At 46.7% G+C, this 54,492-nt stretch overlaps 2 protein-coding genes and 1 pseudogene across 3 annotated transcripts in view; all 3 read left to right on the top strand.

Moving 5' to 3' along the window:
- Nucleotides 1–9,756: 9,756 nt before the first annotated feature.
- Nucleotides 9,757–22,662, top strand: LOC117283487 (annotated as a pseudogene).
- Nucleotides 22,663–28,878: 6,216 nt separating this feature from the next.
- On the top strand, nucleotides 28,879–36,794 carry Fam111a (family with sequence similarity 111 member A). 2 transcript variants are annotated; one of them, XM_010633118.3, is made up of 3 exons: nucleotides 28,879–29,291; nucleotides 31,878–31,996; nucleotides 33,758–36,794. In XM_010633118.3, the coding sequence occupies exons 2-3, from the start codon at nucleotides 31,916–31,918 to the stop codon at nucleotides 35,525–35,527; spliced, it is 1,851 nt and encodes a 616-aa protein (XP_010631420.1). In that variant the 5' UTR covers nucleotides 28,879–29,291; nucleotides 31,878–31,915; the 3' UTR covers nucleotides 35,528–36,794. The 2 variants fall into 2 exon arrangements, with proteins under 2 accessions (XP_010631420.1, XP_019064345.1); XM_019208800.2 differs by lacking the exon at nucleotides 28,879–29,291 and having other exon boundaries at nucleotides 31,044–31,996.
- A 3,814-nt stretch (nucleotides 36,795–40,608) lies between these two features.
- Nucleotides 40,609–54,492, top strand: part of Dtx4 (deltex E3 ubiquitin ligase 4) — a 37,288-nt gene continuing 23,404 nt past the window's right edge. Inside the window, exons 1-6 of the mRNA XM_033756599.1 lie at nucleotides 40,609–40,697; nucleotides 46,572–46,651; nucleotides 47,320–47,492; nucleotides 47,729–47,798; nucleotides 48,335–48,518; nucleotides 54,373–54,484. Coding sequence (XP_033612490.1) covers nucleotides 40,609–40,697; nucleotides 46,572–46,651; nucleotides 47,320–47,492; nucleotides 47,729–47,798; nucleotides 48,335–48,518; nucleotides 54,373–54,484 — 708 coding nt within the window. The remainder of the gene's footprint in view (nucleotides 40,698–46,571; nucleotides 46,652–47,319; nucleotides 47,493–47,728; nucleotides 47,799–48,334; nucleotides 48,519–54,372; nucleotides 54,485–54,492) is intronic.

Genomic DNA, 54,492 nt, shown 5'->3' with positions numbered 1-54,492 from the left:
TGTGGTACCTGGCACCATTTTTTCTATTGCCCTCTTAATCATCATCTGTAAAGAAAACATTCTAGAGTAATATCATTAAATGTAGCTCTGATAAAGCACAGTTCCTACTATGTATCATAAAGCAGGTACAAGATATTTTATATTCACAGAGGTATGATACAGTACTGTCCTACATCTATATTACTAGAATCAGTTTTGGTTTGAAATTTACTTTGTCTGCAAATAAGATTGCTACCCCTGCCTTTTTTCTGGGCTCCTGTTACATGGAGAATTGTTTTCCATCCTTTCACTTTCATTCTATGGGCTTCTTTTTGCACTAGGTGTGTTTCTTGTATACAACATATTGTGGGATTTTGCTTCTTATTCCATTCTGCCAGTCTATTTCTCTTGATTGGTGAGTTAAGGCCATTGACATTGATGGTTATAACTGATATGTACTGACTTATTATTGTCCTGTTATGGCCTTTTGTTGACTCTTTTTACTTTTTCACCTTCTCTTTTTAGTTTCTTGCCTTGCCTATTTGATTTGCTCTGTTGGGCCTCATGGTGTTGTTACCTTCAGTTTCTTTTTCTAGGATATTGTTTAGAATTGCTTGTAGTGCTGGTTTGGTGTTCGTGTAGTTTCTCAGGTGTTCTTTGTCATGGAAGTATCTTATTTCCCCATCTATTTTAAAAAAGAGTTTTGCAGGATACATCAGTCTAGGTTGGAGGTTGTTCTCTTTTATTACTTGAAATATCTCACTCCAGGCTCTCCTTGCCCTAAGAGTTTGTGTTGAAAAGTCTGCTGTGATTCTAATGGGCTTTCCTTTGCATGTGATTTGTTACTTTTCTCTTACTGCTTGTAGTATTTTGATCTTCTGTTGGGTTTCTGGGATCTTGATTATTATATATCTAGGTGTAGATTTTTTTTGATTGTGGCTAGTTGGGGTCCTATATGCCTCACTTATCTGAATGTCAAGTTCTTCCCCTCTGTTTTGGAAGTTTTCTGTCATTAATTCTGCAAACAGCTTTTTTAAGTCATTTGTATTTTCTCCTGCTGCTTCATGTACTCCTATCAGTCTTATGTTACTCTTCTTTGCATCATCTAGGAGTTGCTGGATTGATTTCTCATGATCCCGTACTGTTTTTAAGAGACGTCTCTTTTCATGGTCACTGACTGCCATCTTATCTTCTATATCTGAGATTCTATCTTCGCATTCTTTTATTCTGTTGCATACACTTTCAATGGAGTGTTTAATCTCCTGGATATCTGTTTGAATCTGTTTTATGGATTCCATTTCTTTCCTATGTTGGGCGTTTATTGTTTCCATTTCTTTCTTATGCTGGGCCTTCATGGATTCTATCGTGGTGCTGAGCTCATCTATTTTTTTGTCAGTTTCTGCTCTAGAGTCTCGAATCACGTCTTTCATTTTGCTCACTATCTCTATGGTTATCTGGGAAATTAATTCTGTTTTGAATTTTTCTACAGCCTGATTGATCTGTTTTGTTACTTCCTGTGCTTTGAGTTCAGGGTGTCCTGCTGGTTTATTATCAGCCTTTTCATCCTCATTTGCCCTACTGTTTGCCATTGGTGAACTGGAAGTCTGTCTTTGTGTCTTGCTTAAGTGTTTTCTCATTTTTATTTTTGTTGTCTGGCTGTCCTTGGTTTAATCTCTGGGTTATCACCCAAATCTTCCTGATATAGTTGCACCCTAGCTTCTGTGTCTCTAATGACCCACAGACTCTCTCATCTCCATAACATCAGAGTAAACAGCTTATCGAATCAACCACAATCCTTTATCCCAACCAGCAACACAATATGATCAAGCACAACTTGGAAGCTGACCACCTGTGGAAATCACTAGTCTATCACCCTTGAACTATTTGAATTAAATTGAAATCAAGAAGCAGTCCAAAACACTTCTGCAGTGCACAAACTTTTCAATATAGTATATTTACCATTTAGGATGGGGGCTCAGACAGTGCTAGGACTCAAGACCCCTGATCTCAGTTAGCTGATGGCTGAACCCCATGATGCAGACTGACCTCGGGCTGCAAGGCCCAGATTGAGTTCCCCAACCTTCTGAACGGTTGAACTCCACACCGTTCTACTACAGGTTTCCCATGCCCTTTCTTTAAAGATATTCAATGTTGAGAACTCAGAAAAATACCCTCTATGACCACCTCTGCCTCTGCAGAGTGGGTCCAAAGACTGGCTCAATCAGGAGGTCTGAGAGTGCGTGGTGGGGGGCTACCTTCCTGGTGCTGGAGCAATAGCAGCTCCCGGTAGGGGAAGGTGTGGCTATCCTTCCCGCAGAAGATCAGGGCCCAGACAGCCCTCCTGGTGCCTGAGCGATGGCGGCTCCCCCCTTTTCCCCTTTTTAAAAACCATGTAAATAAAATGTCTCCTCACCCAAACATGGAATTGGTTTCTCTTCCTTTAAAATATGTTGGTCAGCTTCATTACAAGTTAAACCAACTTTTATGAGACTCTGAGCATGTAGCAATCTATTTCTTATCCATCCACCCATTCGGGCATTAAATCCCAATTGTGAGCACACTGAGATGTGGTCTGGGCCAGACTGAGGGGTGCTTCCTGCAGTTCCCTTCCCAGCAGGTGTGCAGTGGGGTGGTCCGCAGAGAGATTCTTACTGGACTTTGGCAGAAATAATTGGAGCAGCAGCCACTTTGACAGGAGGCAGCTCATAGGCTGGCAAGTACTGCACTGTCCCTGAGATCTACTGCACACTTCCCTGCCATCCCGGCCAAGTGTGCGCTCACCCCCGCCATGGGGGAGCCTGGGAGGGTGCCCGCTATGAAGCCAGGGTCAAGAAGAACTTCCAAGGCCCTCATCTGCCCTGCGAGCTCCAGCTTGTGTTCTCTCTCACTTTAAATCTACTTTCCTTTCCTGGCCACCTTCCTTGTTTACTGCAACCCCCAGCATCGGATGAGAAGAAACAGCCTTCCAGAGCTGGTGAAACAATTCACACAACTGCCTGAGACCAAACCTCAATGCACATCTCCTATTTCTGTGTCTTTGTTTTGACACTGACTGGTAACTCCCTCCTGGTCAGTTCCTGAGCAACTGTGAACTTCAAACAAACTGAAGTGCGCTCCCTGTTGTCTAACCACTTGTGTGATCTAGTAAGGGGAATAAACCATGGACATAACTAAAAATGCCACCCAGAGAATTCAACTTTTATATTTGTAAAACTGGAATAGATTTCACAACACTTTGAAAAGTAGCCCTTTTGATGTGGACATTTTTCCTATGGTCTAAAATACATTATTGCTCTTTCCATTTTTATTACCAAGTGATTCCTGTGATTCTAATTCACTCATCTACCCCAATCCTCACCCCTTCTTGAAGCTGCTCTGCCCCTAAACCCAAGGGTCTGACAGGTACAGTGAATACTATGAGGTGATATAAAGCAGCATCTCTGCATTTTATCCCATTGTGTTAATTGAAATTATCAACATAAAGCAATTATAACTTGCTGAATAAAAATGATGGACAAAAGCTGTGGCAAATGTCTACCACAAGTGTTCTGCTGCGCTCTGTGAGTTTTTACAGGGGGGAGGTTTACTAACAGGGGCTTATGTAGGAATGTGAAAGGAGGGAGCACTAGCACACAGAAGAGAGGAGGGTGTACCATTAGTTGCACGCTATTGGGAAACACTAGTTCTTTCTGAAGAAAGTTCTTCATGTTAGATAGGAATGGTGACTAGCCATGAATTGAGGCTATGCAAAATCCTGTTAGGACAAAGCTACCGTTGTACTAATTTGTTTACCTCATGGCTACCTTCTAATTGCCTCATAGTTTTTGTTTTTTAGTGACCCCTGGTCTATTGCGTGTGTGTGTGTGTGTGTGTGTGTGTGTGTGTGTGTGTGCCCATGAACTTGGCTTATCAATGTTAGGGAGCTAACTCCAGCTGGCTCCTTCTCTGACCATTTTGATTTCCAAACTCTCTTGTCACTGTATCCAAGACCTTCCCATCATTAGTTTGACATTTCTGGAACACTGGTTCTTTGGGTTATAAAGTAGAATCTGTAGAAATAGTGCTGGTAGTCATTGATTTCTATTGGCTCTAAATTACCAGTGATTTTACTCTACCTTTTGATCTCATTGTTCTAAAATACTGAGAAATGGGCTGAGGGGTTAGCTCAGTGGTTCCACTGCCTGCCTTGCAAGCACAAGGACCCAAATTTGATCCCCAATACCAATAAATAAATAAATTAATTAGTTAATTAATTTAAAAAATACTGGGGAATATTTGGACTGAGGAGCATGATTTTTCCAGGTTTTTCTCTTTGTCCAAGTTTTTTTTTTTTTTTTGGTCTTTTGGGTGCAAATATATGTCTTCACTTAACCTTGAATTCCCTTCATTACTTAAAAGGAGAGGACTCCTAAACAGAACATTTGAGGCAGTGATGATGTCCTGGCTGCTGCTCTTGGGGAAGTAGCTGGGCCTGGTAGCATTCACACACACATAGTTCCAGTAAATTATCCCCCCCACACACACACACTTTGGTTCTGGGAACAGAATCCATGGCCTTGCACATGCTAGGCAAGGGTTCTACCACTGCATTACGTCTCCAGCCCCTTGTAAACTATTTTTAACCACTCAAGTCCCACCTGTTTAATCTTGTCCACTCTACACAAGATCACAGAACATTTTTAATACAGCACCTACTTCAGCACTTCTGAGGGGGTCTTCATTTACGTTCTACTCCACAATGCCTACAAAGCCCAGTTTGTATTCCTTTTACAAAGCTCTATCCACACAGAAGGTGTTTCTTAATTCCATCCTTCTGCGGTCTGAAACCCTAGGAGAAGCAATCTCTTCTTCACTCCACTAGGATTATGTACATATGTCAACCACAAAACTGGGAATAATTGTTTACAGTTGGTCTTCTAGCTTGTGAATTCCTCTGGACAAGGCCTCAAATTTTATCCTTCATTGTCAGAGTGTCACATTGTCTGACTCAAATTAAAGACTTGTTACATGTCTGTTTAATGATTTAGTATATGAAGTGTTTATATTAATATAGCCATTTCTTTAATCGTTTTGCTTACTGAGTGCAAAGATTCACCTGTTCATTCAGCAAGTGAGCCATTCTCTAAATCTGTGTGTTCTCTTTGAATTCGTATGTCGAAATTCTGAACCTCCACAGAGACACTGGGTAGAAGTGAGGACCATGGGGCGAGGTCATAAGAACACCACTTCCACCATGTGAGGACACAGAAGAAGGCACCTCCATTAATCAGAAAACAGGCCTTTGCCAGACATTAACACTTCAGAGATGAATGCCTGCTGTTCATAAACCACCCAGTTTAAGACACGGGTCAGAGCAGCCCAAATACACTAAAATAGAGTAGCTATTGAAGGATATGGGATTTTTATCAGGTGCTCCATTGAAATAAACCCCCAGACTAGATTAAAGCCACCTCAACCAAGCCTTAGAGAGTCTCCAGGCAGAAGTATAACGAGTCTGAAGGCTTATGTGACATTTCAGCTCAAAGCATCTGGGAAGGTGAGAGGGAAGTAAGAAGCGGGGTGGAGTTCCATGCCAGAATACCGAGCCTGTGCCATGGGAGTATCGCCAGGTACGTTTGGGACATGGCCCTGCACACGCCTGCATGCACCCAGGGCACACAGCTCTGCTGTGCACTACAGCACAGGGCTGAACACAGGAGAACCAGGCAGCTGGCACAGTGGTCAGCACAAGCAGGGCACAAAGTCCTGTGAAGGGAACTTTGAAACTTGACAGAGCCACTCCAGTACTCTCAGAATTCAGCCAAAGAAAACAATTCCTTTGAAGAAAACCCTGCTATGATGACTATCTCATCATTTGTGTGCACATTTTCTATACCACAGAAGGAAACACCAAATAATACTCATAATGGACGAGTTTTTAAACTTTAAATGAAAACTTCATCACCTTTGTGTCTTAGCCCTGTTCTAGAATCTGTTTAGTCCTTTTATGACTACTAGTAGGTTACTTAATTTCCCTGGCCATCAGTTATACAAGGAAAAATCCAATGACTTTCCGGAGGATTTCCTAAGATAATATTTGCACAGCATTGTACACTCTGTGTCAAACGTCTCCTGAATGAGAATGCTCCCTGCCAGGGGCTAGGACATTTTCTGTCACCTGCCTACCAAGGCCAAGCTCCCAAATCTCTTCATCTTTCTTTACCATCTCACAATAACATTTGGCTTCATCCAGCCAAAAATTTCCCTCGGATCCAGCACACTGCCCACATATCTGGGTTTTTCAAATAGAGTTAACTTCCTCTTCCTCTGCTGTAATTCTCAACACAGGTAAGCTCAGGAGTTCTTATCCACATCTATCAGGAGTGTTTTGTTTCATTTTACTTCAGTAGGGAGGCAAAAGGAGAGGAGTGGCCCCAGAGCATCTGTTTCTCTTTATTCTCACCTGCAAACCTGTCTTCTTATTCTCTTCAGACGTCTCTGGGACAAGAAGCAGAAGGCTGTTCCAGAAGCTTAATATAAAGTCTCCAAGTACACCGGGGTGTAAAAGGTGTGCTTTGATCTGATTTCCCAGAAACTGATGAGCTACCCTTCTCGGTAGCTGTGCAATGTGAGGTGGGCTCTGCTCCCCCAACCCACTGTGGATTCTGTGTGTAGGGAGATGGCGTTGTAATGAGCTCAGCAGGGAATGCTCCTTCTAAGGCTCCTTGCTAGAGACTTTCTGTTCTTACTCAGCCCTGCTGTATTGTGAAACCAGCTAGCCAAGTGCCAGGCTGGCAGTGGTGCATGAGTCTCAGAGCTGGCTGGTATTCTCTTCTCAAACATCCATAAAGAAAATTGCCTATTTAAAGGGACTGAAAACAAAGATGCTACCCTTCAAAGATGCTTGGTGAATTCCATACAGGATAAACAGAAAGAAAAGTATACCCAGACACATAGCAACTAAACTACTGAAAACTGAATATAAAGAGAAAATCCTAAAGGCAACCAGAGGGAGAAAGATGCATTATGTAGGGGAGAAATAGTACAAATATTGACTGATGTTCACAACCTATATAATATATATATGTAAGTCCAGAACACCAAAAAATGTCATTTTTTAAATACCAGGAAAAAATAATCCTTAACCTATTCCATACCACACAAGATTATTTTTTTCCAAAATGGAGGCAAAATGCAAATACTCCCAGATGAATGAAGAAATCATGTACTGCCCTTGGGTGGTGTTTTAGAGCTGCTGTAGGAAGGGAGAACATGAGTACATATCTAAGCTGCACTCTGATGACCAGTTTGAAACTTGGCTGCTTAAGCTCTGGTGGGACAGGGCGCAGGGAGACTCGGACACTTAACTCTGAGATGGCATGGAACTAGGATCATGAAGGAAGAGGTGAAGGGTACTCCTGGAAAAGTGGCGTTATGGTGTCGCCCTCTGGTCCCTGGAGAGATTAGAGAAGGCTGCAGGATGTTGCCGTCTGTCCTTCATGCTGTGAGCCTCAGAGTGGGGTTGGTGATGACAAATCCTCTACATGCGATACTGTTTGACCCCTCTGTCTGCTGAACAGGAAGAGGTCTTCAGTACAGTGGTGGCACCACCCATAAAAGCCCTCTGTAGAGGGTACGATGGCCCCTGGGCAGGCCGGCTCTGCAAAGATTTGCTCAATGGGATGCGAATGCACTGCAGAGCAAGAGAAGGAACCAACTGTCGGGTCATGTAGGGCAGTTCAACCGCTCTTTGCAGAAAGTGGTAAAGAGAGTGACTTAGAACTTACTCTGACAGTGTCTGGCTTGGAGATTTACAGTGAAGAAACCTTGGATCTTCTGGGACCATCTTGAGAAAAGCCTTGCAGATGCACATCTGGGAGGGTCCTAAAGAAAGCATGAAGACTGTGGGGCTCCCTGGGAAGACTGTGTTAGCTGCCTTGGATGCTGTTTCCTGTCTCAAGCTGGACAACAAAGGTAGGATTGGACCATGGGCTGCCCAGCAGTGAACTCCCAGCTGTCCCAATCTCGTGCCATCTTCACCATCTCCACCGAGCCAAGAAAGACGGCGAGAATCGCAGTTTTCATTGGAAGCAGCATCAGAAAGACAAGAAAAGCGAGGCTGGAGGGGTCACCTAGAAGAAGCCGTTGGTACTGACAGGCCTCCTGTGCTTGGGAAATGTAATCTGTGCTCTTGGAGATGGCAGAAACGGGTGACTTTGGGTGCTTCAGACCTTCCAAGTTGACCCAAAACTTCAAGATGCTTCAAGAGGTAACAGCCATACCCTCGTGTCAGCCTGTGTGAATCCTGCTAATTCCAACCTAGAGAAAATGGTAAATGCCCTGCACTGTGCTGACACAGCAAGAAAAATTGAGACCAAACCCATTGTTAACTACTGATCCCCAGGCAGTTGAACTTAATCATCTCCAACACCAAGTACAGAGGCTGTACCTCTGGCTGCTGTCCCCCCATCGAGGTACCTTGCCTGGACCCATTAGTGTGGAGCCATCCGGGAATCTGCAATCCCTGATGGAGAAGCATCAGTCCCTGGAAGAGGAGAAAGAAGAATTAAGTTGTGAATTGAGCGAGGCCGCTGATCAGGTAGCCCAAATGTTGGAGAGAACCATTTTGAAAAAAAAAAGAGAGTGAAAGCCGAGTGCTGAGCCAGCAGAGTGCAGGCAGCCTGCAAACCGGATCTTTAAATGCAAGGGGAGAGGTTGGAAGACCAGGAATTAAAAGAAAATGTAGAGGTAATGCAAAACCTCCAGCAAGTGACTGCCCAGCTGTCAGGTGGAAGTGCTGCTTGTGTGGCTGGTGCCATTGAAACTGAGAGGAAGCAGAAGCTCCAGTAGAAACCAGACCAGAACCAGCAGGTCTCCTGATGCTTTCACCACTCAGCATTCCATGTAGCGAGCTCAGGTGCCAGAGGAGCTGTCGGAGCTAGCAGTGCGCACACCAAAATATGCCCTGGCTAGAAAGACGGCTCTGAATGAGGGCCAGCTATGACCCACTCAGTTCTAGCATCGGCGTAGCATCAAAAATCTAGAGTTGGAAGTCAGGAGGCTGCAAAATGAAAAGGAAGACTTGCTTCTTGGTCTTCAGACAGCAAAGCTGAATGTCAACCAAGTTGAGTGGGCACTGCCACAAACCACTCCAGGAGCTGGAGGGTCAAATAGCTGATTTTAAGGTGAAACTTGGTGAAGAGTCCAAACTGCTGAGTCCAAACTGAACCAGGAAATACAGAGGACGGGCACGCAGCAGGCACAGCTACTGTGTGAGGTGAGAGAGAAGTTCAGACCGTGGAAGCGACGAGGTCATCCAGTTAAAAGAACGAGACAGTAAGAGGCGAGGGAGTTGCCTGTGGGAAGCCAGCCATGGCCCACTGGCTTTTTGAAAGATAACATTTGTTCCTTTTTAAGGATTGCACGTGTTAAACTTGTTTTTGACCCTGCACGGGAGAAACTCGGACAGCCAAAGATCTGTAGGAGTCAGGTGCTTCCTGTTAAAGATCTGACGTTATCTGTAGGAGTCAGGTGTTGTAACTCCATTTTGTTAAGTTCCTCCCCCTATTTGGGAATCATGATTATTAGTTGCAAGTGTTGTTAATTTGTTTTTCTTGAGCCGGCTTTCTCTTTCCCGTGTGAACCCTCGTTCCCGTGGAGCGGATGTTGGGTTACTATGGTAATCCTAGCCCATAATAGTTCGGTCTTTCCCTTTAAAAGGCTGATGCCTGCCTGCAATAAACGTCGCCTTGATCAGACTCTTGTCTTGGCGTCCTTCCTTTCTCTCTGCCCCATCTCCACCCCGCTGCTCTTTCAGGTTTGAGACACTGCTGGACAGTGCTCTGCGTCGCCGGCTCACGACAGTTGCCCAGACTTGAAAACCACTTCCAGCAGGAGTGTGGTGTGTAACACACAGACAGCAGGGGCGGCAGCTGCCAATCAAGCCTCTCAAGGGTGCGCTCCAGAAACAACAGGAGGTCTCAGGTGTCGGAAAGAGTTGGTGCTCAAGGTTGGAAGTCAGAGGGTTGAACTGCAGAGCGGACTGACAGCTGAGGAAACGGAAGTGGACTGCTGACTTACAACAGCAGTGCCTGCAGGCGGATGGTGAAGACGTCAAAGCACAGAATACTGTGCCAATTGCAGAAGCCGGATGTGTCCTGAAATACTTGGAGAGCTGCTCGCCTCCAAAATCCAGGCCAGCAAGCTGGAAAGCAGTCTGAATGGAGCAAAGTCAGGTGGGTGGATATGCAGCAGATGCTGTTGGGGAAGCACAATCATTTTGCAGAGAGAGAGAGAGAGAAGGAGGTCGGGAAGGAGGGGAGAGAAAGAGAAGAGAGGGAGAGGGAGAGAGGAGAGAGAGAATCACAAGCTGAGCCCATCAAATTGGAGCAGTTACAGCAAGAGAAGGCTCTGTACCTTCTCAGCCAGCTGCAGCAAATCCAAGCAGCGGGGGAGTCGGCCCGTGGGAAGGAGCAGCTGCTGCTAGGTTCACTGAAGTGTCAGAAGGAGGAGCTCAAGAAGGTGCAAGAAGAGGGGGAGCAAACTCAGCCACTCCTGCAGGAGAATGAAATCATCCAGCAGAACGGACTCTCTCCAAGGAGCCATCTTCCTAACGCTATCCTCTCCTTTGAATAGGTCCTGCCTAAGCCCTTCCCGAGTTAAAGAAAAGTTCCCACATCAAAGCGTGGGCACCGAAGTTCTAAAATACGATCCAGAGCGCATTCCGTGCATGAGCCTGAGGACAACGCCGGCAACGGGACGATGGGGATGAGGCATGGAAGCCAACAGAATCAGTCCGGACGCCCAGCAGAGCATCAAAGGCTCTTCCTGAGGGGCAGACGTGGGAACAAGCAGTGCAGGTGCAGGCAGCAAAAGTGGGGTGGGTGTGGCCTGCCCCTGCGACCCCTCAAAGTGTCGGGACCACCACCAAGGCCAGGATCGCCTGGGGACTGAAGTGGAGTCAGGATTCTGAGGGATCTCAAACTGGAAGACCGCACAGAGGTGAGCCCAGGGATGAGCTTCTCCAAACCCACGTGTACCGAACAGCAGGACAGTGGCGGAGATGTGTGAGGGGAGCAGGTGCTATTAACAAGATGCTCCAGCCCCTCCTCCTTTGATCTTCCAGAACCAAAACACAGCAACAGAGTCCCCCAAACATAAGGTTCTGGGAAAGAAAAAGCAGCGAGCTGTGGCCTGCAATCCCAGCTTTTTCTCTGGCTGCTCCCCTATCAAAGAGGCCCGTTGAAGTCAGAGTCATATGTGCCCCTAGTCTGCCCTGGAAGGTGCTTTCAGGTTGCATCCAGTGGGGGCTTCTTAAGGACTGCTCTGGATTCCAGGTGTCATGTTGAGAAAACGGATGCAGCATTATTGAAAGGAGGAAAATGGTGTTGAGCGTTGCCCCTCAGTCTCCAGCCCCTGCCCCAGAACTACTGCTCTTCCTGCTCTAGGACTCACTGATCTATCCTCTGGAGAGAGAACTAGCTGGCCTCCCTGGTGCTCGGGAGGAAGCAGTGCCCAGCAGGGTCTCGCTCTCTTATGTGTGAGCAGTTAAGGCTAGGGCTTTCCCCTGGGTTCTCTCAGTTAATAGACGAGCTTGGCCCACAGTAGCGAACTCCTTCACCCACTTCAGTACTGATTCTCAGGGTTCCCCGAAATTCTTTCAAGAAGCTTGCAAGGTCATCACTATGTTCACGAAAAGCCTACTTTCCATGTGAAATTCAGTGTAGGACTGTTTTTACATGGTCCTTTATCAATCTAAGGAAGTTCTACTCTACTCCTAGTTTTCTAAGAGTTCTTAGTAGGAAGAAATGCTAGATTTTTAAAAATGTTTTCTCTTTAAAGTTTCTCAGTGTGTTGAATTGATTTGTAAACCTAAGACCTTCACACTGAGCTACATCTCCAGATCTTCTTTTACATTTTATTTTGAGATACATCCCTCCCTATATCAATAAGTTTCCAAGCTGGGCTCAAACTTGTGACCCTTCTGCTCAGCCTCTGAGACTGCTGGGATTACAGGTTGTACACCACAACACCAGGCTCAATTTTTTTTTCAATTTTTTTTTTAGATAACAAAGCAAACTTGCATTCCTGGATGAATCATACTTCATCAAATTTGTAATAATTTTATACATTGCTTAATCCAGCTTCCTAAATCTTTGGAATTATTGCAAAGTAAAATAAAATCAAATTGATTCCAACAAAAACCACAGCCAGTAACTATTTTTGTACACCACTTTTAAAACTCATTTAAATATGCTAGGGCTGGGGATTTAGCTCAGTGGTGCCAAGCCTGCCTTGCAAGTGCAAGATCCTGAGTTCAATCCCCAGTACCAAAACAAACAGTAAAGGACAAAAAGGAACTTTTAAAATAAGAACAAAATTGGATTCCAATGTATTAATATTATACAATTTCAAGACCTATTATGAAACTACAGTAATCTCAGTGGGATTTTTGGTAAGACAGACAAATATGTCCATGGGACAGAACATGGACCAAAAATAGAACCACATACCCATGAACAATTAATTTTTAAAATATTTTATTAGTGCCTAATTATTTTACACAGTATTGGGTTTTAATGCACTGTTTCGATACAGGTTCATTTTAGTGTGTCTCTACCCCACCACCCTGTCTTGCACCTTTCCTGCCTTCTATTCCCTCTCTTATCCAGTAATAGTCACCTTCTACTTTCACATCATCCTATTTCGATTCAATATATTAGGGAAAGCACATGATACTTTCTGGGTATGGCTAATTTCTCTTGACGTGATGGTATCCAGTTCCATCCATTTTCTCGTAAGTGATGCGGTTACATTCTTCTTTACGGCTGTAACCACATTTTCTTTATCCGCTCATCTGTTGATGGGCACCTAGGCTGGTTCTGTACTATAGCTATTGTGAATTGTGCCATGGTAAACATGGATATGCAGGTGTCCCTATGGGACACTGACTTTAGCTCATTAGGGCAGGTACCAAAGAGCAGAATAGTTGGGTCATACCCTCATTCTAGTCAGAAAGATGTTAGCTGTTGGTTTCTCATGCACAACCTTTACTGTGTTGAGGAAAGACTTTCAATACCTAATTTCTTCAAGGATTTTATTATGCAGAAAAGTTGAATTTTGCAAAAGGCATTTTTCTAAGTCAACTAAGATGATCATGGGATATTTGTCTTTGATTATATTAATGTGGTGTATTACATTTATTGATTTGTATATATTGAACTATCCTTGCATCCCTAGAATGAAACTAACTTGATCGGGGTGTGTGATCTCTACAAAGTTAAACTGAGTTTCGACAAAGATAAAAAAATTATTTTATTATTTTCAACAGTCGTTCTGAAAAAATTAATGAACTTCAAACTATGCCTTGCACTATACATTAATATAGACTCTGAGTAGTCATAGATTCAAAAGTAAAGCGTAAGCATATAAAACTTTTAAAAGAAAATGAGAAAAAAATCTGTGACTTTAGGAAAAGTGTTTTATAAGAAGCATGACTCAAAAAAGAAAAAATATTGATAAATTGCCCTTATCAAAATTAAAAATTTGCTTGTCAAAAGAGGCTGTTGAAACAATTAGATAAGTCAAACCCTAGAATAAAATCCAGAATATCCAAACTGTCAAAACACAGTAAGGTGAAAAAGTGTCCATAACAAATGGACAAAACTTTGACACAGCTGTAAGACTTGTCATAAGTGACTGGGTCAGGAGCAGGCAGCCAGATGCTCCCTCAGAGGCCACCCTGTTGAATTTGGAGTTGTGCCTAAGATTTCACTTCTCCTAGGTGGTCAAATGAAGAGAATGTAAACCTTTAGAGCTATGGTTTAAAATGGCCAATAAGCAACAAGAAAGATGCTCAGTTGCCTTAATCATTAAAGAAATATAAGTCAAACCACAATAAAATCAGTTCATACCTAACAGAATTACCATAGGCCATGGAATCTGTGCTACTAGGTATAGACTCCAAAGAACAGATATCAGACAGATATTGGACCATCTGTGTACATAGCACCATTCATGGTAGTCGAAAGGGAAATGCCCTGGATACCCACCAATAGAAGAATGGATAAACAAAACATGGTATAGAAGTAAAGTGCACTGTTGTTCTGCCACTGAAGAATTAGCCATTTCTATGTGGTGAAATGGATGAGCCACAGCATAGTATGATACATTACGTAAGCCAGCTGGATGTGGTAGTTCCTCCTCATCTTCAGTTGAACTGGCCTGAGGGATGCCTAGCTTTGTGCGGCACCAGCTGAGCATGTTTGGTTGTTCAGGGCCTGACCCTGGGTGCTCTCTCTGGTCCCTCTTCCCCTGCTTCCAGTTCCCTGGATGCCATAGATTGAGCAGCAATCCTCCCTCCTTTGACATGTTCTTTCTGCCTGAGCAGCCCCAACCACAGACTGAAACCTCTGAAGAAATAACCCAAGAAAGCCTCTCTCCAATTTCAAGTTGCAGTTGCTGGGTGTTTTGTCCTAGCAACAGGAAAGGTAACACAACACAAAGGATGAATCTGTGTGATTCTGTTATGTGAGATGCCTATAGTGGGCAAGTGGAGAAAATAGCTTGGAGCGGGGATGAGGACTTCCTGTTTGGTGTGTACAGAGTTCATGCTGAGCATGTTTAAAAAGTCTGAGGTACAGGCAGGACAGTGGAAGAGTCACACAGTACTGAGCATGCATTGTGAATGTATTTTAAAAGCACTGCATTGCATGCTACACATATGCTTGTGTGTATGTGTGTGTGCAGGCAAAACCACATGTGAAGAAAGTGGTCTTTCAGTCTCTGGCTATCATTTCCCTGGGATAATTTACATTCCTATCCAGGGACCTATAGCTTCATGTTTGTATTTATCAATAAAACTCTTGGTTTTGCTTTTTCAGAGAAGCTCAAATTGATCTTGTTACTTGAATTTGAACTTAAATAATAGTTTTAACTAACCAACTTTGGTAAATTTTTAATGAGTTTATTGTTTGTAGACTTTCACTTCCCTTCATAAGTGTTAGGTAGGGTCTAGAAATCAACTAACAGCAGCAAAAAACAGTTTCCACACCTCAATTCCCTTGTGTGCTCCTGAAAAGCAAAGTTTTAAATGTCTTCTAGTTTAGTCTTACACAGGATTGCTGCACTGTAAGACTTACAGCTCTGGGTTCAACATCCGGTGTTGATACTTTCTTAAGTGAAGCTATCCAGGCAACAAAAATCTAGCAGTTCCTGGGGAACCAGGGTGAGTACCTGAAACTTGTGTAATAGTTTCCACAGCTGATTTTATGTCTGAGATCAATAAGATTTCACTGCACAAAGTTACCTTGGAGGAATTTGGGGGGGCGGTTCTTAAGAAAGTGAGGATTCTAGTACAGAATTGCACAATGGATCGTGGTCAACAAAAGAATGTTTGGGGACCTGAGATTTAGCTCAGTGATTCCACCACCTATCTCACAAGCACAAGGACCTGAATTTGATCCCCAGTACCAACAAAAAAAGAGCTGTTAACTCTTTGAATATCATTTTGGGGCCAGGGATACAAGGCCCCAAGTTTGATCCCTGGTACCAAACAAAAAATAGGGGGAAGGTAGGTAGGAGGAGTGGGATCCGGACAGAAGCTAAGTTTCTAAGTTGCTGCCACCGTGCATGGGCTGAATGGCTAGGTGTCTCATTCATGAGAGGAGGCACGGTGGTGTTAAGGCAGTGCCCACCCCACAATAGTCCTTTGCTCGCCTCTGTGGGCCCCTCTATGCAGTCACCAAAGACTCCAGAAAACATTTCAGGATGAAAGGAGGGGCACCAGAAGAGATGCTTCAAAATAGATATTTTATTTTCAAACACAAGAATAAAAAGGCAACATTATATCATGATAGAAATCTTCAAGAAATAAAATATTGCTTCTAAAGGGTTATTTCGGTGCAAATGGTTGACACTGAGAGACTGTAGCTCTGGGGGTCTCTGTCACCAGGAAAGAACAGGATGACACCAGAGGGTTGCACTTGCGTATTTCTGAGCGAGTATGCAAGGCGAGGAGAACGCAGTGTTTCGTGAGGATAGACTTGAGTAATGCACAGAGCTGGCATAGTCGGACACTTTCTGAGAACCAGAGATGCTGCTGATAGTGGGTCCTGAGTTCCATAGGTCCCAGTGGAAAGTATTTGAGAATTGCACAGAGGTAGGAGAGGGGCAGAGTTTTAAAAGGATTAGAATAGAAAGATGTCCTGGGTGTCTGGGCCCCTGGAGTAAGTAAGGTGGTTCAACCCGTGATTTTTCACCTTTACAGTGGCGCAAAAGCGATACATGTTCAGTGAGAGCCATCCCTCCCCTGCTGATATCTTCCTGGCGACTGCAGTGCGCGGAGCCAGCTCTCACTGTACTGCGGGCTGCGCCAGCCGCTCTGGTCAGCAGCATGGTCAGGACAGAACCGACCCATGTTCCCCAGCACACTGATGACCTCTGGTGTACAGTGAATAAAATGTTACGTGTGCTAGGTGCATTTTTTGACTTAAGGATCCTTTCAGCAATGCTTTATTATGATACTGACTCCATAGAAAGCGAAGAAGCAGCCTTCCTACTAACTGGCAGCCACGTCAGTGTTAGAGGGGGACGAATTTCTGGCTCACCCGCTGAAGCCGTTAGAAGCGGTTTGCTGGATATTCTCAGTGTATGAAAAGGTTCACTCTGTGTTTGCATGTCAAAGAAGCTGAAGACAAAGATAAATAGAAATATGTGCTTGTTATTTATCTTTTCAAGATCCTCACTCCAAAAAGTCTTTAAAGCAATCTAAAGTGTAATGTAGGAAAAAGAGCAAAAGGCGCCCTGATACCAGTCTGGTGTGTGAATCCTCTTTTTCTGTTGTCTGTTTTTATAATGGCAAGAGGAAAGAAAGGCTGAGCGATGGCTTTTGCTTTGGAACTAGTTCATTCTCAAGTCAGTGGTGAAGAACGGGGACCTTGTTCCATTAATTCTGCCCAGAGCCCTGAAGTAAGACATTAACAAGGGAGAGCTGGCAGGAAGTTCATTAAAACGAAAACTCTTCATGACTTATATATCCTGAAAAGTAGCTTAACTGTTTTATTTAAGGGTCCACCCTACTGTTAAAACTTTATAAAAACGTATTTAATCAATAATTTGTTCACTGGCTTCAGAGTCAAGCTTTCTTCAAACAAAACTCTTTTTCCTAATTATAAAAGTAAAACAATATCACTGTTAAAACTGGGAAATTAAAAAATATTTTAAAATAATAAAATTATCCATAATTTTACCATCCAAGTGAAATATTATTAACATTTTGATGTATCTATAAAAATACATAATTTGCGTGTGATTTCAGTCATAGCCTATAATTTTAGTCATTGTCTTCTTTTTACATTATATGATAGCAGATTTTATCATTAAGTAATGTTTTTTAGGCCTAGCTTTTTTAACTGGCATAGTACCCATGTTTTGATGTAGACATACTTTACAGTTTATTTGACCATTTATTTATTTTGGAAATTTAGGGTGGCTTCAAAGGTCAATTTTACAGCATGTGTATACTCTCGTAAAAGCGAAAGAGTGAGAGAAGGAGTCTCTTGGGGGTTATAAGCAGTTTTCCGATTTGGAAAGGAAAATGTGACAGCGAGAGTGGAGAAAACATTTATTTTGGTGGACATTGGGCACAGGGGCCAGTAGCGGGGGATGACAGCCCTCACAGGGCAGGAGGAACCTGAGCTAAGTCTATGCCTGAAAGAGGGGAGGAGTTCTGAATAAGGATGTGACCGCTCATCTGTGTGGGAGGCCAAAGGTTCATCTCTCTCATGTGTTGGTCCAGGCACAAAGCTCTCAGAGACACAAGCGTTTGGTTTTGTTTTGCTGGGTGATCAAACAGGGTAGATCTTGAACTGAAACTTCTAAACCCCTGATGATATGTTTAAAGAGGAAAACGATAATAAAAGTCATAAGGAAAGGCTATTTATTTATCTTTATTAAGTTTATTGGTATATTTTAGGTATACAATACAGTTACATTCATCATTGGGATCTTGTACCTTTCCATGACAGGTTTTGGTTCTCATTTTTCCCCATTCCCCTGCCCTACCTTTACCCCTCCACCCTTCCCTATTTACAAACACATTCTTCCCATGTTTTTCCCCTTCACATATTTTTTCTCTTCCCTTTTTATCTTTCCCCTACCCTTCCCACTTCCTCTACTATTTTAGACCTTTTCTTCCTATTACATAGTGCCAATTACACATTTTGATCCTTATTAACACTTTTAGTTTTTCACACCAGAGAAACTATTTGGTATTTATACATGTATGACTTATTAATTTCACTTAAGAGTATGGCCTCAATGTGTGTCCACTTAGATATAAATATCTCTAGTTTCTCATTCTTTATGGCTGAGTAGCACTCCATATTATTTTTTTAAAAATAAACATCTTCTTTTTCCAGTCTCCAGTTGATGGGCAATTGGGCTGTCTCCAAATTTTAGCTATTACAAACTGTGTCGCTATAAACATGAGTGAGCATATATCACTGTGGTATTATTCCTTTAATTATTTTGAGAAGATGCCCAGCAGAGGAAAAGCTAGGTCAAATGAGACTTCTAATCCTAGTGGTTTGAGGTTTTTCCATATCAATTTCCACAGTAGTCGCACCAGTCTGCCCTCCCACCAACAATGAAGAAGAGTTCCTATCTTCCCACAACCCTGACAGCATTATTTATTGGTTGATTTCTTGATAGCAGCCATTCTTTCTAGGATGAGGTGAAATCTCAGTGTTGTTTTCATCTGCATCTCTCGAATGACCAGTGATGTTGAACATTTTTTCATGTTTATTTGCTGCTTTTACTTCTTTGAGAAATGTCTGCTCATTTCAGATGCCCACTTTTGAATCGGGTCTTTATATTTGGGGGTCTGATTTTCATGAGTTCTTTATATATTCTAGATAGTAGACCTTTGTCTGAGGAACAGCTGGTAAAAATTTTTCAACACATTGTGGGTTGTCTCTTAGCTCTGCTAGAAAAGGCCATTTTAGATAGAGAGAGAGAGAGAGAGAGAGAGAACCAAGAACAAGAAAAGCACTCAAAAGTGGAAAAAGGAAAGAGCAGTGTTTTCTGACACTTATATGAACAGCATCCAACAGCAGGGACCCCACCGTATTTACTACAAGTTCCTTACCTATTCAGATGTTCTGAAACTCTAGCCCATCCGCAGGACACCTCTGCTTAAAGATGGACTCAATATCATTTGTAGGAAAATGGATGGAACTAGATCATTGTGTTAAACAAAATCGATCAGGCTCAGAAAGATGAGCACCATTCTCCTATATACTGGGTAGCAAGGAACAGAAGGAAGGAGGGAAGAGGGAAGGGACGGAGGGAGGGAGGTGGGAGCAGGACAGAGACTACTAGGGAAAAGGAAAGGAATCGGGACAGAAGGGGAACGGAGGGCAGGAAAGGGCGGTCGGGAGGGTGGATACAATCAGTACAGGACCTATGCGTGTGTGGAAACGTCTAGTGAGCCCATTAATTTGTGCAACTAATGTGTTCATATTTGTAATTTAATAAATAATTAAAAGATAAAGATGACTTCATCAAGCTATAGGACAGAGTGTCGTTGTAAAAGGCCTTTGATCCCAGGAGAGACAAAATGCTTTCATTTCCCCATTGATTAATACACATTTGTTAACAATTTCGCTTCTGTTGACAAAAAATTTCTGACATCCTTATTAAATAATTTGTTAATGTTTTTGAATGATCTGTTCCATGGCTTCTTTCTCTTATATTAACTTTCTACACTCTTCCTGTTTTTAATTATTTTTCACATCATTGGTTATGATAGCTACATTCATAAATGACAAATTGATCAATACTAAATACAGAAAACTAGCATGTAAAGTGCTATACTTTCCTTATGCGGGGTACAGGGCCAAGCATCAGATGTGCATTACTTTGCTTGATTCTCTAGCTCTGAGAATTCATCCTAGTTAGAATCCATGCATTCTTATTTCCAGTTTACTGCTGAGATGTTTTGAGTTCTGATTGGTTAAGCAACTTGGCAAAGTAGGCAGGAGAGAGAAAACTCGAGCCCCGCTTGCATGGTAAGCCATGTCCCATATATCAGGGCCTTCTCCAAGTTACTGTTAAACTTCTGGCACATTTCCCGATGTTGTCTCAAATGAATTTTACAGCTATCTTTCAGAAGTTTCCCTGATTTTTCAATTATTATAATGAAACTAGAACAACTGCCAAAGTAGCCATAATCCTAAAATATGTGCTAGTTGGCCTTTTAGGAAAATGTTTGCAAATTCTTTGTCTTAAATTTTCCATCCACATGTCTTCTGGGAGATGATACTCTCTATTCCCAGGGTAAGATGTCTTCTTGGGCATGGGATGACCAAAGCATAGGAAAGTGGTATGGTGGGGGATTTTACTACTGGGGTTTGAGAACCTCACAGAAGTCTTGACAACATAAAAATCAAAGTGGCTGCAGGATGGTCAAAAAGAGCAAAAATCCTTTTCTGATCCTTACTGAATTTATTGATGGGGTGAACTGCCACACAGACATCATATCAGGAACTGAATCTGCTGGAGAGATTTTCTGCAATCTAACAATACTTTGCAAGTTTAGGGAAGTTGGATTGTTTGTTTTGCTTCTTGACCCAGACATACTAGTGCAATTGCAAAGTTTACTATCACCCTGAAGCATGCTGAGCTTTCTCTAACGCTGCTTATCTACCCCAGAGAATATCAAGCTCCACTATCTACTTCTCCATGTTTGAAAATCCCAAGTCCCTATTCCTTCCACTTTGCTTTTATCTTATGATTTCTTGGCTTAACCTCTGAATATTCATTGTTCATCCCACAAAGGGGGAAGGCACAGTGTTTGCAGTCACTCCTATGTGGTGTCAAAGTCTGACTTTGCCAGTCATTTCTGGTAGAACTTAAGGAAGTTACTTTATTTCAGAAGGAGGATGAGTCCAACAGTCTGGACCTCAGGAATATTACCTGCATGGATGTGTGGGATGTGCATTTTTAATTCCTTTGCTTCCTTAAACATCTCTTTTACTTCTTATATTTTCAGTTTCCTCTTGAAGGGCTCAAGACTAAACCACTCTACAAAATGCTGCTGCTGCTGCTGCTGCTGCATGATTCCCAGAAGTTGACTCTGTACAAATCCCTTGCCAGGAGCATCCCTGCATCCCTGAAGGTGAGAGAACAGCAGGAGTTGGGGTGCAGGAGTTGGTGTGAAGGAAGAGAAAACAGCAGATGAGGTGTGACTGAAATAGGTAGTGAGTTTACAAATTCTTTTCAATTATTACAGAAAAAGACGCATTTCCACGAGTCCCCCTCATAATCCTCCTTCCTTGTCCTATCCTTCTGCCACTTTCTAAGTCTCTTCTGGAAGTCCTCTTTTCTGAGCGTCTTGATGAGGCATGACCAAAATATGGTGAATGCTGCTGCCAAGTGCCTCCCCACGGAAAGACAGCTCATAAAAACAGGCCTGGGTCCTCGTCCACCATAATCCCTGGATCTGCCACCCTGAGACTTCTGGCTCTTCCCTAAATCGAAAGATTTACTACAAAAGGAAACATCTCGAATCGATTCAGGACATAAAGGCAGCTGTGACAATACGACCAAAGACTTCCAGAGCCACTCCAAAAAGTGGCAAGCACACAGTGAGCGTCTTGGAAGCGAAGCAAGGACGAGGGTTTTGAGGGGGCTCACGGTCACGTGTCTTTCGCTGTAGCACATTTTTCTACCTGAAACATCTGCCCTAGTTTCTGATCACTCCTCATCCTTACTGTTCTCCCCCTTTCCGTGGATGGGAGAAGCAAATGAGGATGGGCTGGGATGCGGGGCACAGCCGGGGCTGCCCCCCTCCCCGGAGTGACACAGGGACAGTTCCTCAGGTTGTCATTTGGAGGCAGTGGAGAATGGTGGCTATGGGTATTACTCTCAGAACCGAACCAAACGGTTCTGTCCGTTCCGGGTCTGCCCCAGGTGAGTGGCTTTGGTTGCGTTTCTTTTCCTTTCTGTGCCTTGGCCACTTCAACTGAGAAAAGAGAATAACATCAGCACCTAGCTCCTCTGCTCCAGCTGCCATAGCAAATTTTGTTCTGAGCGGCTTACACAACGAGAATTACCTGTCATTATTCCAAAGAATGGGAAAGCCAATATCAAGGTATTTTTCTCTCCTCTCAGTGCTTGTTGGTAGCTGTTACCTCACTTGCTTGTGATGGGGGAAGGGGGATGAGGAGGACAGAACTCAGCCTCTTCCCTCCCTCAGAAGGGTACTAATCCCATCCCAGGAGCCTGGCCTTCATGACAGTTAGATGAAATCAGAGGCAGAAGAAGTTGACAGAAGGATGTGCGTGTGTGTGTGTGTGTGTGTGTGTGTACACTCATGCATGTGTGACTATGCTGGAGTAGCTAAAAAAAATGGCAAAAGGTGGATGTTAAGCTAAAGGCAAAGTAATAAGATCAACACCGGACCAGGTGGATTTCAGGTGGACCAATGAGGGGCTGCACCTCCAGTCCCCTGGAGGTCAGAGAAAGAGACCTGTGGCTTTAGAAAGTTCCTGTAGCATATCTGTGGCATTCCTTCATGGGGAAAACAATCCCAACCCAACAACAAATTTTACATTGTCCCTTTTCTGCATGGGAAGCCTGAGTGAGGCTTAGAGAGCAAAGGCAGCCTTTCAGGGTGTGCAGCTAGTTAGAACGACTAGCTGTGGGGCTTTCGGACTGGATGAACGACCCACGGCCGAGAGTAAAGTAGGTCAGTCCCACCGAAGGCTACAAAATGGTGGACTGTAGGAAAAGAGCGGGAAGCACACGCTCCCTGGTCAGAAGGGCCGCAGAACTGCCCAGCTGCAGCCCCGGCACAGCCGCAGGGCAGGGCTCTCAGCCACTGAAGACCAAGTGTACCGTCAGGCCGCTCCCTGGCCCAGTAGCCTTTGGGGCTGTGTGACCCATCCCGCCCTGGTGTAGAAGGAGTCCCTGAAGGGCAGATCACGGAGTAAATAAGGTCTACAAGCAGGTGTGGGATTCTCAGGACGTCCCTCCTGCCCTCACACGGACACCAGCAGCCTTGCAGGGTTTCTGATTCGGGACACCACTTGAGTAACAAAATCCTCCAACTATCCCTGGCCCTCCTGGGCATGGCTGGACGGAGCAGGGACAGGACTTTCAACCAGCCCCATTACTGCCTTAAGCCTGACTTTTACCTTTCCTCCCTTTAAGGGTAGGGGCTGAAGGTCAGAAGGAGAGAAAGAAATCTAAATCCTTAGCTGCTAAGAGAGCGAAAGCTGCAGCAGTGTCTTCGTCTCCGCGGTGCCTCTTACAGTATTGGGGCAGGGGCACGGAAAACCCATGCAGAGCACAGAGTTCAATGCGAATATTTTTCTCTCTTTTCCTTTATATCAGAGAATTTTTGAGTAGCGATTCGTCCCGGCCCTACAGGCCTGAGCGAGAGATGCGGTGACCTAGCGGGGAGAAGTGACTCAAGGCACGGATGCGCTGCAGATCAGGCCTGGGACAAAAACCCTCGGGGTCTGGCTTCCATCCGGGGGCACTTTAGCTGTTTCCTGATTTACGAAGCAGAAGATAATCACCTAGATGATTAACTAGGCAAGGCGATGGGAACGCGGTGGGCAGGGCCCACGACCCCCGCCCCGCCCAGCGCCCGGGGGACTCCCAGCCAATCCTCCTGCAGCTCCCGAGCAGCCTCCTGAGGGGGTGGGGCCTGTCCAGCACCAGGGGACCTACGCTCGGGCTCTGACTGGTTTGCAGGAGTGTCACTGCACTACGGCCCCGCCTTTAGACCCGCCCATTTGCAGCAGGCCGGTGCTCTGGCGCCACCTGTAGGCCGCGAGCGGGGCCACATCCAGCGCCCGGACCGCCCAGAGAGCCCCGTGGGCAGGGTGGGCCCGGCTCGGAGCTGCGAAAGGGGAGGCAGAAACTCTCGTCGCCCCACCCGCCCCTCCCCCAGCTGCTCCGCTGACGGGGGACACTGTCACCACCCGACACGCAAGATTCTCTCTCGCCTTCTCCTCTCTCTTACTTTGATCTGAGTTCTTCCCTGCGGCGGTCAATCCTGTTGCCCTCAAGCCTTCCAGGACGTTTGCCGTCGTTTGCCACTGCGAGCAGATCTGCACCTCCGAACCCACGCGTCAGGATTGGAGCCGCTGACACCCGCACACGCACGCGCGCGCATGGGCTCCTTCCTCGGACCTCCCGGTGCACTTCGTCCCCAGCCGCTCCTGTCGGACGCCTGGAAGCCCCGCCTAGGCCTCGTCCAGCCGGGCGCGAACCGACCGCCCCGGCTCGCGCTTCCAAAGAAACGGCGCTGGCGTGTCTGGCCTGAGGCCGCCCTGCAGCCTGCGTGTGCCGTTCGGGACTCGTTTCTCTACCTTTCCACAGTGCGCGCCTGCGTGTGTAATCTGCACGTTTCTCGCGTGGCCGTGGCCGTAACACAACTTCGTTCTTTCTCCTCCCAAGTGCTCCGCTGAATCTTGGTCCCCTCCCGTTTGCAAAAGCTCAGTTTCCATCTTTTTTCTCCCGTGCTGTCCAGCGCGTCCCCCATCCCCGCCGTGTCCGGGCCGCCCGAGTCGAGCCCGCGCCCACCTTGCTCCTGGAGTCGCAGGCAACGAGCGAGCGACCGGGAAAGCTCTTTCGCGCCCCTCATTTCAGCCTTCTACGTATTCCACAGCTGCGCGCGTCGCTCTCTGCATCCGCTCTGTCTCTGCCTCTCGCGTCTCCTGGGGTTCGTCCGAAGCTCTGTGATCGCCGCGCACCCTCGACCCTCCGGCCCACCCCTCACACGCGCGCCTGCTCCGGCTCCGGACGGGGGAAGCCTTTGCCCAGCCCCGCGCACGTCCGCGTCCCGAGTCCTCCTTGGAGCCCCAGTGCGGTCCCTGCGTGGGGCGGGGGGCAGCTGCGCAGCGAGGGCTCTCCTCAGGCTGGGCTGTGCACCAGTCTCGGGACCCGCGGGAGCGCTGGGACGCTTCGACCAAGCCCCGGGCACCAGCGCCGCGCGGGTGTATGCGTGGGGCGGGGACCTACGCCGCTCTCCGCGCTCCTAGGAGAGGTCGGGCACCGGGAAGGGACCCAGGGAAGTGGAGACTAGGGACGCCAGCACCCAGCCGGCTCCGCGGGGCGAGCAGGGCTGACCACTTTCCACCCACGCCGGTGACGGGACCCCACACCCACCCTTCTGGCTACAGCTTCCAGGCAAGGCCTGAAGTCTGGCTCCTTAGCTTCCCTGCTCTCAGCAGCGTGGGTTCCCTAGTTCTCCGCAGCTCACAATATGTTCAGAGGAGCGGAAGAAGAGTCCGGCTCCGCCCTGTGAGGCCCGGCGGGTCCCCGTGCGCGCGGAGGCCTCAGCTCCATAGCGCACAGCCCAGGACTGGCGCGGAAGGTGGGCAGTGGCCCGCCGGTGTCCCGCCCCCCAGATTCCCATCAAGGTTTACTCCTGAAAAGTCACCCTGAGACAGTGGGGTTCTCAAAGTGATGCCACTTGGGCGACGGAGGGAGTGAGCGGGGTGAATACCATTTCCACACCTGCACCTCGCACAAATGGAATCAGGGTTTGGGGATCTGGAATCGGTCATTTAAGTCAAAGAGCTTAGAGGAATAATTCACAGCAAAGACAACACTTGGATCTGAACCGGACTCCCCAGTTTAGGATGAACAATCAGAACCCTGCAGAGCAGCCCTCTGGTCCTTCCTCAATGCGTCTCTCCTGAGAGGGAAGTCACCTCATTCCGCCCCAGGGAACCCAGGGAACGCAGCTGCGAGCTCGGGAAATGGGGAACACAGTCCACCTCGGCCCTCTCTGTGTGCGGAAACTTTGGACACCTCCACCCCACCCCCAGCAGGAGCTCTGGGCGCTGGGCCCTACTGTCCCACCGTCCTCACCTGCAGGGTGTCCCCTGCCCTCCAACCGTTGTTTCCTGTGAGCTTTTCTGCCACACCATAGGCTGTGCCTGGTAACTCCGGTCCTGGTGCTGGGTTTGCCCACAAAGCCAAGGTGCTAACATTTTAATGCTCTTGACCACCACTTCTGCCATCTGTTTGTGTGTGTGTGTGTGTGTGTGTGTGTGTGTGTGTGTCTGTTTCTATTCATCGGTGTCTCTTTTCCTGTTATTTTCCTCTCCTGAGACAGTCGCTCACCATGTAGCGCAGGCTGTACTGCATCCTCCTGCCTCACCCTCCCAAGTGCTGGGATTATAGCTATGGTCCACATCCACCATGCCACTGCCCACTGGCTTGCCCTCCCACCCTCTTTGTGGTGCTGGGGATCAAATCCAGGACCTGTTTTACCATGGAGCCACATCTTGAACCCTCCATTTTACACTTTTCAGTGCTAGAAATTTTTATATTCCCATCAATATTCATGAAATTTGTTCAAGAACATAGTCACTTTTCTTGGAAATCTGTTTTTGTTTAGAATTAAACCCAGGACCTTCTCATGGAGCTATAACTCCATCCCTTTTCATGTTTTCTTTTGAGACAAGGTCTCACTAAGTAGCCTAGACTTGGCTCACACTTGGCATCCTCCTGCCTCATCCTCCCAGCATGCTGGGACTAGAGCAGCTTTTAATCTAGGTTTGTTATGGTTTGGATGCTACATGTTCCGCCCCAAAGGCCTCTGGATTAGAGGTTTGGTCCGGGGGGTGAGGGGGGACCTTGGAGAGGTGGTACTTGTGAGAGTCCCTAGGTCACAGGAGGTATGGCCTCAGAGGAGACTGTGCACCCCTGCGCAATGTAGCAGTTAGCAAGAAACTGTCCTAATAAATAAAGGACTGAAAATTTTAAAAAAGAACAAGAGTTGAGCTGTAGTTAAGTGCAAAGGTCCTGGGTTCAATCCTCCATACTGAAAAGGGAAGAAGGGAGGGAAGAAGAGGAAGCAGAAAGCAAAAAATAAAATGATTAAAAGAATATTATGGCTGTGTCTAGATGTCCCCTCAGAGCCTCACATGGTCACAGGTGTGGCTTTTCCGAGGTGGCTGGATCTAGGGTGTGTGGTGCTGGGATCAATGAAGTGATGCTGGGATTGATCCACTGTGTGATGCTAGGACTAAGGGTGTGAGTGCTACTCACTCTAAGGGTGGGTGGCCTGGATAAGATACAAGGCAGGAAAGAGATGTGGTCCTTGCTTGCTGCTTGCTGCTTTCACTGCCTCCTGCCTGCCATGGGCGGTTTCTCCTCTGCGATGCCCTCTGCCATCCACCCGGCCTTGGAGTCAGTTGATTATGGACTGAAACCTCTACAAATTGTGAGCTGAAATAAACCTTTCCTCTTTTAACTTTGGGTGTTAGGTATTTTGTCTCAGCGATGAGAAAAAGTAACTAAAACAAAGAATGAAAGACTCAGTCCCATTAGTAATTAGGAAATAAGTGTTTAAACCACCAATAAACTTCCATTTCTTACCCAAAAGATTGTTCAACATTAAAAGTTGGATAATACAAAATTCTAAAGAACATGTGAAGTAATGAAGACCTTTATCTCCCACTGCTAGAAGTGCAAACTGATACAATCATTTTGCAATATAATTGACAGTACCCAGAAGGAGTAAATAAGTGTTTATCCCCAAACTGAGCAACTGCAAGTCTACTCTAAAAGGCTCTTGCGCACAATGAGGAAACATACTCCGGGGTCTTACTAGGGAGCTGTGCTAGGGTTTGGGGGAAAGAAAACCCAAAAACAACACAAATGCAAGTAAGTGGTTAATTTCTTTAATAGATTTTATTCAACTATGAAAGTGAATGTAGGATCCCATATAGTAGGATGAGCTTCAAAAAGCACTGGAAAAAATAATAAAGGGACAGTCAACAGAAAAACCAAACAATATGTTATTTTAATATGTATATTAAATATTTAAATATTAAATTTAATGTTAATATATTAAATATTAATCAATATTAAATATTTAATAGAGTATTATATATACAAATATATTTTATATATTTACATATATAAATATTTATATATATTTAAAATTTGAGGTTAGTGCTTTTCCACACAAATGACAAGGGAGCATAAAAGGAAGGCGGGCCGGGCAGGGGAATCACAAGTTCCAGTTCTGCCTGGACGATTTAGTGAGGCTCTGTTTAAAATAAAATTGCAAAATGAAATACAGGTTTAGAGTTGTAGCTCCGTGCGAAGGCCTGGGTTCAGCCTATTGTGCAGAGAGGAAGAGGAGGAGAGAGACTGGAGGTTTCTCTGTTTTTCTGGTAACGGAGATTGGCCCGGGGCTTCCAGCATGGCAGGCAAGCTCTCCGCCCCAGAGCTGTGTCCTGGCTCTGGGGGTTTCCTGGGGTTATAATGTGCTAGTTCTTCAGCGTGGTGGTACGTAGATATTTTAATTACATAACTTGGGGAACACACGAGGAGGAGCCTTTCTTCCTTTTTTTTTTTTTTTTTTTTTTTTTTTTTTTTTTTTTTAGCATTTCTTTAGTCAAATGCCGAAGCAGTGCTTCTGCACCCTCCGGGCGCTCACCTGCTTTGCAATTATCAACACGCTTCCCACCCTGTCACTTTCCACACGTCCTACCCTCTGTCGATTGCAGAAGAGTTGTCACGATTGCTACCTCGATCCCTGTCCTGAGTGGCAGCTCGGCTCGGAATTCAGCAGGCTGCTTTGCAAGCTTTTTTCAGTCCGCGCTCATCAGCGTGGAGGCGCGTATTTCTAAAGCTTGTTCCCTCTTCACCGTCTGCGGTCCGGGTGCAGACCGCGTCGTCACGAGGGTTTATTCTGTGGCATCTGCTGCTGCCTCCTGGGTGTCCCCGCTGGCTGCTGTCCCGAACGACCCCTCCTGCCCCAGGTTCCCTCCCCCAGCCTCAGAGCCCCTGCCTGCTGGACCCTGGCTGCCCTGGGGACCTGGCACCTCCTGGCCTCCTCCCCGACCTTGACTGGCAGACACAGCGGGCGGAGTCCCTGTCCCTCTCTCAGAGGAGGTGCAGCCCGGGTCCCCTCCGCTTCCCCAAACTCTTCTGCAATCTCGCGACCACGTGACCACAAGCCCCACCCAAGCCAAACTGTACCCTTCCTCCCTCCCTCTAACCTCTGGGGGCCTGAGTCTCACTCCGGACTAGAGGAACTGAACGGAAGGGCCGAGAAGCTGTGACGCAAGCTCCCACTCCCAGAGACGTTTGCGCTGAGCCAGGCAGGGCGGGGCGCTACCCGGGCTCCCTGCCAGCTTTTTCCCGCCCTTCGCTCTTGGCTGAGCGCAGCCCTCCGCTTCCTCTGTGGAGAGAGCAAGACACTCCTGGGACAGGGCAGGTGCTCTGTTCTTGAAAGTTTCTGCAGTAGCCCGCACAGGTGACAGAAGGACTCCGTTAGGATCCCGACCTCCCTGGTAAGTTACCCTGCTTCTGGGGCTGACTTGGAGTTTGGGGAGAAATCTTCACCGGGAAATCCCCGGGCCAAAGGGTGGCGGCAGAGGGAACAACCTGTCCGCCGGGTCGCTGTGCTTCCTGAGGGGGCTGAGGATGCTTTCTGGGAAACTAAGAAGCACGGGGCCAAACTGAAAGGCTGCGATGCTTGGGGGTGGTTAAGGGACAGCGTGCTCTCGTTTTTTTAAAGCTGACGTCAGTAGGACCCAAACTTGTCTTTATTCAAATGACTCCTCAGATCAGTTTCTCTGCGTCTCAGCTAACAAATGTAGGTCTCCGTAACAAATCCCCGATGCTGTTCTCCTGGGCGCGTTCTTCCCAGGATGGGGTAGTGGTGGGCGCTGGTTTCCTTTTCAGGCGGGCTCACCATCTCCAGACAGACGTGGTCCACCTGGCGGAGCTAACGGCGTCAACCTCGGTGCCTGTCCCACTTCACGTGAACATCAATCAATTCACTCTTGGGGGGCTTGGGGTCCAGTTTCTTTTTCTGGAGCTTTCCGGGTGCTGCCTGGGCCCACTTTGTTCCTAGGAGTAACGAAACCTTCAAGGAGTCCTCTGGATAATCTATCGGATTTTGGACAGCTTGTCTGTTAGGCAGTCCTGCCCTTTCCTAGCAACATTGCGCTATGTCTCCGTCCTTGAGCTTTCTGTTGTACGTTTTTCAAAGAAACGATCAGAGGAGGGAGAGCAGCCACTGGCTGAGCTGAGCCTGTTTCCAGGGCTGGTCCTGAGGACTCGGCCCTTCTGGGGGCTTTGTTTTAGACTTGTGGGTCATCTGAAAGAAATGGGAGCCAGTGCTCCCCTCTGGAGCCAGCCGAGGCCCTAACAGCCAGAGTCCCCTTTCCCCAGTTGTGTAGAGCAGCAAAGAACTGAGAGAGTTGGAAGTGGAAGAGGTGGGTGCCCAGATTTCAGAGAGCAGGCCAGGCGCTGTGGGGAAGGGAAGCAGGAAGCCATTCCGGAAAGGGGTCCTTCAAACACTTAGCTGTCCTGCCCTCCCTGCCTGCCTGGTCCCAGCTAATGTGGCCGCCCTGTCCTTGGCCAGAGGAGCGGTGTCTCTCTCAGCCTAGCACTGGAAGCATCTTCCAGTAGACGCCGGCCTGCGCTGGCGCTGGATGCCAGTGATGGACACAGGACCGCTTGGTGGCGCTAGTGAGGTTACAGCTGCCCGGGAGTTTCCAAGCTGGAAAGGGGTGGAGCTGCAGGCTAGGGGTCAGGAAAGACCAGGTTTCGCTTCAGGGCCGCTCCTGCCTCACCATGTGCTGCAGGGAGTTCTGGGGAGGCCTGGATCAGCGCGATCCCCGCCTCCTGCACCCCGCCAAGCCCGAGTGGGAGCAAAGGGGGCGGGAAGACCAAGGGGACTTCGGCCTGACCCGCACCAGGCAGGGCGAACTGCAGAGCGCGACCTCCCTGGGACGAGACCACCCCTTGCCATCTGCGGCTTAGATGCAGGCCACGGTTTGACGCACTTTTTTGTTTTACCTGACTTTTTAAAATCTTTATTTTGTGAATGGGACACACGTGTGTCTCTCTGGTGCCAGAAACTGAAAGTGAAAATGAAGACCAAAAAGACTAAAACAGTGAAGTAGGAAGAAATTGTTCAAAATTATACTGAATGTGGGATGCTTCATGAATACTTGAAATGTTTTAGGCAAAAAAAAAATAAAAATTTTTAAAAAAAAAAAAAAAAAAAAAAAAAAAAAAAAAGTACAGTATTGTTAGGAAATTAGGTGAGAAATTGGCAAATGAAAATATATTGGTTTTGGAACGTGATGCACATGTGTTTATCAGTTCATCACTGTTATTCTCTAATAACTTTTGTTATGAAAATTATTCTTTCATAGAGCGGCTTTTATGTTTTCAGATATTAATACATACCCGTGGGGCAGAACGATTACACTCATTGTGGGGAGTTGGTACACACACCTAATACCTCTCTATTCTTTTCTCATCTCCTCCTCTCCTTCCATGTCTGGGTCCCCTTTCCAGTGTCACAAGATCTACCTCCCAATCCCTTTCCTTGATCTACCTTTTGTTTTGCTCCTTGATTTATTTCTACTTTGGGTTTATCATGTAAAAGAAGCCATGTGATTCTTTACCTTGCGCATCTGATCGATTTCATTTAACATTACAGCCTCAGCACATTTTTGAAATTTCTAGCTGAAAGCCCCTACACAGGGTATTTTTATCTGCATTGAAAGTCTACCTGTGCTCCACACTTTGGAGTTAGGCTATACTTCTATAAGCTATACTTTCTCCAAAAACCAAATCCAGATGTATCCACTGTCCACAGTAGGTGTGGGGATAACAATTAGACACATCATGGTGTTTCATACTAACCACCACGTAAAAGAGTGCTCTGTAGATAAAAGAGATGTCATTGCTGGACTTAGTGCACAGCACAGATACACCGTCTACTCGCTAAGCTAACGTCTCTGGGAAAAGCAAGGCCAGAGCTGAAGGGGACAGGTGAAGTGCAGGACTCCAGTTCATCTTCACCACTAACAATAGTTGTGATGATTCTGCTCTAACCTGAACCTTTTTGAAATTAGGACTTCAGTGGAATCATCTGTTTCATCTTCAAGCCACCATGAGCTATCAGAAGCGCAGGTCCCAGAAGGTCCCAGTCGACCTGAAGAACAATATGAAGATAGAGGACTACTTTCCTCAGGTAGGTCTGGAGATGCGGCGTGCAGAGCATGTGGATACCATACCGGCCGCGTATGGCCCTGGGCCGCACAGTCCTTCCTGCCAGGAAATGACCTCATCGCCGGGAATATTACCCAAGTTACCGTCTTTTGCATCCACTTCACTAGTTCTGTGTTGATGGGTGGCGGTAGGGAAGGGAGCTGTGATACAAACCAGCTGGATCAAAGTAGCTTTTCTTAAAAAGCTGTTGTAGGCTGGGGATTTAGCTTAGTGGTACCGTGCCTGCCTTGCAAGGACAAGATACTGAGTTCAATCCCCGGTACCAAAAAAAAAAAAAACTATTGTAGTGCTTCTTGAACAACAACAACAACAACAAAAAAAAAAAAATGTATAAGTGAAATGAAAAAAAAAAAAAAACTATTGTAGTGCTTCTTGAACAACAACAACAACAACAAAAAAAAAAAAATGTATCAGTGTAAACTGGAAAAGAACAGAAAGGACATTAATGTACTTTATAATGTGGAAATAGCGTATGGCTGATATTCTGGATCAAAATGCCATATATTTAAGTGACTTTATGGTTTGTGTGTTTATCTGTGCTCACCGTAACCGTGTTAGGCAGGTGCACAGCGTTTATCTCCTACAAACACAGTCAGTGCTGAGTCCTGCAGTGAGATGTGGGAGTGACTTCCGGGCAGGAGCTCTGGACCGTTTCCTGTCTCAGGGCTCTGCGGCAGGACCACACCGCTGTGTCCTTTCCCGTGCCTACAATCTCCTTAATTTACCAAGAAGCAGGCTGCGAAATGCGAGGCATCTGAGGGCGACCTCACAGCTTTCCTCTCATCCTGGTTCTGGAGCACTAGGACATCCAAGCAGTAGGTGGCGTGGCCAGCAGCTGCACCAGGCCTGCTCACACACGTGCCATGGTGAATACGACTCCGAGGAGATCCGTGTCCTTAATTCTTCCCTCATTTGTGCTGTTTAATTAACTGTCATTTTAAAAAATTCCTCCTTCCTCCCCCTCCCCTGTCTCCTACGGTAATCTCCTATAAAAACTGAAGTCTTGGATGCAAAATTTACAGAACTGTTGTACAGTCTAATGGAAATAACTATTAGCCTAAGTACTGGAGTTCTGACATTCACTTGGTTGTTATGTGACCTAGGAAGGGTACTTCTCAGAGCAGGACCCCGTGCCTCAGTTTCTCCATCAAGAGAACAGGGAGGTGGTATGCGTTCCTCCTCATTTCAGGGTTACAGAAGCAGTGATGAAACAGAGAAATAATCTGAGGTTTTTACACAACCAAAGGTGAATCAAGGTATTATTATCGGAAATAATTACCTTTTTATGACCAAATAGTTAAACAATGATAGCTTTGTCTAACATCTTATGCCTGATGATAAGCCACAGTAGCTTTTTCCTATGAATTTGGTGCTTCTAAAAAGGACCTTTTTAGAGCAATGTATCACTACGCTTGGAAAGTGCAAACATTCTGCAGTGAGAATAGCACACAGGACTGGAAATAACACCCTAAGCATCAGGGGGAAGTTGTGTTTCTTCCCTAACATTTGTCAGAAAAAGTCACCAGTGTGCATGGTGCAGCATCTGTGTGACTGATGTGACGAACTTTCAGCTTCCGTGCTGGGTCCCTCACGAGATTCCAGTGCTGTCTATCTGCTCGCCTTTGGGTTCTGAGTTTCCCATTGAACCTCTAGAAGCTTCATGTTAAAACAAAAAGACTACGGTTGTAGTTAGAGTTTTAAAATATGGCATACTTGTTTTTAGGTCCCCAAAGAACAGCAGAATTGTTCCAGTACCTCCCAAGTGAAGGTGAGATCTAGGAAGAAGCCAAGGGATATAACTAATACCCAGGATCGAGGGTGCAGTTTTCCTACGAAGACTCCAGAAGACCAGACAGTGCCCCTAAAGAAGACCATTTACGTTACCCTGAATGTAAATCACAGGAAAAACCAAAACATGCAAAATGTGCTCACTTATAGTGAGAGGGCCAGCCTGTACGAGGCACTGCACACTCTCGATGCTGTCAGAGAAGAGGTGAAGACACAGCAGGGCAAAGAAATGCTGGTGTGTGGCAAAGAAAGAATTGAAGGGTTCCTGAACCTTGGAATGCCGCTCAGCTGTTTTCCCGATGGGAGCTGTGTGGAAATTACTTTCTCCAAACGTGTAAGTGAGCAGAAGGAAGACAATCAAGTATGTGGCCGGCGTGACTGGACATCTACTGACTGCGTCAAATTTTATATTCACGCAGTGGGAAAGACAAGAAAGAGGATTGTTAAATGTGGGGAGCTTCACAAAAAAGGGAACAAACTCTGTGTCTTTGGTCTCAAAGGAGAAACCATCAAGGATGCTCTGTGCAAGGATGGCAGATTTCTTTCCTTTCTAGAGACTGACTGCTGGAAGCTCATCGGAAAACTGACCTCCCATGTCGAAAGCAGCCAGGAAGTCGATGCCATGGAGGGCAAGCTCTATCAGCTTGAGGCTGAGAAGAGGAGCAGCACTAGGGTGGCAGCCACGGCCACAGGCACACAGAACTGGGAGTTGGAGGAGCACAAAGCCTATGTGCTCCAAGAGTACATTGTGCGAGAGTATCCCAGTTTGAACAGAGAAAGGGAAAGGATCAGAGAAAACCTCAAGAAAGAAATGAAAATAAGAAAAGTGAACCAAAGCTCCTTGGTTAAATTACACAGAACAGACTTTGGCAAACAGACAAAAAATTCTACTCCAGTTAAAACACTCAAGCTCCTTTCCCAGCTCAGTGACTCGGTCGGATTCTTACGCTGGGACAACAATGGGAGCGTCGGCTGTGCTACCTGCTTTGTCTTCACGGGGCCGTTCGTGCTCACTTGTTTGCACGTGGTCCATCACATTGTGGGGAAAGGAGCAGAGCAGGAGAAGTGGGCAGACATAATCGGGAAATGTGTACGGGTGACATTCACTTATGAAGAGTTCGCAACCAAAGACGACAACTGCTTCTTGGTTGAACCTTGGTTTGAGATATCCGATGTAACTCTCGACTACGCTGTCCTGAAACTCAGGGAAAACGGACAACAGGTGCCTGCAGGACTCTATAACGGCATCGCCCCTACACCGTCTAGTGGACTGATATACATTATTGGCCACCCTGAAGGAGAAAGGAAGTCCACTGATGCCTGCGTTGTGATTCCTCAGAGTGAGCGAGAACAGGCATGTGCGAGAAACGTCAGGAAGGCAATGCCCGACAGTGACCCTGAGTTTGTCCACATGTACACTCAAAATAGTTTCCAGAAAATTCTTCACAACCCTGATGTTGTCACCTATGACACCACTTTTTATTGGGGTTCGTCTGGTTCGCCAGTGTTCGATTCGCATGGCTCACTGGTGGCCATGCACACGGCTGGCATCACTGTTGCTTACCTAGGGGCGACTTCTCATTTCATCGAGTTTGGCTCTGCTTTGCGGCCCATCCTCTCTGACATCATGGAAAAGCGTAAAGACTGGTATGAAAAAGAATGTGTAAATCAGCAGGATGTAGAAATGTTGAGTCAAGAGGATTGAGGACTGGTAAGTGCTTGCCTATGAGTTTGCTATTCCACAGCAGTGAGGATGGTCTTTGAAATTCCAAAGCGGTCAATTTCAGAAAGATTTAAATAGTTGATATTACAGACCAGCCATTTCCACTAACCCATGAAGAAACTAGTCCTGTTATAAAGTGAAGCTGAACTGCCCGTTGCTCGCTAAGGTCCTTGTCCTTCTAGACGGGCAAAGGACGATGGCTCATCAAACAACACCCGTCTTGTTGCCTCCTTCAGATCAGTCAGGGTGAGACTTCTGATCCCTGGCTAGGCTGGGTCAACGGCCCTCCTCAGCCTGAAGCCCTTGTAGGAAGACAGCCCCTCAGCCCCTCTGCACCCCTTAGGCATAAGGAATCATAGCCCTGGGGTTGGGGATCAGGCAGAGTACAACAAATAAAGAAGGTAGGAGGGAGACGAGGAAAGTTAAAACCTGTAAATTGTGCTAGGGCCGGGGATTTAGCTCAGCAGTTTGGTGGCCTGACTTGAAAGCACAAGGACCTGAGTTCAATCCCCGGTACAAAAAAAAAAAAAAGAAGAAGAGTGTGACTTCGAGACCCAGAGCGACCGAGGTTATCCCTATCCATACCCCTCCGAGCCTGTTTACGGGCCTTCTCTTCCAGAACCATCATAGCACAGATCCTTGGAAGATCATCTAAGTCTGTAAACTAACTTAACTGATAAAGTCAAGACCTTAAAAGAAATAGAGTCAAAGCTTTCAAAGAATGTTTTTAGGCAAAATATTTTAGATGACTCATGTTTCAAAAAATACAGTACACTGGGCCCTGTGCCTTTCTCCTGTAAAATGAGCCATTATATTCCTGCTCACGTGTGGTACATCACTTTTTTCCTGTAAACTGATTCCATAGATTCCCAAATCCACAGATTCGCAAGTTCCACTCCCAAAAATGTAAATATTCCCTGCTTTAGCTATGACGCACCTCCCTCCCTTCTGAGGGCTCACACTCTATTTCTCTGAGTGTATACTTTAAAATCCTGCCTTGTGATCCCTTTATGCTTCTTTAAAAACTTAGTCCTAACAACTCCAGGAAGTTCCGGCCCCCATTAGAGTCGAGCAGTATGCACCACGGTAAGATGAACGATCGGTTGCCTGACAATAACTGTCGTGTAACTTGATGTTTTTCGTCTTCAATTTCTTCCCCTAAATTCACTTGCCTAGGAGAAGCAGCTCACATTTGTTCATCTAGTTAGCCTAGATGTGTGAGACCACGTCTGGGTCAACCAGAAGCAAACCTGGGGCTGCCGTTCAGTTCCCTGAGGAGCTAAATGGCTACTTGGAAGTGATGGCAAACAAGTCCTTTAGAACTTCCACAACCTTCAGTTTACTGGAGCTGTCAGAATACGGGTCTTGAAAGTCAGAGGCCATGTCTGCTCTTCCTATGTTTACAGATGATGAGAACAAGCAGGATGTCTTTTTAAAAATCGGACCAATTTATTCAGATTTCCTCTGTTTCTCTCTAATTTCCTTTGCTCTGTCCCAAGACGCCACGCAGTGCTCACATTACACGTATGGGTCAGGACCCTCCGGTGCCTCTGGGCTGTGACAGCCTCTCAGCCGTCTGTTTTGATGACCTTAAGAGCCGGGAAGAGTGCTGCCGGGCATCCTGCAGGCGGATAATGAGGCCTGGCTGTGTGTTCTGAGGAGGGAGGTCACCGAGGACACCACTCGGCCCTGTCACACAGGGCTCGTGCTGTACTGTTCGTGACTCTCGGTGCTGAGATTGATCGCCGGCTCTGGTGTTTGTCACCAGAGACTCAGAGTCCCTCCCACCCCTCCCCACTCTCCCTGCATGCTCTGACCTCTGTACATGTGGCAGCCACACTTTTCTGTACCTGCTGAGATCCTCCCACCTCCTTCCCGGCCCCTCAGAGACTCAGCACACACTCTACCGCCAAGCTACACAGAGGCCCCAGTTCTAAGTAATAAAAGCTTCAGTTCCATCTGTTTCTCCTACTCTCTCTCCATGTTAAAGATTCTCCTACTCTCTCCTGTGCTTTCCATGTTAAAGATTCTCGTGTAAGCAGAGCAGGGAAATATGTGTGTGTATACTGACTCGTACATATGCACATATCTATAAATATTTGTAGAGGTAAACTTCTGTATGTACAATAAGTTCAGGAATCCTCACTGATGTCTCCAGCTCTAATCCACAGCCCGCAGGTACTTGGCTTCCTCCCCTTGCTTGTCTATAAATCTGCACCACAAATGTGGGGAACACGGCTGCTACATCCCTCAGTCATTCGTTTAACTGCTTGATACATACAAGGCAGTCACAAATTTGTTAACCTGTGCCAGGATGGGAAATAACTTCTCAGTCAACTGGACTACAAGTGCTTACATGTAGTTTCTTTCTGCCTTTAATCCTATACACTCCTTTCCTTCTCAGAGTTACTTAGGTGACACCTTTTCCCTCACCCCCTTTAGTGAGATTGTCTCATAGATTTTACAACACATCTACAATACATTAGATTTTCTTCTTATAGCCTAAATTCATTCATTCTTTCCTTTGATGCATTCTCCTCCTAAGTGGGAAATTTGTACACCTCAGACCCACTGTTTGTGCTGTAAAGGTCTATGGCTTTTAACAAGTGCGTGATATCGTTCACCTGTCATTACAGCATCATAGAGTAGTTCCTGCACCCAAAAGTGCCCTGTACTTCATCTACTTCTCTCTTCCCCTTTTCCCAAATCCCTGGCCAAGGCTGATCTTTTTATTATCTTTATACCTTTAGCTTTACCAGAATGTCATATAATTGTGGTCATATAATGTTACGGCTTACATCTAGATGTCCCCCAAAAGCGTCATGCAATCACAGTGGGGCTTTTGGAAGGAGGCTGGATCATGGGTGTGTGATACTGGGATTAAAGGTGTGTGGTACTGGGTCAGTCCACTGACTGGATCATCCTCATTCTGGGTGTGACTGAATGGATTCACTGAAGTGAGATGCCCCGCCCTGGATGTAGGTTCACCAAGCATAGACTTGAAACCCAGATGGAATAAAAGGAAAGGCAGGCTCACTGCAGCTACTTTCTGCCTACCCTGCTATGGCCTGTTTCCCCTCTGCCACACTACCCTGCCTTGGAGCCAGCTAACTATGGACTGAAACCTCTGCAAACTGTGAGCTACAATAAACTTTTCCTCCTTTAACTTTGGGCGGCAGGTATTTTGTCTCAGCAATGAGAAAAATACCTAAGACACATGGTATGTAGCTTTTGCAGGCTGACCGATATACAGTTCAAGCTTTTTGTATATCTTCTGTGCCTTGACAGCTCATTCATTTCCAATGTTGAATAATATCCCACAGCATGGTCTTACCACAATTTGTATTTTCAGTCATATTTTGAATGAGGTCTTCACTGCTTCCAATTTCTTGTGATTATAAATAAAATTGTTACAAGACCTTTTATTCTGATTTTTTGTGTGACTTAAGTTTTGAGTTCAATTGGGTAAATGCCAAGAAGTACAACTGGTTAATTGGGAAGACATTATTTACCTTTGTAAGGTAATATGTGCCTTTGTCATCTGCCAGACTGCATTCCAACGTGGCTGTACTGCTTTGCATTTTCACCAAAAGTGAATTTCCCTATTCTCACCAGGACTAAGTGTCAGGCTTGTTTTGTTTTGTCTTTGCTTTATGCATAATAATGCTGTTGGAATGCTGGGATATTTAGGGGAATTATGAGATTTATTGATGAAATTGGGGCTGTCTTAGAAGATCTAAGAAATGTGTAAAGTGTTGGCCTGAATTCATTCATTAAAAAAATAGAGCTACTATAAATAATTCAGGAATGAGATGTTTAGTTAAGAACTGGGGGTTCTATGAGAGTAGGGGAGGAAGAGCAGAAGAGAAGACTGCGCTGGGAGAGGAGAAATCTGCGACCCACATTCGGATTTCTGAGGAGACGCCCTGTCTTGTCACCACGGCGACACTAACGCCTTTGCAGGGATTTGGGGAATTCGTTCCATCGGACCTCTGATGAGTAGGAGCTCCTGCAGTGTCTCAAAGTCCTGCCTGCCTGCCCTGATCTCACAGGAAATAGTGGTGACTGCTTGATTGGCAGCTTCCAAGGTTCGTAAGCATTTTCATGCTGACCCAGGCATCGCAGGGACTCAGCAAAGAGCAGTGCTCCCCACTGTGGAAGCCTGTGGTGAGCCAGTGACCAGCCACTCAACACCAGAGAGGGAGGCTACGTCATGTACAAAGCATACACATGGTACAGTCGTAGGTATCCCAGCTGGGCAGCGCTGCTGCGCTTACCGTGACAAGGCCCTTGCAGCCCTAACGGATTACCGACGCCGTCACCGGTGCACTTACAATACCCTGCCGATGAGTTATGATCCACACAGATCCGACCGTCAGGTATTTGTTCAACGGAGATATCCTCCCGGCTTTAACACCTGATGCAGGGGCTGGGGATGGAGCTCAGTGGTGCCACTCCTGCCCTGTAAGCCCAAGGTCCTGAGTTCCATCTCCCTTCCCTCAAAAAAACTCTGTAATACCCAATGCTATCATGGAAAAGTATTGAGTACAAACTAGATAAATAGAATCGGGTCACATTTGGACACAGGTATGGAAACTTCTTTCCTCCTCCCCCTTGATCTCTGACGGAGGCCCCTGCATTTCTTTCATTGTTTATTTTCCATGCAGCAATTTCAAGTGAGATACAAAGCCTTTAAAGTTGGCCTCTTCTACCTCTCTCACTTCTATTATCATTACTTTCCATTTCATTTCACCTCACACTTATTGCTTTGCTTCTTTCACCACGAAATACAAACTTTACCTCTTTGTCACACCCCCTCAACGGCAGCCAGGAAAACGTTTGGCATTTTTAGATTTCAAACACTCCTTGTATTCCCACTGTACTTTGTGCAGCTTACGTAAGGTTCTTATCTGTAATTTTAAAAAAGAACCAACATAGCTCGCTTAGGGGCTAAGCACTCTTACGTCCTTTCCGTGTGTTAACCCTAGGTCTCCTGAGCAGCCCTCTGAGGGAGGCAATTTTATAATCTGGGCTCAGTGAGGAGGGAACTGAGTCCCAGAGACATGAAGAGCTTGGCCGAGCTCGCCCAGTGCAGAGAACTGGAGTGTGGGTCCGGAGCTGTGCCGCTCACTGCCTCACGGCCTCTCGACAGGTGAGGAGCTCACACCGGAAGTTCTCAATTCTTGATGGTGCTTCGATGAGTTATCTTCACTTGCATTGCCCTGGGAACCTCGCTTCAAGGTCTGAAGTCATCAGGTCTAAGGATTTCCAGTGTTCTGCGCAGAAACAATGAAGATGAGAAACGGGACAGAAAATTCTAAAGGTGGGGCGTGGAACAGTCCCTCTGTGAAAACCTCATCTCCAACCACTTCTTGCCCTTAAGTCAAGCTCTTCTTTGTACTTCCTAATTTAATTCACTTGCCATGAAGTGCATTCTCTGTTGGCATAGTTCCTGTGGGTTTTAACACACAAGGGCCTGTAGGTTCTTGTTTTCAGGATACAGAACAGCATAGACATCTAGAGAACCCTTCCCTTCCCCTAGTCCCTGCCCACCCCGTCCTCTTTTCCATCAGGTTGTTGTGGGGTTTTCCTTACCTTTTCATGGCATCTTGCTCTTTCATTTTACCTTCCAAGCCCTCCTTTCTCCTCATACTATCCAAATGTCTCAGTTCCCCGAGGATGTGGTCTTCAGGCTCCTTCGCCTGGCACTGTACTCAGCTTCAGCTTCTACTCCTCTCCCAGTCACCGCACGACTGTGGCATCTCACCCCATGCTCCCTCATGAGCACACATCTGCAAGTCCAGCTGCCAGACACAGCCCTCTTACACCAGCATGTTAAACTCTGAGCTACATCTCCTGACTCCAACCCCTTCTTCGCGGTTCAGATCCGCTGTCCGGACCCCGACTTCTCCCGGACTAGGGTTCCCGGAACGCTGCTCGCCACCCCTGTCTGAGTGCTCGTGTCAGTACGTCTGTGGGCTCTGGCTCTCCTACGTGGGACCTTCCTTTCCAGTCTTTCATTTCTTTCCATTCTCTTTTCCATCCTCCATCAGTGACATTATCATGGTAGCTAACATCTGTGTAGGGTTTGATCTGTAGGGCCTGGCTAAAAATGGGAATAAGATGTCATATTTGACCCCTGCCTTCCTCCTCAGGTGGGCACCGCAATCATCTCAGTGTTACAGTGACAACACCAGACTTCCTAGGTGTGCAGGGTTCCCAGGCCAGGCAGTGACGGTTGGGCCATGAGTGTCTGGCTTCCATGCCTGGGATGGAGCCACAGGACGCAGCTGAGTGTCACCTAGGTCCTGCACTGCCCAGGGCCCTAAGCCAATTCGGTCCTCCAGCTTCCCTGGGGACAACGTGTGAGAAGATACAAAGATGTGAAAAGCCCCAGGTGAGGCAAGCAGGGCAGTGTGCCAATGTACAAGACAGAGAAGCCCCTCGGTCTTCCAGGGCGCCGGCGCCTGCTGCGATGGCGGTGCTCTCTCTGCCTGGATGCGCCAGGCCCTGTCCTTGCTGGAGCCGAAGGGACAGCGGTGGTCTGACTCGTCTGTCAGTCTCTCGTGAGCCCTGTTCCTTTCCTGTGCTAACCCGCTGGCCTCCTGGCTCAGGATGAGAATAGTCACAGGGATCAGTGAGCATGGAAGAACAGGTCTCTTCCAGGTCATGTGGGCATCGGAGAGGCCCTGGACGGGAAGTGTCATGAAGAGCAAGCAGGAATGGGGCCGTTTGTACTTAGGGGGGCTTAGGGCAGAGTCGGCAGGGTGGACAGGCCTGGAGTCAGTCTCACACCCCAGGGTGCTGGGGAGTCTGGCTTCCTTGAGGAAGTAGCCACGTGGCCAAAATAATGCACAGGGGGAGAAGGTGTCCCTGGTGCCAGCCAGCGGCCACACGCGAGATGACGGGGCAGCTAAGGGAGGGGCGGGACAGCGTGGGGAGTGGGTGTGGGAGCAGCACCTTCACTCTAGGAGTCCTGGTCCGCTCCTCACCCCTGGAGAGGAGACTGAGCCCACCCGGCCTTTCCACAGTTCCCCCGTCCTCTTCCAGGGCTGCCATCTGCCTGGGCCATTCTCCTCCTCTTGGGGTCATTATCTGGGTGCATATTTCTGGACCAAAATGAATTAAATACAATGTGATTGTCAGAGTATGTTAGAAATATGAAACAGAACACAATAACGTTTTCCAGCCTGAAATCCCTCATTTAGATTCTGTCTATGCAATTTGTCAACTCTGTATTCATGCATTATTGTTACTTGGTAAGTGGTTTCCTGTCGCGCGCACCTCGCCAGCAAGGAGCACGCAACACTCAGGATTCTTCTGATGCACGCTTTATTGGAGTTTCTTCTACAATCTTCAATGGCGGAAAGACCCCGAGCCGGATGCAAGCCTGCCTTTATATCCACCCGGGCGTCGTAGCCTGTTTCTATTGGTCAATGCCAGCCTGCATCATTCTGACGAGCCAAGCGCCTCATCTGCGCATGCGCAAACCACTGTCACCGGCGGACTCAAACCCGGAATTCATGTAGGGCATGAAGAACCCGGAAATAATGGCGCGTGACAGTTTCCTTTACTTGCAATTTATGTATACAGAGGTGAAATTTTTCACTTTCCTTTTGCACACGTGCTCAACAGAGGTGGAAGAAAGCTGCCTTCCATTTTCTTTAATCGCTCATACTAAAAACAACTCTTCTCTGTATACTCACTATGACAGATAGAAGCTTCTGAGTTTTTTGTGATGTCTCTGTTGGTGATTTTTGCTGTTTCAGGGGCCCCATTCACAACATGAAAATTATTCCTAGTGTTCCTAATGAAAAGGCTAGGATATGCTTCACAGAAAAATACATATGTTGAATAAGCTTTGTTCAGACACGAGTCATTGCACAGTTGGCTGTGAGTACAATGTTAATGAGTCAACTACATACATTGTTTTTTAAGAGAAGCATACATAAAATACATTGTGTGGCTGATAATCATGTTGTAACCAGAGTCTAACAGAAATTTAGCCCTGTGTTACCCTTAAGAACTGTGACTCGATATTCTCCTCTAATTCAGAGTTTTCAGAAACCATGTAGATCCTGACAAATAGGACTGGATGATGAATGGAACTGAATTGCAAATTCAAATATAGACGTGATCATCACAGGTATTGAAATCCATGTTACTTTACCACTTATTAAACGATTTCTAAAGCATTAGCTCAAGTCCTGCTCGGCAGGCAGAGAAGACACTGTTATCCCTGTTTTCTGTGCAAGGAAGGATAACTGAGTTGCTGCCCAAATTTCTGATACTTGGGGAAAGATTGGGTCTCGAGTCATGAAATACAGTTGATTAACTGAGCTACCTCACCAAGCCAAGACATCGCTGTGTCCACAACTGCATTTAAAGTACATCCCTCCCTGGACCACTTGGGAAATATTACAAGCATTTCAGAATACTACAGCGGCAAGAAATATGTTTTCCCAATTTTCTTTTGTCCTACCTCTGAAGACTGTGAGGTCGATCACATCCACTCCTCTCCACCCCTCTCCAATTCCCACTCCCTCGTGCTCCTCTGATGGTAGCTCTCTCTGAAATGGAATCATGGGCTGAAAGTGACTGTCTTGCACTGCACTGTGCCCCCAAAGATTTGTCCCAGTCCTGACCGTGGACACATGATGGACCCTGCCTGGGTAAAGGCAGATGTGATTAAACTAAGTGTCTGTGAGTGAGATCATCTTGGATTAACCAGGTGGCTCCAAATCCAATAACAGGTGGCTTCCAAGGAGAAGACCCTCGGAAGGCAGAGATCAAAGTGATAAATCTACAGGTGCTCCTTGGTCTACAGTGGGCTTACATCTCTATTGTAAAAGGGAAACACGGCGAGCCAGAATGCACTTCACATACATAACCTGCCGAACGTCATGGTTTAGCTTGGCTTGCTCCAGCGTCTCAGAACATTTACATTAGTCCAGAGCTGGGCAAAATCATATGCCCGGAAGTGCGTTTCATGATTAGGTGTTGAGTATCTCGAATGATTTATTGAGCACGTGCACTGTAGAGTGCAATCTTTGTTCTGTGCACTGATGATTATGTGGTTAACCAGGAGAAATTAAAGGTACCACATATTGCTAACCTGGGGGGAAAAATCAAAATCCAGAACTTGAAGTACAGCTTCTGCTAGACACACATGTTCCCCACCATCATGAAGTTAGAAAGAATCAGAAGTCACACCACCTTCAGCAGGGACACGTGTACAGGCTAAGGACTAGCAGCAGTTCTCAGAAACAAGAGCAAGGTATGGAACAGCTGTAGCCCCAAAACCTCCAGCAGGAACTGATCCTGTCAACACCTTGATTATACGTTTCTGGACCCCCGAACTCCTCTGTAAGAGACAAGGGGCCTGTTGTCAAAGCCACCAAATTTGTGATAATTTGTTCCAAGCTTGGTGGCCTAAAATGACACAAACATCCTCTCATAGTCCCGACAGGACAGAAAGGTGTGATGTGAGGGTGGGGTTAGCAGGGCTGCGCTCCCTGCCCACACTTTCTAGGCTGCTCCTGGTCTCTGGTATCTGCCTGCATCCCATGGCTGGAAGCCACAGCCTGCCAGGCTCTGGCCCATGGTCAGCCTGCCCACCTGCTCTTCTTCCTGCATGAAACCCCTCCTGCCTCTCTCATGAGGCCATGCAGAGCCCATCAGATGACCCAGCACAGCCCTCTCTCCTCAGTTCCCTTGACTTAGTCAAAGCTGCCGAGTCATCATAGGTTCTGGGATGGGGACATGGACCACTATTTGGAGACCACTGTTTGCTTGCTGCACCTACCATGGTGATGGTGCCTGGGAAAAGCACCTTCAAGATTCAGGGACCAGGTGCTCTGTTTTTATTTAGTTTCTATTGCTTAAACTGCCTTTAACTCGTTGTTTTCTGTTAATGCTTATAAATGGGAGTCATAAAGCAAAATTCAAATAGGAAATCAAGTAGTTTGATGAAAAAGCTAAATAAGCAAAGCATTTGGGTTTTTATTCTCACTTCATGCATAAGTGACTTCCGGGTAAAATAGTTTTCTATGCGTTTCCTTCTCAAGCACTGTTGTCTTTCGCTTTTCACTGTATTCTTGGAATGAAAAACAAACTAGGTGTTAAATCTGACTCCAGCAAGAGCATTGCTGTGCTGAGTGTTTTTCCCACCTGCTCACTCCGGGTTCGAATGCTCAGGGCCACACCCCAGTGTGACAGTGTTAAGAGGGGGACTTTGGGTGACACCAGTTCATCAGGGTGGTAAGGCCCTCGTGTATGGCATTGGTGCCCATGTACAAGAAGCCCTGGGAGCTGCTCAAGTGGTACCTCTGCCCCACGAGGACACAGCTAAGAGGAGGGAGTAGGTCCTCACCAGACACCTTCATCTTGGACTTCTTGGCCTCTAGAAATGTGAGGGTTTTTTTTTTTTTCAGACATTGAGCCCAGGAGCATTCATCCACTGAAATGCATCCTCAGTACTCTTTAGAAAACTTCTATTTTAGGGGCTGACGTTGTAACTCAGTGGCGCCACACCTGCCTGGCAAATGCAAGGTCCTGAGGTGTGGGGAGGAGGAATATTTAGTTTGAGACAGGATCTCACTAACTTTCCTGGACTGACCTGGAGCTTGGGATCCACTTGTGTCCTGAGCAGCTGGGATTCCAGGCCTGCACCTCCGAGCCTAGCTTGAGGAATCGACTTCTGCTGTATCTAAGCTACCAGACCATTGCATCGTGTTATAGCAAGCCAAGCAGGCCAGGGTGACAAATGTCCCACACCCCGCAGGCTGGCTAACTCATGCTACACAGTGCTTTTATACTAGAAGAAGGGTAATATCCGCATGAGACAGGTTCCAGCGTATCAGAAGATTCCCTTGGCTCACAGCAAATTCTATCACCAAGTGAGGGGGGCAGAGGGAGGCGGGAGCGGCAGTGAAAGGCCCCTGCGGTCCAGCCTGCTGAGGAGTCTAAGTGTGCCAAAGAGCGCCTAGGCTTCCTCGATCTTTTTCGTGTTTCTCTCTTCCCTCAGGCAGGAGCAGAGAGGGGCATTCTCAGGACAATGGGGAAAGCGAGCTGACTGGTTACTGACTGTGATCGCGGTGTCCTCGAGTAAGATCTTGCTCTCTGACACCCAGCCCTGGGTGCTTCACAGCACTGGAAACGAACCCGCCCTCCGAACCGGACATTAGTGAGTGTAGCCCGAACCCTCCCCTCTCCCCCTCGGGACCTCAGCTACTACTGGAAAAGATGAGTAGAGCGAGGACTCCCGGAGGGGCCTAGGAGCTGGCACAGCTGTGCCCCTGCGCGGGGACCTCAGGGAGGGAAGGGCTCGGACCTGGGGCTCCGCCGGATTCGGGCAGACAGTGGGCAGAGTCCCTGAAGGGGGGACAGGGGCACCGGGGGAGGGAGCGCAGGGCAGAGAGGGGCCTCTTCCTGGGCCGGCGAGGAGGCTGGCGGCCAGGTTTCCTGTCTCTGCCTTCCTCTCGCCCTGGCTACGTTTCCGACCTCCCTGAACCCTCGGGGCTTCCGAGCAGGCGTGACTGTGATAGCTTCCATTTTCGTTGTCTCCAACAGAGAGAAAAGCAGCAAAGTTCAGTGCTTAGGGTTCAGGCAAGATTTTCTGTGGGGAAGGAAAGCAAAGGCAGCTCACGGGGGCGGGGGGCCCTTGGTGGATCCCGGGTGCCCTTTGGGGCGATGCGTCGTGTGAAGGGCTCCTCCCGCTGAGCCTGCTTCGTGGCCCTCAAACCCACTTCCCGACTCCTCCGGGCCTACTGGAGAATCGGAGGAGAGGGCGAAAGCTCCGCTGTGGGCAGACGCTGAAAGGCTAACAGCGCCCGCAGCCATTTCCAGCTCGACGTCGCCATCTGCCGGACCCAGCAGCAAGTACAACCCTGCCAACCAGGGCCCCGAACCTCTGGGTCAACTGATGGCGGACAGAGCAGCCGCTCAGGTCAGGCACCCTTTGGGGGTGGTTTAATGGAAGCCCATTGACAAAGGACGTGTCCAAAAGGCCTTGGCGGTTAAATGCAGATGGAATATTTGAGAGCTCAGCCACTGCGGTCTTGGCGTCATTGGTTTTACAAGAAAAAGTGGCAGCTGCCTTTCTGGAGGAAATGATCACTAATTGCTTCGTGATCAGTTGAATTTCACCAAAGAGACCAGGGGCCTGGCGCCCCTGTATTGCAGATGGCAGGAGACAAATCCACTGGAGGGTCAGAGCCCCCTAAATCAGGGCAATGGAATATCCCTTCCAAAGGTAAATCGTTGACTCTCACGTACTCTGCTCAGAAGAAGGCAGCGCACTGCACAGAGGGGCTCTTCCGGCTCTGAAGACAGAGTGATCCCTGACCAGGAACCCTTTCTCGCCTGTGTGCAGTGAACGCGTTGGGTTGATGGCCTTGAACCTGCTTGGATGTAAAGTCCTGGCAAATGAGCCAAGCTATGGTAAAAACAGCACAGCTACTAAGACCACGAGACTTGGCTACTCCTGTGGTGCTAGAAGTGTGAGATGGGGGAAAGACACCACCGGAAGGAGCCAGGCATGATGGCACGTGTGTGTAATCCCAGTGCTCCGGGAGGCTGAGGCAGGAGGATTCGAGCCCAGGCTGAGCAACATAGCAGTTTAGCAAGACCCCCACCATAAAATTGTAAACATGTAATTAAAAGACAGGGATGCAGCTTGGTGCAAAGGCTCTGGCTTCAGTAGTCAGCCCACTGAGCCGAGATTCCGCAGCAGAGGAGGATCACACGCCTTTCACAGCAGCTCCTTGTACGCTGTTTGCCCTGGCACAGGACATCCAGCGGAGACACCGAAGGACCGCGTGTGGATTGCACTTTGGAGGGAGTCAGCGGGCAAAGCAGGCCTCGTGGGAGGTAGAAGGGCAACACTCAGCGCGGAGCAGGAGCAGAATGGGAGCGCCCAAGCCAGACGCGTGAGGAGCGGTGAGCAGGCCCGGAGACAACTGCGCCTGAATCCGTGGGTTACACGGAGAAGAGGGACTAAGGCTGCAAATGATTCAGTGTGGCAAGCGACCGGCTGCTCTAAGGTGGCGCGGTCATCTTGAGTATCCGGGTGGGTAAGTACAGGCAGACAGCCCTTTCCACCAGGGGTTCAGAGGGAGATGCCAAGAGGGAGAGAGGCACGGAGTTGCAGGATTGCTGCTGGAACACGCAGGGAACACGCTTCCCTCCAGGTCTGGAAGGGAACTTGAGTCCTCGAGTGTCCTGACTGGACCCACTGAGGCTTGGGCCAGGCTTCCGGGCTTCCTTGGACCTGGGAAACAGAGCAGAGGCCCTGCGGGCCCTGCTTCCCTTCACTCCAGCAACTCAGTAGGGAGCTGGTGCCTCCCATCTCTTCTTCCTGTTTCCCCGAGCCGGGCTGTGCAGGGTAAGAAGACCTGATCCCTACGGGGGGCTGCTTCTGCCAAGGGACAGAGGAGGAGACCACTGAACTCCAAGCTGGACTCTGCCTGTCACTCCGAGGACGGCGTGCAGGTGCCAGCAGGCGAGAGGAGGGGTGACAGCTGGGCTGGGGGGAACCGAGCCAGCTCAGCAGAGGAGGGGGCTGCTGGGACCACGAGGGGAGGAATGCATGTCCCAGCCAGTGGAGCACGGGCCCCTCTTGCACGCCCTTGCCCAATTTTTATAGCAAATTGGCAATTGCATTGATTCCACTCTGAGGAGAGCATAGCAGACAGGGGCTCAGACCCTCCAGAAGTGAAGCCTTGAGCCTCCCACCAGGAAAGACCTAATTTCAGGATAAACACTAAATGAGGATGGGGGGATGCGATGAACGTCAGAGAGGAGAAGGGTAAGAACTCTAGCTACTGTAATACAAACAGCACGGCACTGACAAAGAAACAGACCCAAGGATCGGTGGAATAGATTAGAAGATGCAGAAACAGCTCCTGACACACTCAGCTACCTCATCTTTGACAAAGAAGCCAACCGTCCTCAGTGGAGGAAACATAGCCTCTTCAATAAACTATGTTGGAAAAACAATTTCAACCTGCCAAAGATTAAAACTAGTCCCCTATCTTTCACCATACAATAAACAACAATCCAAGTAGATTAAAGATATAAATATTAAAACAGAAACACTAACCTTGCTGGAAGATAAATTATGCAGAACTCTCAAAGACATTGGCATAGGAAAAGACTTTATGAACAAATCCTCAGTAGCACGGGAACTAGCACAGAGAATCAACAACTGGGTCCTCATGTTATTCAAAAGCTTCTGTGTTGCAAGAGAAATCATCAAGAGAGCTAAGACACAACATACAATGTGGGGAAATAATTTTTCCCAGCTGTTCCTCAGACAAAGGTCTACTATCTAGAATACATGAAGAACTCAAAAAAATCAGACCCCCAAATATAAAGACCCAATTCCAAGATGGGCATCTGAAATGAACAGATAGTTCTCAGACAAACAAGTAAAAGCAGCAAATAAATATATGAAAAAATTTTCAATATCACTAGTCATTCAAGAGATGCAGATGTTGTGGGAGAAGTTCAAGCCTGGCTGGGCCAGGTGCGCTGCACTCCTGTCTCCTGAGCTAACTCAGAGACCTTGCTAAGGCTGAGCTAACTCGCATAAGTGCATAGATGCTGGGTCCAACAGGCTACACCTCTGCACCTAGTCCATGACTCCTTTGCCTAATCCAGGAAAAAATCACTCCACCGTGCCTCCAATAAGATATCACCAAATGTTAAATGCTCCTCCCATGCTTTTCCCCCATAGTTGTCCCTGTTTAAGCCTGCGCATTTCCTGAATAAGGTGGAAGCCCTCCAGAAACCTCCCAGAGTCTGCTTGGTCATTCCGCGCCTTGCCCCTCCCCATCCAAGTTCCTGGGCCTTGTTCTGCAAGCGGGCTCGTGGATGATAAGAGAAACCAACTCTGAGATTCTATCTCACCCCAGAAAGAATGGCTGCTATCATGAAATCAACCCATAACAAATGTTGGCGGGGTTGTGGGGAGAAAGGAACCCTTCTCCATTGATGGGAGTGCAGACTGGTGCAGCCACTGTGGAAATCATTATGGAGATACCTCAAAGAGCTGAGACTAGAGGTTCCATTTGACCCAGCTATTCCCCTGCTGGGTATCTTCCCAAAAGAATTAAAAGAATCATATCACAGTGATATATGCGCACACCCACGTTCTTAGTGGCACAGTTCGTAATAGCTAAAAATTGGAAACAGCCCAATTGCCCACCAACTGGAGACTGGATAAAGAAAATGTGTTTCTTCTATAAAATGGAGTACTTCTCAGCCATAAAGAATGAGAAACTAACCAAGATATGTCATGTAAAGGTACAAGATCCCAATGGTAAATGTAACTGTATTGTTTGCCTTAAATGTACCAATAAACTTAATGGGAAAAATTTTTTTAAAAGAATGAGAAACTATAGACATTTATAGCTAAACGGATGCACATTTATAGCTAAATGGATGCTATATTCTTAAGTGAAATAAATAGGACACACACATGTGTAAATACTGAATAGTTTCTCTGGTGTGAAAAACTAAAAGTGTAAATAAGATTCAAATAGTATAATTGATAGTGTGAAATAGGAAGAAAAGGTCTAAAGGAGTAGGGGAAGTGGGAAGGGTGGTGAAGGAAGGAAGGGAAAGGAAAAAATATGAGAAATGGAAAAACATGGAAACAAAGTCTTTGTAAATAGGGAAGGGTGCAGGGGGTGAAGGGAGGGCAGGGGAGTGGGGAAAAGTAAGAACCAAGGTACATTATATAAAGATGCAAGACCCCAGTGATGAACATAACTGTACTGTATACCTAAAAAGTATCAATAAACTTAATGGGGTAGGGAGAGAATTGTGCCATGGGTCTTTGCACTCTGTCTCCTCCTCTGAGTTTTCCCTGGGAATCCAAGCAGCACACGAGAGAGGGCTGAGATCCAGGCCAGGTTCTGCTTCAATGAAAGATACTTTACCCCTCTGGAGATGCGGTCAGGGCTGGCCCTTCCAGAGACTGCCTTGGTGACCCACATCACACCCATCCCATGATGGAGCAACCGACCACTCTCACTGGATAACTCGTGAAAGACTCACAGAACTCAGAAAATCATTGTATTTGTGGCTGTAGCTTACATAACAAGGTTACAGATTACTATCAGCCATAAAGAAGGGTAAGGGTGAGACATCTCTAATGGGACGCACCTTGAGACCATACCCTTAAGTGAAATAAATCGGACACACGTGTAAATATCACATTGTCTCTCTGGTGTGAGAAACCGAAAGTGTAAATAAGGACTGAAATATAGGATAGATCTTGGGAAATGGGAAGAAAATGTCCAAATGAGACAGGGAACAAGGGAGAGTGGAGAGAGGAAGGAAAGAAGAGATAAGAAAAACAAAAAAGGATAGAAGAAAAATGAAACAAAGCTTTTGTAAGTAAAGAGGGGAAGAGGGGTTCAAGGAAGCGGAGAGTAACAGGAAGAAAAGAAGGACCAAGATATATCAGGTACCAGTACAAGTGTTACAGCTATGTATATCTAAAATGTACTAATAAAATAAAAAGAGAAAACAATTTTGAAAGATTAAATAAGCAAACAGGTGGGAATTATTTCAGATGCGCAAAGTCAGCTTAACACTCAAAGACTCTATTGATGTAATCTGTCACAGCAGCAGGCTAACGAGGAAAGATTGTGTGATCAATTGTGTGTGATTATGTGATCAGCAGACTCAGAAAGAAGCACTTGACAAAATTTAACATTGTTTATAAAAACTCTCGGGAAACTAGGCATAGAGGAGAATTTTCGTGCACTGACAAGGAACAGTCACAAAAAACCTCCAGCTAATGGGATCGTGGTTAAAGCCAGTTACATTCCCGCTAAGATCAGATACAAGGCAAGATGCTTGTTCTCACCACTCTGTTCAACATCGCAATAAAATCCTAGCTCGTGTAAAGCAGCAGAAAGAAAAATGAATAAGACGCAGGAATTGAGAAAGAAGAAATACTTTATTTGCTGCTGACATGATTGTCCATGATCTGCATAAAAGATTTCAAAGAATCCACAACAATGGCAAATCCTCCTGGAATGAATACCTGACTGTCTAGATCACTTCTGCCACTATAACAAAATGCAGTACTTTAGACTGGGTTATTTCTGAACGGCAAGAATATTATTGCTCCAAGTTCTGGCGTCTGGGAAGCCCAGACTGAGACATTGATTTCACAGTTTTGTTCTGATCCACACAACATGAATGAATCTTTAGAGCATTTGCTCAGCAGAAAAACCTAATTCCAAAAGACTAAGTGTTTGATTTCATTTACAGGACAAAATCATAGATATGGAGAAGGGATTAGCAGTTGCGAAGGTCAAGGACAGAATGAGAGAGAGGAGGGAGTGAATTGAATGTGGCTTTAAAAATACAACACAAGGACCAGGGTGTGGTGGCGCAAGCCTGTAATCCCAGCACTAGGGAGGCTGAGGCAGGAGGATCCCTGCAAGTTCGAGACCAGCCTGGGCTACATAGTGAGCTCCAGGTCAGTCTCAATTACATAATGAGACCCTGACTCAAAAAACAAACAACAACAACAAAAAAACAACACAAGGTATCCTGTGGTGGTGGGAGTGTGTGTTGTACAGAACACGCATATTGTATTGATAAAGAAGAAAAATTGTAACTATTCTGTATCTTGTGCCAGTGTGAGTAGTGATACAGTTGCTATAGCTTCGTAAGTGTGGTTTTAAGAGATGTCACCATTAGGTTGCATGGGAAAAGCGGGTGCACAAGTCTCTCTGCCTTATTTCTCACAACTGCATGTAAATGTACAATTACTTCCTAATAAAATAGATAATATACAAACGGCAGCGAGCTCCCGCCTGGCTCTTTCTCTGAGGTCACACTTACTTGGAAACCAAGCTCAGGGCTGCAGGAAGGACAGCCAGTAATGTGAAGGCCACTCCGGCTCCCCGAGTCCACAGCCAAGTCCGCCCCAGCCCCACACTGTCTCCTGAGCCCAGTCCGGCTGTCCACTGAAGCCATTCCCAAACCGCAGATTCCGGTGCGGAATAAACATCTGTGGCTGTCTTTAGCCACTCACTTCAAAGCGGCTTATTTCATAGTAATCTGGGAAACGAAAGTGACTTTTGTTCACAGACATTTTTTGCTGAAATTTGGTGTTAAGTAAGGGTGACTTTTGCTGAAGTGTCTTCAGACCGTGCCTCTGAACAGTGCAAGACCGCTTCGTTCCAGTTATTCTCCGTTAGTGTTAGGCTTAGCATGGCCAAATTACAAATCGAGCGTGTCATTTGGGTGAAGATTCTCTGTCTCGTAGGGTGTAAGAGGCGATTTGACAGACGGTCTGCACATTAGCATGGAAGGTCAGATTTTTAGGTGTTTATGACACAGATGATTTGAAATTAGGATTGTCTTGGAAGATCTAAGAAATGTATGTAAATGTGTTATTATTGATTTATAATTATGTTATTATTGCTAAGCGGGTCATTATGAACTATAAACTAGATGGCTTCTGAAAGTCCACGTGAGCGGCACCTTGAGCCGCCCATACCCTAAGTACAAGTCGATTTCTTTCTGATTGACATTCATCTTTTTCACCCTTCCGCGTCTTCAAAGCACAAAAAAGATCGCACGCTATCATGAAAAAAATAATTGTTTCACAGAGTCAAAGTCCCACTGCCTAGCACACAACTGAAGTTCTTCCTGCATGCTCTCGTGTTGACAGTGCGTTCAGGATCCACGTGCAGTTGCAGCTTCTGGGAAACAAAATCCGGGTCCGGACAAGATCAAGGCGACGCGCTGATTTGAGCATCCCCTTTGTCAGACACCTCCGTGGGCTGTGATCACAGGGTAAGCCCGGCTCGTGTGCGCAGTGGCCGTGGAAATGCTGCAGGATCCTCTCTGGTGCTGCGGACGGCCGGGGAGACCGCCGGGCTCCTGCGCTCCCTTGGCTCGCGCCTCGTTCCTCG

The sequence above is a fragment of the Fukomys damarensis genome, unplaced genomic scaffold (genome assembly GCF_012274545.1).
Source record: "Fukomys damarensis isolate Sample0158 unplaced genomic scaffold, DMR_v1.0_HiC HiC_scaffold_27, whole genome shotgun sequence".
Lineage (NCBI taxonomy): Eukaryota > Metazoa > Chordata > Mammalia > Rodentia > Bathyergidae > Fukomys > Fukomys damarensis.
The sequence above is the reverse complement of the archived record's forward strand: the minus strand, read 5'-3'. Positions and strand labels throughout refer to the sequence as shown.

Bases quoted from the DNA above. Each gene is read 5' to 3' on its own strand.
- Fam111a (XM_010633118.3), top strand. From the start codon at position 31,916: ATGAGCTATCAGAAGCGCAGGTCCCAGAAGGTCCCAGTCGACCTGAAG. The intron at 31,997-33,757 runs GTAGGTCTGGAG...ACTTGTTTTTAG, and splicing joins TAGAGGACTACTTTCCTCAG to GTCCCCAAAGAACAGCAGAA.